Here is a 72,089-nt window from a genome sequence, read left to right on the forward strand (position 1 = left end):
CACCCCGTGCTTCACGGTTGGGATGGTGTTCTTCGGCTTGCAAGCCTCACCCTTTTTCCTCCAAACATAACGATGATCATTATGGCCAACAGTTCTATTTTTGTTTCATCAGACCAGAGGACATTTCTCCAAGAAGTACGATCTTAGTCCCCATGTGCAGTTGCAAATCGTAGTCTGGCTTTTTATTGGCGGTTTTGGAGCCGTGGCTTCTTCCTTGCTGAGTGGCCTTTCAGATTATGTCGATATAGGACTCGTTTAATGTGGATATAGATACTTTTGTACCCGTTTCCTCCAGCATCTTCACAAGGTCCATTGCTGTTGTTCTGGGATTGATTTGCACTTCTCGCATCAAAGTACGTTCATCTCTAAGAGACAGAACGCGTCTCCTTCCTGACCGGTATGACAGCTGTGTGGTCCCATGGTGTTATATTTGCGTACTATTGTTTGTATAGATGAATGTTTCACCTTGTACCTTGAAATTGCTCCCAAGGATGCCCCTACTCGGATGGTATCGCGCCGTCCCAATCTTCGCTCTCTCTCCCCCGCTACTCTCTCCTCTTCCATCCTATCATCTCTTCCCTCTGCTCAAACCTTCTCCAACCTATCTCCTGATTCTGCCTCCTCAACCCTCCTCTCCTCCCTTTCTGCATCCCTTGATTCTCTATGTCCCCTATCCTCCAGGCCGGCTCGGTCCTCCCCTCCTGCTCCGTGGCTCGATGACTCATTGCGAGCTCACAGAACAGGGCTCCGGGCAGCCGAGCGGAAATGGAGGAAAACTCGCCTCCCTGCGGACCTGGCATCCTTTCACTCCCTCCTCTCTACATTTTCCTCTTCTGTCTCTGCTGCTAAAGCCACTTTCTACCACTCTAAAGTCCAAGCATCTGCCTCTAACCCTAGGAAGCTCTTTGCCACCTTCTCCTCCCTCCTGAATCCTCCTCCCCCTCCTCCCTCTCTGCAGATGACTTCGTCAACCATTTTGAAAAGAAGGTCGACGACATCCGATCCTCGTTTGCTAAGTCAAACGACACCGCTGGTTCTGCTCACACTGCCCTACCCTGTGCTCTGACCTGAACGCACCAATTTGTAAGTCGCTCTGGATAAGAGCGTCTGCTAAATGACTTAAATGTTAAATGTAAACAAGTCTTGTGGAGGTCTACAATTTTCTGTCTGAGGTATTGCCTGATTTCTTTTGATTTTAGGCCTTGAAATACATCCACTTGTACACCTCCAATTGACTGAAATGATGTGAATTAGCCTATCAGAAGCTTCTAAAGCCATGACATAATTTTCTGGAATTTTCCAAGCTCTTTAAAGGCACAGTCAACTTAATGTATGTAAACTTCTGACTCACTGGAATTGTGATGCAGTGAAATTATCTGTCTGTAAACAATTGTTGGAAAAATTACTTGTGTTATGCACAAAGTAGATGTCCTAACCGAATTGCCAAAACTATAGTTTGTTAACAAGACATTTGTGGAGTGGTTGAAAAATGAGTTTTAATGACTCCAACCTAAGTGTATGTAAACTTCCAACTTCAACTGTAAATGCAAATGTTATTACATTCTTAGCAGCTATTACATTATTGGCATTTAATTGCATTATCAGTTGCTACAGGGACCAATTGCGTAGGTGAAGTAGAATGTGTTGCAGAACATATAGACCTCAGTTCCTCATGAAATAACACCATCATATACAGTACACTGAACAAAAATATAAACGCAACATGCAAAGTGTTGCTCCCATGTTTCATGAGCTGAAATAAAAGGTCCCAGAAATGTTCCATACGCACAAAAAGCTTATTTCTCTCAAATTTTGTGGAAAATGTGTTTACATACCTGTTTTTGATTTTTTCCTTTGCCAAGATAATCAATCCACCTGACAGGTGTGGCATATCAAGAAGCAGACTAAACGGCATGATCATTACACAGGTGCACCTTCTGCTGGGAACAATAAAAGGCCACTCTAAAATGTGCAGTTTTATCACACAACACAATTCCACAGATGTCGCAAGTTGAGTGAATGTGCAATAGGCATGCTGAATGCAGGAATGTGCACCAGAAGTCATGTTAATTTCTCTACCATAAATCGCCTCCAAAGTCGTTTTAGAGAATTTGGCAGTACTTCCAACTGGCCTCATAACCGCAGACCGCACATAACCACGCCAGCCCTGGACCTCCACATCCGGCTTCTTCACCTGCGGGATCATCTGAGGTCAGCCACCCAGACTGCTGATTAAACTGTGGGTTTGCACAACCAAAGAATTTCTGAACAAACTGTCAAAAACCGTCTCAGGGAAGCTCATCTGTGTGCTCGTAGTCCTCACCAGGGTCTTGACCTGAGTACAGTTTGGCGTCGTAAAAGACTTCAGTGGGCAAATGCTCACATTCGATGGCCACTGGCGTGCTGGAGAAGTGCGATTTTCATAGATGAATCCTGGTTTCAACTGTACCGAGCAGATGGCAGACAGCGTGTATGGCATCGAACACAATTGCATTTGATCTATGGCAATTTCAATGCACAGAGATACTGTGGCGAGGTCCTGAGGCCCATTTTCGTGCCATTTATTCACCACCATCAATTTATGTTTCAGCATGATATTTCAAGGCATCGTGTTGCAAGAATCTGTATACAATTCCTGGAAGCTGAAAATGTCCCCGTTCTTCCATGGCCTGCATACTCACAAGATATGTCACCCATTGAGCATATTTGGGATGCTCTGGATCGACGTGTACGACAGCGTGTTCCAGTTCATGCCAATATCCAGAAACTTTGCACAGCCATTGAAGAGGAGTGGGACAACAATCCATAGGCCACAATCAACAGCCTGATCAATTCAATGTGAAGATGTGTCGCGTGGCATGCGGTGGTCACACCAGATACTGACTGCTTTTCTGATCCATGCCCCTACCATTTAAACTTTTTTTATTTTTTTTTAACTCTGTTTATTAAGTTTTACACACACACACACACACAAAAAAATAGCTTTAAAGATACCATACTTTAGACAAGTTAAACACACCAGGCAGAAGGCTACAGAGGTTAAAGGGCAATCTATAGTACAGGGACAGAGCAAACACCTCACCATTGTTCCTGTAAACAGTCAAGGGATAAGGGTGGAGAAATGCAACCACTCACAGAGAGTCATGGCCACAGACCGACCATCCACTGGATCAAAAATAAAGTTTACAATGCTTTAAAATAAAAAAAATAGAATGATTATTCATGTAGGCGTGAACAAAATGTAAAAATAACTGGGAAAAACAAGCTCACACTTCAGTCTCTGCCCGGGCAAGATGAACAAGGCATCCGCGGATCACAATCAATAAGCACATGGACCTTAATGCCTCCCCCCAGAAAAAACACAGAGAGAAGCTCCTCCAACTCTTAAGTCACAGGGGATCAAATACAGACTTATTTTAGTTTTAATTGGAATGCCATCAGAGGATGGACTGTTTAAAGTAAGACCGGAATGGAGCCCAAGCCTCATTAAACAGTTTGGGGTTCCCACGTGAATTGAATTTTTTCTAGTATCAGAGAGCACAACACATCTCTCACCCAATATTTATAAGATGGGGGAGCTGCCATCTTCCAGTTCTGTAGTATTAGCCGTCTAGCTAAAAGAGTTGTATAAGCAACAGTGTCCGACTGGATTCTTGATAGGGGGGTACCCATGGGCAGTACTCCAAAAAGGGCTGTAAGGGGAGACGGATCTGTAACAGTGTCATATATATCAGAGAAACATTTAAATATTAATTCCCAGAAACCTGACAGTTTATGACAGCCCCAAAACATATGCAACAGTGTGGCTGGTTCCACTTTACATCTGACACAGGTAGGATCAAAATCAGAGAATATTCTTCCAAGTTTGGCCCCCGACCAGTGGATACGGTGAACCACCTTGAATTGAATTAGGCTGTGTCTAGTGCTAAAAGAGGACGAGTGCACCCTGTGCAGCACAGATTCCCAGGCGTCTTCCCCAAGTTCCTCCCCCAAATCCTTTTCCCATCGAGTCTTTAAAGGCACCAAAGAAGGGTTCTGTAAGTCATGAATGATTGCATATACATCTGAAATTGCGCCCCTAGGAAGCTTGTTCAACTCCAAGATGCTCTCTATAGCTGTATTCGCAGGCCTATTGGGAAATCCAGGTGTGTTAGCTCTGACAAAGTTTCTAGTCTGGAGATAGCGGAAAAAGTGGGATTGGGGGAGATTGAACTTTTCCTGCAGCTGAGAAAAAGAGGCAAATGTATCATCAAAGAATAATTGGAATAGCGAGGAGAGGCCTAGTGAGTGCCAAATGCCAAAAGCCCCATCATTCAAAGATGGAGGAAATAAAATATTCTGATTGATTGGGCCTGATAGAGAAAAGCCTCGGAGGCTAAAGGCTAAATGGAACTGATTCCAAATTTTAAGAGACTGCTTTACAATTGGGTTGACACACCTTTTGCCTAGGGACACTGGGAGAGACGAGCACAACACAGAGGAACGTGCTGCAGGTTTACACGATTCACACTCCATCTGGACCCAGAGTGGTCTAGGGCCAGTAGGATCAGTCTGCAGCCAGTACAGAACGGCTCTGAAATTTGCAGCCCAGTAGTATGTCTGAAAATTTGGTAGAGCTAAACCCCCCAATGACCTAGGCTTCTGTAAATGTTTTCTACCAATCCGTGGTACCTTGCCATCCCAAATAAAATGCATGAATGTTTGATCCAGTGAAATAAAAAAAGATTTTGGAATAAAAATGGGTAAACATTGAAATAAATATAAAAAGGTGGGCAACACATTCATTTTAATGACATTAATCCCTCCGATAAGAGAAAGGGGTAGCGAATTCCAAAAAGTAAAAGATTGTTTCAAGCTGTCTGCTAGAGCAACAAAGTTTTCCTGAAACAAATTTGAATATTTCCTTGTCACTTTTACTCCCAAGTAGGTGAATTGATCCCGGACAATCCTAAACTGAGAACTTGTAAAAGAGCACTTTAAAGCAGCCTTGTTTACCGGGAAAAAAGCTCACTCTTGCCTAGATTCAGCTTGTACCCTGAGATTGATCCAAACTTTTTAAGAACAGATAGGGCACGTGGCAATGAGGTATCGGGGTTGGAGATAAACAAAAGGTGGTCGTCAGCATATAGCGAGACTTTCTGCTCCCAGCCCATCCTGATTATACCTTGAATGGCATCATTAGAGCGTAGTGCAATGGCGAGAGGCTCGATTGCCAAAGCAAACAACAAGAGAGAGAGTGGACAACCCTGTCTGGATCTGCGGTGCAAGGGAAAATAGTCAGAGGACAAGTTATTAGTCCGTACCGACGCCATGGGGGAAAAATAAAGAATCTTTATCCACGCAGTGAATTTGGGGCCAAAGTCAAATCTATAAAGGGCAGCTGTTAGGTAGTCCCACTCAACGCGGTCAAACGCTTTTTCGGCATCAATTGAGACCACCACCTCCGGGTCCTCCGACGCTGGGGAGTACAGTATATTCATAAGGCGCCTAATATTGAAAAATAAATGCATATTTCTCACAAAGCCAGTCTGGTCAGAGTGTATTACTTGGTGCAGCAAGCCTTCCATACGGATGGCTAGAAGCTTAGCTAGGATTTTGTAATCACAGTTTAAAAGCGAGATTGGGCGATAGGATCCACATTCCAGGGGGTCTTTGTTTTTCTTTAGTAGTAATGAAATTGAAGCCTGATAAAGACTAGGCGGTAGCTTTGAAGTATTAAGGCACTCTGCAAATAGTCGAGACAAGAATGGGCAAAGCAGACCAGAAAACGTCCTGTAAAATTCGGTTGGAAAACCGTCTGGACCCGGTGATTTACCACTTTTCATTGCGGACACTGCTGTTGCAATCTCCTCAAGCGTAAATTCTTCTTCTAGACAGTCATGGGAGTCTGTATCAATTGAAGGCATATTCAAGCCGTTAAAGAAGGAATCAATCAGCAAGGGGTCTTGAGGGGATTCAGAGGTGTATAGCGCAGAGTAAAATTGTTTAAATTGATCATTGATCTCTTTATGTATAACTGTGGTGGCACCAGACGGGGTCCTTATTTGTGGGATTAAACGTGAGGCCTCAGATTTACGGATCTGATGCGCAAGGAGTTTACTGGCCTTGTCGCCTTGTTCATAGACTTTGTATCGAGCTCGCAAGAGTAACTGTTCAGCTTGCCTGATAGAAAGCTCATCAAATTCAGATTGGAGTAGTTGGCGCTCTTTATGCAGATCAGAGGAAGGATCCGTAGCATATTTCTCATCCAATGTGGCTATGGACTCGCTCAGGTTCCGAAGTCGCTGGGAGCGAACTCTGTTTTGGTTGGCTGTATAAGAAATAATTTGGCCACGTAGGTATGCTTTGAGAGACTCCCATATGGTAGAGCAGGACATACCTGGTGTTGAATTAGTTTCTAGGAATAAGGTGATTTCAGAAGAAATTAAATTGACAAACTCCTTATCTGAGAGTAAAATGGGGTTGAGACGCCATTGATAACACATAGGAGGTTGCTGGGGAAACTCTAGTTCAAGCACTAATGGTGAATGGTCAGAGATAACAATACTCTCGTAAGTACACTGCCGAATGTTAGGCAGAAGTTTTTTGTCCAAAAAGAAGTAATCAATCCGGGAGTATGTTTGATGAACATGAGAATAAAAGGAATACTGTCTATCTGTAGGATGTAGGAAACTCCACGCCTCAAACATAGCATATTTCTGAAGAAAGGATTGAATAAGTAGGACACATTTAGATGGGCCTGTATTTGTTTGTGAGGACTTGTCAAGAACTGGGGACATTTTACAGTTGAAATCCCCCCCTAAAATCAACAAATGAGAATCTAAATTGGGAATAGCAGACAGAAAGGAAGAAATGAAACTTGTGTCATCCCAATTGGGAGCATAAACACTAGCCAAAACAAGAGGGGTAGAAAACAGTTCACCGGTTACTATGACGTATCGTCCCTTAGGATCAGCAATAACCTCAGAAGCTACAAAGGGAGTAGCTTTATCAACCAGAATAGCAGCACCTCTTGATTTACTATGAAAGTTTGAGTGGAACACTTGACCAACCCAGTCCTTACGCATCCTAAAATGCTCACCAGTCCTCAAGTGAGTCTCTTGTAGAAATGCAATATTTGCATTCAAACCCTTTAAGTGTGTCAACACCCTCTTACGCTTCACCGGGTTGTTAACCCTTTGGTGTTCCATGAAATGTACTTGATCGCATTATTTCGGCCCCTCTGGGCATTCCCGTTATTCAACCCTGTCATTAGAGCATAGAATGGAAAAGCAATGAGCGCCCAAAACCCCCAGAATAACTTGTCTCAGAGTGATAATGTACGGTGGTAAATGTTTGGAAAAAGTACAGAAAAAAAACTGGAAAAAAAACTAAAAAGACAGAATGACAACATTAGAACTGAACAATTCAACCTGCCCCCCCCACCCCCTCCCCCCATCCCAGACAATACCTCCCCAAACGAGGTACAAGCCTAAATAGAACATGTTCTCTTCGCACAGTATGTCTGTGAGAGTGCGGTCTTAAACCTAAACCCACAGTCCCGCTCTTTAAAGTCGCGTTTTGTTAGTGGATCAAGCAGCAGAAAGAAAGATTTGTATGTATTTTTTTCAAATAAAAAAAAGGCGAATCCCTTGTGCAAACGGAATGACAAAAGCACCACTTGTAGATGTATATAATTGTATTCCCAGTCTTATAACAGGCATTGAGAGAAAATAAATCAAATGTATAAAGGCTCTCAGCCAAAAATCTAATTTGAAGTAAGGAAATCGTAGTAAGACAATCAAAAATAATAGTAATTATAATAGTAGTCTAGTTGACGCTGAGACAGCTTACAACCAATACCAAAAAACTACGTGTGCGCAACGTTGAACGTTTGCTGGGCATAAATGACGCTCAAAACTTTTAAAATTAAAGTGAGACCCAAAAAACTGTGTAGCTTCGGGAGACATTTACTGTTTACTGGGTCAATGCAAACGGATGCAGTAAACAAATAACCAAAAATATTTTGAGTCACTGAGACAATGTGTAAACAAACTAAATAGGTGAGCGAGACAGCCTAGAAACACAGGAGTTAAGTAAAACCTTAATACCATTAAATTAAAATGACTGAATGCTTGTAAGGCACGCACACTAGATGATCAAAACATTAGATCACATCAAATAAGCCTGAATAGTTTCGCCAACTATACAAGACTAGCCTGTTATATCTAAACATAATTGTACCACAGGTGGGTTACTTACTATCCACAGTTCGCAAGCAACAGTTGCTGAACTGTGAGCATGTTCAAGACTTCTTGATGTGACGTTGAATGTGAGCCATAGCCTCATCCGGAGATTCAAATGTGTAGTCTTTACCCTCATGAAATATCCATAAACGGGCCGGGAATCGCAGTCCATACTTCACACTTGGATGGTCCCGAAGTACTCGTTTGGCCTGTCCGAAAGCTGCGCGCTGCCTGGAAACAGTGGGGGAGTGGTCCTGGTAGATGGAGAAGCTCTGTCCTTGAAAGCTCAGAGTGGTATTGCGGGCTCGTCGGAGGATCTCCATCTTCTCATGAAAAAAGTGCACTTGAAGAATTATGTCACGGGGCCTCTCCCCATCCCGGGGCTTTGGGCGCAGCGACCGGTGGGCTCGATCAATCAGGGGCTTTTCATCTAAGGCAAGAACATCCTTCAGCAGCCCTGAAACGAAATCCGTGGCTCTATGCATTTCCGCTGACTCGGACCGATACAAGTCTCAGATTATTGCAGCGAGAGAATCCCTCTAAACTCACACAGCTCTCCTTCACCTTTTTCAAATCCGCAGCTAGGCGTTTAACTTCAGCCTCCAGGGATGTAGTTAAATCGGAGACATTAGTAGCGAAGGTCTCCAGTGCTGCAATCATTGTAATGTGTGACGCAGTTGTTGTTTTGAGTAATGTGATTGCTGGCACAGTCTCGTTCCGCAGGATGGATAAATCTGCTTTTAAAGATCAGAAACCTCCTGTATTCTGGCCTCAATCGTAGCAACCACCTGTGTTTTCATTTCAACTATCTCAGAGCTTTGATGGCCTCGAGAATGTTAATTTCAGCGCCGCCAGGGTAAAGTGTGCGTCCCCGGGCCCTCAGACTCAGGAGAGGGCGGTGATGAGAGCGGGTCTTGTAGGCCGGGTTTTCTCAAAGTCATGCTTTTGGCCTTATGTTTGGTCGACATGCTGACATTCGGAAGCAAAGTAGTCTTGGTTTTTACGGAAAGGGATCACCAAATTAATATTTGAAAATAAATACGGTTCTGCTGCAAAATTCACATAAACTTTAAGAATACCACGGGAGCAAACGGAAAACACGTCAGTCGCACATGGCGTCCCTCCTATCCCCCCATTCCTTTAATCTTAATTTTCCCTACCATTTTTTAAGGGTATCTCTGACCAACAGATACATAGCTGTATTCCCAGTCATGTAAAATCCATAGATGCGGGCTTAATGAATTTATTTCAATTGACTGATTTCCTTATATGAACTGTAACTCAGTAAAATCTTTGAAATTGTTGCATGTTGCATTTATATTTTTGTTCAGTGTAGATTTTACAGACTCTAGTGCCCTCAAACTCCACTCTGGTCTTCGAAGCCAGTTCCACTGTGTTTTTATATTGTTCAACTCTAATCAGGGACTGATTTAGATCTGGAACACCAGGCATGTGCACAATGGCAGATTTACCATTTAGGCAGAAGATAATTTTTGTTTGTTAAATATATGTTAAATATATATATATATGGCAGACATATACAAAAACTGAAATATTACATTTACATAAGTATTCAGACCCTTTACTAAGTACTTTGTTGAAGCACCTTTGGCAGCGATTACAGCCTTGAGTTTTCTTAGGTATGACACTACAAGCTTGGCACACCTGTATTTGGGGAGTTTCTCCCATTCTTCTCTGCAGATCCTCTCAAGCTTTGTCAGGTTGGATGGGGAGTGTTGCTGCACAGCTATTTTCAGGTCTCTCCAAAGATGTTCAATCGGGTTCAAGTCCGGGCTCTGGCTGGGCCACTCAAGGACATTCAGAGACTTGTCCCGAAGCCACTCCTGCATTGTCTTGGCTGTGTGCTTAGGGTCGTTGTCCTGTTGGAAGGTGAACCATCGCCCCAGTCTGAGGTCCTGAGTGCTCTGTGTACGGTTTTCATCAACAATCTCTGTGTACTTTGCTCCGTTCATCTTTGCCTCAATCCTATTCTCCCAGTCCCTGCCGCTGAAAAACATCCCTACAGCATGATACTGCCACCATCATGCTTCACTGTAGGGATGGTGCCCGGTTTCCTCCAGATGTGACGCCTGGCAATAGGCCAGATTTCAATCTTGGTTTCATCAGACCAGAGAATCTTGTTTCTCGTGGTCTGGCAAACTCCAAGCGGTCATGTGCCTTTTACTGAGGTGTGGCTTCCATCTGGCCACTCTACCATAAAGGCCTGATTGGTGGAGTGCTGTAGAGATGGTTTTCTTCTGGAAGGTTCTCTCATATTCACAGAGGAACTCTAGAGCTCTGTCAGAGTGACCATTGGGTTCTTGGTCACCTCTTTGACCAAGACCCTTTTCCCCCGATTGCTCAGTTTGGCTGGGCAGCCAGCTCTAAGAAGAGTCTTGGTGGTTCTGTTCTTCTTCCAATTAAGAATGATGGAAGCCACTGTGTTCTTGGGGACCTTAAATGCTACAGACATTTGTTGGTACCCTTCCCAGATCTGTGCTTCGACACAATCCTGTCTCGGAGCTCATGGCTTGGTTTTTCCTCTGACATGCACTGTCAACTGTGGGACCTTATATAGACAGGTGTGTGCCTTTCCAAATCATGTCCAATCAATTGAATTTTAGCACAGGTGGACTCCAATCAAGTTGTCGAAACATCTCAAGGATGATCAATGGAAACAGGATGCACCTTTGCTCAATTTCAAGTCTCATGGCAAAGGGTCAGAATACTTACGTAAATAAGGTATTTCTGTTTTCTATTTTTAATACATTTGCTAAAATTTCAAAAAAACTGTTTTTACTTCGTCGTTATGGGGTGTTATGTGTAGATTGCTGGGGATTTTTATTTATTTAATCAATTTTAGAATAAGGCTGTAACGTAACAAAATGTGGAAAAAGGGAAGGGGTCAATACTTTCCGAGGACACTGTATACATATAGTACCAGTCAAAAGATTGGAAACACCTACTCATTCAAGGATTTTTCCCCCCCCACATTGTACAATAACAGTGAAGAGATCAAAACACATATGGAATCGTGTAGTAACCAAAAAAGTGTCAAAAAAATCAAAATATATTTAATATTTTAGATTCTTCAAAGTAGCCGCCCTTTCCCTTGATGACAGCTTTGCACACTCTTGGCATTCTCTCAACCAGCTTCTTGAGGAATGCTTTTCCAACAGTCTTGAAGGAGATCCCACATACGCTGAGCAAACGGGTGAATGTGGAGGCCAAGTCATCTGATGCAACACTCCATCACTCTCCTTCTTGGTCAAATAGCGCTTACACAACCTGGAGGTGTCTTTTGGGTCATTGTCCTGTTGAAAAACATATGATAGTCCCACTAAGCACATACCAGATGGGGTGGTGTATCACTGCAGAATGCTGTGGTAGCCATACTGGTTAAGTGTGCCTTTAATTCTGAATAAATCACTGACAGTGTCACCAGCAAAGCACCCCTACACCATCACACCTCCTCCTCCATGCTGCACGGTGGGAACCACAAATGTGGAGATCATCCATTCACCTACTCTGCATCTCACAAAGACACGGCAAAAATCTCAAATTCGGACTCCACAGATCAAAGGACAGATTTCCACCGGTCTAATGTCCATTGCTCGTGTTTCTTGGCTCAAGCAAATCTCTTCTCCTAATTGGTGTCCTTTAGTAGTGGTTTCTTTGCAGCAATTCCACCATGAAGGCCTGATTCACATAGTCTCCTCTGAACAATGGACATTGAATCTGTGGAAATCTGTCCTTTGGTCTGTCTGCCGTGTCTTTGTGAGATGCAGAGTAGGTGAACGGATAATCTCCACATGTGTGATTCACACCGTGAAGCATGGAGGAGGAGGTGTGATGTGTGGGTGTGCTTTGCTGGTGATTTATTTAGAATATCTGGGTCTCAATCCACTGCATCTGCCGATGTCAGCCTTCTGCATCTGTGATGGAAGATGGCAGAGCTACAGCAATGTATGTCAAACCTGGAGACATCTCGAAAATCGGCCTGGTCATGAAAACGTCCGTAGCATCTCCTCTATGGAAAAATGTTGTCTATGACCCCAAAATGTATCACGGAAATCGTCTGAAGGTAACCTGGTACCGGGCTGAAAAATGTACGGAACTGAATAGGGCATTTCTTTGTCAAAGGTATACAGGTAGTTCCATGGTAAAAACGTTTTTTTTCTGAGCTTTTTTATACTTCTCAGATATAGGACAGACATTTCAAGACATGCTTCTTTTTGATAAAAAAAATGTACTCTCAGTTTTTCCATGTATGAAACAGTTATTCAATGCATTTCTATGGGCCAATAGGCCCAAGGCCAAATTCAATGTTGCATCAAATCGTTTTTTATTTTTATTTTTAAATATATTTATTTTATACCTACCAGAGGTCCTCAAATTCAAAATCAAAAAGCTACATTTTTCTTGGTATGGCCATCTTTAGTAGTAGTCTCGCGTTGGCATACCTCCAAAGTCACATTGCTGTCACTCCTCTCTTGAATGGCAAAACCGGTTTGAATGGTCTGCTGGCTCCCAGCAGCAAGATTTTGATTGGATGGTGCAGGAGCAGATGCGTCAAAGTAGTGGAATGGGGTAGTGGGTTTTAGGTTAGTTGGAAGTTGGAGTGTAAGGTTAGTTGGACGTTTTTTTCTATTTATTTTTTTCTCACCTTTTCCCATTTTGTGTCACAAAGTATTATCGATATATATAATAGTCAAATTGGGGGGTTAAATTCCAAAGAAGAAGAATAATGATGTCTATTGTTGCTATGTCCATCACTGTTTTCAGACCAGGAAGGACACACGTTACCTTATGCTAGTTTGCAACATTGCAGAAAAAAAACGTAATTCTGTTTTGTCAGAAGTGTGCTCTACAGACAAAATTGATGGGGGTTTAATCTACGATTTCCCTGCCATCCTCAACATTGATTAAAATAATCCTCAAACACTGTTACAGATTTGCCTCTGATTGGGGCCTCCAAATCACTAAATGCGCCCCTGTGTGTACAATTAATTATCAGGTAGAACAGACAACCAGTAGGCTCCGGATCTCGAGGGTAAGAGTTGAATACCCCTGCCCTAGTGAGTAATCCCAACTCCACTTTTATTTTGGCAATATGAATAGTGGACTTTTATTGTGAAAAATTCCGAAACGCCGTGCCCCGGAACTACTTTTTAGTGTTAATGACGAGACGCTAGCATTTTCCATTCGTACAGTCCGGACGCTAACAGCAATGTGTATTTTTTTATTAGCTTAGCTAATTATCATTTTAACAGAAGTAACCCATTTGTAGCAGTGAATTGTCATATAGCGTCGAATAGTGAATATTAGCTACATCTACCCGGTCTTTGAGAGGATAACCTTCCTGTCATGTTTGGGAGAGAGGCGGAGGTCAGGCGCGCGGGCTGTCAACAATGTCCAGCTGAAAAAACGCTACTGGGTCTCCAACTTTCTCGTAAGTCAGTCCTGGTAACGACACTGACGTGTAATGACATAGCTAGCCAACTTGCTTAATATGTTAGCTACCTATGCTGTTTTTAACAGATGTCAATTTTGTGGGGCGACCCGGTCGCACAGAAATGGCTATCTACGCATGTCACTGTCAACTGCAATGCCGTAACGCTAGCTAACTTGTAGCTAGCTACTGGTGGGCTGGACACATGAATATGTGTGCGTTTTTTTCCTGATTAAAAACTAGTTCATTGCATCCACCATGGAGCCCAGTTTCATAATATTACCATATGTCCCAGCTGCTTGCCATAGTTTGAAGTAATCATTGAAAAATGTGCATTATTTAGGGAATTTTTCACCCTATTTAGGGCATGGAGTTAAAAAAGCTGCATACAAACATGGTCTCTTTTTTGCTTTCTTGAGTCAGGCAGGTGATTTCTGTGGGGGAGCCAGCGGAAAATACTGAGCGAAGGGGTTGGTAATTTTTTATAGTTGCTCCTTGATTGGCTCAGTGTTCTGTCACTCAATGGGGACACTACTTCACTTCACTGCAGTTGCCATACCAGGCAGTGATGCGGTCAGGATGCTGTTGATGGTGCAGCTGTAGACATTTTCTGAAGATCTGGGGACTCGTGCCAAAATTGTGTCACTTCTCTTGCGTTCAGTGCAAGCAGAGTCAGGGTATATGCAGCACTTTGGGCCGCCTGGCTCGTTTCAAACTGTGTGAAGACCATTTCCTCCTAACAAAGACCGTAATTAATTTCCCTGAAGTTTACATAATTATGACATAACATTGAAGGTTGTGCAATGTAACAGCATTATTTAGACTTAGGGTTGCCGCTCGTTCGATACAATATGGAACAGTTCCGTATTTCACTGAAAAAATAAACGTTTGGTTTTCGAAATGATAGTTTCCCCGGATTTGACCAAATGAATGACATAAGGCTCGTATTTCTGTCTGTTTTATTATATTATAATTAAGTCTATGATTTGATATTTGAGAGAGCAGTCTGACTGAGCGGTGATAGCAGGAGCAGGCTCGTAAGCATTCATTCAAACAGCACTTTCCTGCGTTTGCCAGCAGCTCTTCGCAATGCTTGAAGCACAGCGCTGTTTGACTTCAAGCCTATCAACTCCTGAGATTAGGCTGGCAATGCTATAAGAACATCCAATAGTCAAAGCTATATGAAATACAAATGGTATAGAGAAATAGTCGGTCATAATTCCTATAGTAACTACTAGAGGTCGACCGATTTATGATTTTTCAACGCCGATACCGATTATTGGAGGACAAAAAAAGCCGATACCGATTAATCGGCCGGTTTATAAAAATTAAAAAAGGCTGACAAGGTAAAAATTTGTCGTTCTGCCTCGTTCCTAGGCCGTCATTGAAAATAAGAATGTGTTCTTAACTGACTTGCCTAGTTAAATAAAGATTAAATAAAGGTGTAAAAAAAAAAAATCAGATTGTTATGAAAACTTGAAATCGGCCCTAATTAATCGGCCATTCCGATTAATCGGTCGACCTCTAGTAACTACAACCTAACACTTCTTAACTGGGAATATTGAAGACTCATGTTAAAAGGAACCATCAGCTTTCATATGTTCTGAGCAAGGAACATAAACGTTAGCTGTTTTACATGGCAGATATTGCACTTTTACTTTCTTCTCCAACACTGTGTTTTTGCATTATTTAAACCAAATTGAACATGTTCCATTATTTATTTGAGACTAAATTGATTTTATTTATGTATTCTATTACCGTAAGTTAAAATAAGTGTTAATTCAGTACTGTTGTAATTGTCATTATAAAAAAATATATAAAAAAAAAAAAAATGTATATATATATATATATGAGTTGCAGGGTCCTTATCCTAGTGATGCGCTTCCTGGGCACTATGGTGTTGAATGCTGAGCTGTAGTCAATTAACAGCATTCTCCTATAGGTGTTCCTTTTGTCCAGGTGGGAAAGGGCAGTGTGGAGTGCAATTGAGATTACGTCATCTGTGGATCTGTTGGGGTGGAATGAGAATTGGTGTGGGTCTAGCCTATCAGAGGGTGCTGTTGATGTAATTCATGACCAGCCTTTCAAAGCACTTCATGGCTACCTACGTGAGTGCTACAGGGTGGTAACCATTTAGGCAGATTACCTTCACTTCCTTGGGCACAGGGACTATGGTGGTCTGCTTGAAAGAAGTAGGTATTACAGACTCGGTCAGGGAGAGGTCAAAAATTTCAGTCAAGACACTTGCCAGTTGGTCAGCACATGCTCGGAGTACACGTCCTGGTAATCTGTCTGGCCACGTGGCTTTGTGAATGTTGACCTGACGAACGTCAGAGCTGGTGTAGTAGGATTCAATCTTAATACTGTATTGACACTTTGCTTGTTTTATGGTTCGTCTGAGGATTTCTTATAAGCTTCCAGATTGGTGTCTCGCTCCTTGAAAGCGACAGCTCTAGCCTTTAGCTCGTTGCAGATGTTGCCTGTAATCCATGGCTTCTGTTTGGGATATGTACATATGGTCACTGAGGGGACGACGTCGTCGTTGCACTTATTGATGAAGCCGATGACTGAGGTGGTATACTCATCAATGCCATTGGATGAATCCCGGGAACATATTCCAGTCTGTGCTAGCAAAACAGTCCTGTAGCATAGCATCCACGTCATCTGACCACTTCCGTATTGTGAGAGTCACTGGTATTTCCTGTTTTAGCTTGTGAACAGGAATCAGGAGGATAGAATTATGGTTAGATTTTCCAAATGGAGAGCGGGGGAGAGCTTTGTATGCATATCTATGTGTGGAGTAAAGGTGGTCTAGAGTTTTTTTTCCCCCTCTGGTTGTACATGTGACATGCTGGTAAAACTGATTTAAATTTGCCTGCATTACAGTCCCCGGCCACTGGGAGCGCCACTTCTGGATGAGCATTTTCTTGTTTGCTAATGGCCTTATAGAGTTGGTTGAGTGTGGTCTTAGTGCCAGCATCGGTCTGTGGGGGTAAATAGACATCTACGAATAATATACACTGTTCAAAAAAATAAAGGGAACACTTAAACAACACAATGTAACTCCAAGTCAATCACACTTCTGTGAAATCAAACTGTCCACTTAGGAAGCAACACTGATTGTCAATACATTTCACATGCTGTTGTGCAAATGGAATAGACAATAAAGGAATGGTTCTGCATGTGGTGACCACAGACCACTTCTCAGTTCCTATGCTTCCTGGCTGATGTTTTGGTCACTTTTGAATGCGGGCGGTGCTTTCATTCTAGTGGTAGCATGAGACTGAGTCTACAACCCACACAAGTGGCTCAGGTAGTGCACCTCATCCAGGATGGCACATCAATGCGAGCTGTGGCAAGAAGGTTTGCTGTGTCTGTCAGCGTAGTGTCCAGAGCATGGAGGTGCTACCAGGAGACAGGCCAGTACATCAGGAGTCGTGGAGGAGGCCGTAGGAGGGCAACAACCCAGCAGCAGGACCGCTACCTCTGCCTTTGTGCAAGGAGGAGCACTGCCAGAGCCCTGCAAAATGACCTCCAGCAGGCCACAAATGTGCATGTGTCTGCTCAAACGGTCAGAAACAGACTCCATGAGGGTGGTACGAGGGCCCAACGTCCACAGGTGGGGGTTGTGCTTACAGCTCAACACCGTGCAGGACGTTTGGCATTTGCCAGAGAACACCAAGATTGGCAAATTCGCCACTGGCGCCCTGTGCTCTTCACAGATGAAAGCAGGTTCACACTGAGCACATGTGACAGACGTGACAGAGTCTGGAGACGCCGTGGAGAACGTTGCACCACAGACTGTCCAGGAGTTGGTGGATGCTTTAGTCCAGCTCTGGGAGGAGATCCCTCAGGAGACCTCATCAGGAGCATGCCCAGGCGTTGTAGGGAGGTCATACAGGCACGTGGAGGCCACAGACACTACTGAGCCTCATTTTGACTTGTTTTAAGGACATTACACAAGTTGGATCAGCCTGTAGTGTGGTTTTCCACTTTAATTGTGATAATTTTTGTGTGATTTTGTCAGCACATTCAACTATGTAAAGAAAAAAGTATTTAATAAGAATATTTAATTCATTCAGATCTAGGATATGTTATTTTAGTGTTTATTTATTTTTTGGAGCAGTGTAGATAGTGTGGTCTACACCTTATTGTAAGGTACTCTACCTCAGGTGTGCAATACCTCGAGACTTCTTTACTCCTCACTTTTATATTTTTAGAGTTATTCCTACTCTTTAAATGTCAGCAACCTATGTCACCTGACCACGTGCCCATGTCAGGGCCAAACAGAACTGTCAGCATTCTTAGCAGCACACCTGCAGTGTGATCTTAGGTTTGTTAGCTCATTAATGAATTCATCTTTTATCATGGTCTGACGAATACAGGTAAACAGTACACGTGTTGGCATTGTAATAATGGAAAAGATGGAGACCCGTGCACTGTCTTATTATTTTTTTCGTTTTAAACTGAGGCTTGAAATATAAAAAATAAAGATATTAAAACATCTTGGTGCCCATCAAATCATAAATGAAAAGATTTAAACATTTCTTCGACAGTGTGCAGGTCTCCATCTCTTCCAGTATTCTTATTTTGACTCCAAGCACCTGGAACAGACACTTCAGTAATAAGGATTATTGCATCTGCAGGTTAAGACCAAGCTGAATCATGCCGGGGAAGCTGAAAGCTAAGATTGTGGCAGGGCGCCACTTACCTGTCATGGACAGAGCCAGCGACCTCACTGATGCCTTTGTAGAGGTGAGCATCCTGAAAAACATCAGGTCAACGTAATCCTACAACCATTTCAACACGTACAGTATACACTGTGTTCCAGTGCTGCAGTCCTAGCCTTGTGGTGTTCTTCATTGATGTTCTTACAGGTCAAGTTTGGCAACACAACTTTCAAAACGGACGTCTTCCCCAAGTCACTTAACCCACAGTGGAACTCGGAGTGGTTCAAATTTGAGGTAAAATGTCTGGATATGGCTTCTTGACTTATTCTCTGTGAAATTAGTTGCAGGAGGTATTTGTGAATGGCATTGGATTACAGTGTAAATATGCTACAGTCAACATGATAGTCCTGTATCCTTGTTTCCTCAACTTTGTCACCCTTCCTGTAGGTGGATGATGAGGACTTGCAGGATGAGCCGTTACAAATCACAGTGTTGGACCATGACACTTACAGTGCCAACGATGCAATAGGGAAGGTCTACATTGACATCGACCCTCTGCTCTCCTGCGAGGCTGCTACTGTCATTTCTGGATGGTTACCCATCTACGACACTATACACGGTGCGTTTTTTTATAGGGTCTTTCTATTTGATTTCAATCACTTTTTGACTATCACTTTTTGATGTATTTGTCCATGGTCACAAAGTGACTTTTTTCACCTCATTGCCAAAACATTCAGAAGATGGAGGTGCTGTAAGTTGACCCATTTTGCACACCCCACCATACCATGAGACATCCAGTTCTTCATCACTGGAACATTTTTACAGATGAGTTTGATATAATTTAAAAGCTTATACATAAATAAAATAAAAAAAGCTTGTATGGAAAGTTTCATTTAAATCAAAAGTCAAAAAGTCATCACAGAGAATTCTACAAGATCATTCCATTTGACTATCTACCATGCATCTACCATGACTATCTACTATACACGGAGTCTGTTATATAGTACCCCATCTGACACTAATGATGTCAGTCATATACTTCCCCATCAAAAGGTGCATGGCTACAGTGGGACTTGTTAGATATAGAGCCAGGCCTCTAAAGGAACACACAGTGTTCTCTGTGTAACAGCCTGTAAATTCATGTTGTTGCTCTCTGCTGCCTTACTAAAAGCTGTTCTTTAACTGTGTCTGTTGGGTCATGATGATGTAGTTCCTGTCTTCCTGGTGTCAGAGGGGACAGTAACGAGTTATTGAAGAGTTGGGGTTTCTAGGGTTAGGTGCTGTTTCTGACTGGTAGTAATGTTTCTGTTGATCTCCTCTCTTGCAGGTATCAGAGGGGAGATTAATGTTCTGGTGAAGGTGGACCTCTTCAATGACCTGAACCGCTTCAGACAGTCCTCTTGTGGTGTCAAATTCTTCTGCAGTGAGTCTGGTTCGCTATGTGGCTGTACTATAGTAGAGATGAGGTCTAATCACAAGAAATTACGATAATGTGTGTGTTTATGCACGTCTCTGTGTATTAGCAACGTCCATCCCGAGGTGTTACCGCGTGGCGCTGGTCCATGGCTTTGTTGAGGAGCTGGTGGTGAACGAGGACCCAGAGTACCAGTGGATTGACCGCATCAGAACCCCCAGAGCTTCAAACGAGGCCCGACAGAGACTCATCTCTCTCATGTCTGGTACATAACACCACTATCAAACACTCTATATACACTCCCCTATGTTTTTATTTGTTCAGTGAAGTGAAAATGTTTAATTGGTCTCTATACTCCAGCATTTTGGAAATGAGATCAAATGTTTTATGAGGCGTCAGTACAGGAGTGTCACCCTTATATTTGAGGATATTTTCATGTCTTCAGAAAGTTTTCATACCCCTTGGCTTATTCCACATTTTGTTGTTACAGCCTGAATTCAAAATAGATTACATTTATATTTTCTCATCCATCTACACATAATACCCCACAATGCCCAAGTGAAAACATGTTTTTAGAACTTTGCTAATTTATTTAAAATCCTGTTTCCATTGATCATCCTTGATTATCCTACAACTTGGAGTCCACTTGTGGTAAATTCAATTGATTGGACATGATTTGGAAAGGCACACATCTTCCAGAAGGACAACCATCTCTGCAGCACTCCACCGATCAGGCCTTTGTGGTAGAGTGGCCAGACGGAAGCCACTCCTCATGCACATGACGGCCTGCTTGGAGTTTGCCAAAAGGCACCTAAACGATTCTCTGGTCTGATGAAACAAAGGTTGAACTCTTTGGCCTGAATGCCAAGCGTTACGTCTGGAGGAAACCTGGCACCATCCCTATGGTGATGCATGGTGGTGGAAGCATTATGCTGCACCATTGAGGTGTACCTTGAGAGCAGGCATAAAGAGGTGTACCTTGAGCTGCACCATTGAGAGCATCTTGATTGGATCACTAATTGTTATGGCAACTGCACCACCCTCGATCGCATGGCTCTACAGAGGGTGTTGCGGACAGCCCAGTACAGCCCAGGGCCGAGTTCCCTGCCATCCAGGACCTCTACGTCAAGCGGTGTGAAAGGAAGGCCTGGAAAATTGTTAACGACTCCAGCCACCCAAGTCATAGACTGTTACTCTGCCTCCGCAAGGCAAGCGTTACCGGTGGATAAAGTCTGACACCAAACAGGCTCCTGAACATCCCCAAGCCATAAGACTGCTAAAAAGTTAACTAAATGGTTACACTGATTATTGGCGTTGACACGTGTGTGTTAGTGTCTCTATGCAAACTCGCATGACTACACTCACTCACTCACTCACGCACGCATACACTCCTGATGCTCTCACGTAAGATGCTTACACATTTATACTGACTCTACACACACTCACGTACAATCATCATATACACTGCTGCTACTCTGTTTATCATATGTCCTGATGCTTAGTCACCTTACCCCTATACATATTACATCAAAACCCAGGGAACATTCAAGGCCGTTATGAAGGCTACAACCTTCAGACTGTTGTAATGGATATTACAGGTGCACAAGCAGGTCACAGTCCCTACACATTGCATTGGAGCAAAAACAATCTGAGTTTTGTGTGATGATGTAGGCTAATCTTTGAAGTTGCTTCCGTATTGTATCCATTAGTCAGAGTTGCTGAAAAAGAACACTACTACTTTGACTGCCTGTCTGGATCCTGCTTAGCCAATGTTTGCAATGTTGATTAAAACATAACTAGACTGTGCGTCTGTCTTTCTTGTGTTTGATATGCTGTCTAGATAGCTGCATGTAACTCCCCACTTGAGTTTTGCATTGAGGCAAAAAACAATCTGCGAGTTTGTACGAACATGTTCATATTTTTTGTGTACAACATGTAGCCCAACTCCCCTCTTGAAAAAGGACCATGGAATTGCACTTATGCTTAATAGCCTACTGAAGCATGGAAGTTTGACGGGCTACACCAGACAAAGGCGTTCATTGCCGGTCAAGGACAGGGAAGCGGCAGCAGAGCACTGAGCAGCAGCTACGTTTAAAAAAATCCTGTGCAAGAACAGAAATCTCTGTATCCTTAGCCACGGCAAATTGGGTTTCCAGAAAATCCAGAACCTCAGCCACTCCATTAAATTAAACCTTCTCTTCTTCTGTGTTTGTGTGTAGGTGAGCTGCAGAGGAAGATAGGTCTGAAAGTGTTGGAGATGGGTGGTAATGCGGTGGTGGGGTACCTGCAGTGCTTTGATTTGGAGGGAGAGTCAGGTCTGGTGGTCCGAGCCATCGGCACCGCCTGCACTCTAGACAAACTCAGCCCTGGGACGGCTCCCAACACTACCACACACACCAACACAAACACACTCCCCAACACCGCCCCCACATCCAATGCCTGCAACTCTCCTTCCAAGGACAGCAAAGAGTGAGTATTGAGTAATCGCATGAACATGGAGCCTGTGTGTGCATGCGAGAGAGGGAGAGAGAGTATCTGTCTCCTGCCATTGTACTGACTCCTGTTTGTTTTTGGGGCTCTCAACATTTTTGGTCTATTTTAGGGCTGGGCGGTATACTGTATTTTACTATATACCGGTATTGATGCATGGGCCGGTTTGGATTTTTTCTTTACCCTCCTATAATGGTATTTCAATACTTGTGTTGTTAAATGTGATAGGGAAATCTGGGGCTTGTAATGTCAGGTTTTATAGTTTGCTCTGTTTGCTACTTGAGTTGTCTTTCTCCTATTGTCCAGCTGCGTGCCGCTTTCCAAACCAAGCCCTGACCCCTGTCACACAAGGAAAGAGCAGTTGTTTGACCACTGAGTCAAAAGCACTTTTTTGCTGTTCAGTCTGCATGGTCAGATAGATGCAACAAGATGTTGGTGACATGCTACTTTCCACAAGCGTTCTATAAGTAAACTATTAGTTTGTGTATCTTACTGTCTGCTAGTTTGTAATTTCGTAGGAAGTTAGCCGCTAATGCTAATCACAAGCTAGTTGGCTAGCTAGCTTGCTAAATGTACTCAGAGCAAGCATGTTGTTTGTGCAACGGTGTATTCTAAATTAAAGAAGTATAGGCAAATATGTTAGCTAGCTTGCTACATGAGGTAAGAAACCATGTAATGTAACATTACAATTATGGTCATCTGTCAATAATTCCTCCCTGGCTTATTCATTCGTTCAAACAACTATGTACTCATTGTGCTTCCCACTATATTCCAACTATTTAATTAGAATAATAATTATATTTCCATGATTCCAACAGTTCACCAATTAACTAGGCCTAGATTCTTTGCCCGTATCATGCTGCCTTGCATGGCACAGTGTGGAAATGCTGAAATGAAATGTTTTTTAGTTTGAAGTTGGATTTAACAGTATAAAACCGAGTGGAGAAAGCCCCATTGAAATCACTTCATTTGTGTTGCCACCCTAGTCATTAACCACTCATCAAGCATATAAAGTTATTTTATTATTCAAAAACTTAAAATACAGTCATACCATAAAATAAATTGGAAAGAATATTGTGATATGATATTTTGGCAGTATTGCCCAGCCCTAGTGTTTGTGTATTATAATCATGTGACATGGCTTCATTCCTTATCTGGGACATACACACAGCCCCCTCCCTGTACAGCCTCCCTCTCTCTCTCTCTAGTGAGTTCTAGATGAGTTATATGTCTGAGGGCTGTGCATGAGCTTGTTACTGCTAGTGCACGGTCAGAGAGGAATGGAAAAGGGAATGGGGGGAGGGAGGGAGGGATGAAAAGAGGTAGGGTGGGTGCCCGATGCAAGCATTTTCTTTAGCTACAGCATGTAGGTGCATGTTAAAATGCAAAAGGAGGGGGTAGAGAACCTCATATTTTGTCTTGTCTTTTGTTGTACTCTATTTTTCTTTGCTGCAATGTTGTGGTGTGTTGTGTTTCTCTTCTTCTCTACCTTTGCTGCACACGGATTGGCTCTTCTCTTGCTGTGTGCGTTTGGATTCGTCCACTCTGTCCGTCTCTGCGTGGTGAATGGTTCAGGTCTCCCCTGGCCCACGGATGTCGCTCCACCCACAACAGCCCTGTCCACTCAACCTGCAGCTCTCAGAGACTGTCCCACTCCCAGAACTTCTCTGTCTCTGTCCCTACTCTGGTCTTCACTGGTACGGACAGAGAAAAAGAGGGAGAGTGAAGGAGGGAGGGAAAGAGGAAGGCTGATCGTTACTGGTTCAGAGTGAGAGAGCGAGAGAGAGAAGGGGATTGAGGGAGAGAAATATTGTCCCAGAACTTCTGTGTTCCTACATGGGTCTTCACTGGTACATAGAGAGGGAGAGATTATTAAAGAGAGGTAAGGAGACGGAGGTGAAGGGGGGTGGAAAGGGAAAGCCAGAGCAAGGGACAGAGAAACAAGAGATAATTACCACCCCCTTCCTAAAAAAAAAAGTAACAAGGAGAACCCCTTCTTCCTTGCCATTAGATAAGAAGATGGTGACATCCACAGCCCCAAACTCTTCCTGTCGCCCTCAGCCAATCATAGAGTCCCTACAGGCAGAGCCACACCCACTGTTGTACATTAGATACCCACCCAAGCAGATCCATCCCTTCCACCTGTCCTCAGCACCCGTCTTAGTCCAGTTTTAGTTTAGTCAACTTTATTTGTCTCCAAGGCGCAGTCACTCAGAAGCCTGTTGTGCTCAATTCCATTTCAATTCAGTCTATTCTGGAGGTGAATTGAAAATTCCACTACAAGAAACTGCTCATTCCTTTGGTGTTGTGTTGGTATGGCCCATGTTGTGTGTGTGTGTGTGTTTCTGCTGTGCTTTCCTCCGTTGGATATACAGTATGTATCTGTGTTTCTGTTTACCAGTGTTTCCCTTAGGATTTTTTTCAGCAGCGGTGGTAAAGTTTTTTTCTGGATCAAAATGGTGCTTAAATTGTGGGTGTTGTGAAAGTGTGTTAGTGGGTGTGGCCAATGGTGCGGTCTCCGACCCAAGATTTTAGAAGCCCTCTTGGCCGCAGAGACAAACTATTGCTGTTTTAAAGCAGATTTCCTGCAATTCTACACATTTTGCCATGGCTTATGCAGTGTTCTTATGCTGAGTCACTTAAACATTATAACTAAATCAATGGGGGCCCCCATGCCATGTAAATTTGGAAATTTAGTTTCTCCCTGACTGTTAGTTCTGAAAGATAATCTTATATATAAAAAAAATATACTGAACAAAAATATCAACGAGGCCTCCCGATTGGTGCAGTGGTCTAAGGCACTGCATCACAGTGCTAGCTGTGCCACTAGAGATTCTGGGTTCGAATCCAGGCTCTGTCGCAGCCAGCCGTGACCGGGAGACCCATGGGCCAGTGCACAATTGACTAGGGGAGGGATTGGCCGGCAGGGATGTCCTTGTCCCATCGCGCACTAGCGACTCCTGTGGCGGACTGGGCGCAGATCTCGCTGACACAGTCGCCATGTGCACAGTGTTTCCTCCGACACATTGGTGCGGCTGGCTTCCAGGTTAAGTGGGCGTTGTGTCAAGAAGCAGTGCGGCTTGGTTGGGTTGTGTTTCGGAAGACGCACGGCTCTCGACATTCGCCTCTCCTGAGTCCGTACGGAAGTTGCAGCGATGAGACAAGACTGTAACTACCAATTGGATACCACACAATTGGGGAGAAAAAGGGCAAAAAAAAAAAATTGGGGGTAAAAAAAATATCAACGCTACATGTAAAGTGTTTCATCAACTGAAATAAAAGATCACAGAAATGTTCCATATGCACAAAAAGCTTATTTCTCTCACATTTTGTGCACCAATTTGTATACATCCCTGTTAGTGAGCAATTCTCCTTTGCCAAGATAATCCATCCACCTGAAAGGTGTGGAATATCAAGAAACTGATTAAACGGCATGCTCATTACACAGGTGAACCTTGAGCTGGGGACAATAAAAGGCCACTCTAAAATGTTTAGTTTTGTCACACAACACAATGCCACAGATGTCTAAAGTTTTGAGGGAGCGTATTATGGCATGTTCACTGCAGGAATGTCCACCAGAGCTGTTGCCAGAGAATTGGATGTTCGTTTTAGAGAATTTGGCAGTACATCCAACTGGCCTCCGTAGACCAAGTGTAACTAGCCCAGGACCACTACATCCTGCTTCTTCACCTGTGGGATCGTCTGAGACCAGCCACCTGGACAGTTGATGAAATTGTGGATTTGTACAACTAAAGAATTTCTGCACAAACGGTCAAAAACAGTCTCGGGGAAGCTAATCTGCGTGCTTTTCCTCCTCACCATGGTCTTGACCCAACTGCAGTTCGGCATTGTAACAGACTTCAGTGGGCAAATGCTTCAATGGCAACTGGCAACTGAGTCCCGGTTTCAACTGTACCGTTGTGTGGGTGAGCGGTTTGCTGATGTGAATAGAATGCCCCATGGTGGCGGTGGGGTTATGGTATGGGCAGGCATTGAGCATGTTTGGGATGCTCTGGATCGACTCGAACGATGGCTTGTTCCAGTTCCCGTCAATATACAGCAACTTTGCACAGCCATTGAAGAGGAGTGGGACAACATTCCACAGGCCACAATCAACAACCTGATCAACTCTATGTGAAGGAGATGTGTCGTATTGCATGAGGCAAATGGTGATCAAACCAGATACTGACTGGTTTTCTGATCCACGCCCCTACGTTTTTTATTTTTTTACCAACAGGTATATCTATATTCCCATCTAGAAGAAAAAGAAACGCAAACCTATTAAGATGGTGCTGGCTAGCGGAATAGAAAACTTGAAAATAAAAGAGAGCCGCACACTCTAGGAGCTCAGATGCAAAAAATTGAATTACCAACGTTTCGACAGCCAAGCTGTCTTCATCAGGGTGTGTATATATATATATATATTCCCAGTCATCAAATTTGATTGGTTTCATACACATAGGTTAGCAGATGTTTTTTTCTTCTTTTTTTCTAAGGGGTGGATTAGCTTAATATTGCAGAAAGAATGTTGCTTCCATCAATGTAATTGTCTGCATCATTTCCAATCCCCCATATATTTTTCTGGTAAATATATATATATCCATACACACATGCATACATATACACATACAGTGCCTTGCGAAAGTATTCGGCCCCCTTGAACTTTGCGACCTTTTGCCACATTTCAGGCTTCAAACATAAAGATATAAAACTGTATTTTTTTGTGAAGAATCAACAAGTGGGACACAATCATGAAGTGGAACGACATTTATTGGATATTTCAAACTTTTTTAACAAATCAAAAACTGATAAATTGGGCGTGCAAAATTATTCAGCCCCCTTAAGTTAATACTTTGTAGCGCCACCTTTTGCTGCGATTACAGCTGTAAGTCGCTTGGGGTATGTCTCTATCAGTTTTGCACATCGAGAGACTGAAATTTTTTCCCATTTTTTTCCCATTCTTCAAAGTAGCCACCCTTTGCCTTGATCCATGCTGTATCACCACCGGCTGGGATTGGGAGCCCCATATGGGGGCGCAGAATTGGCCCAGCGTCGTCTGGGTTTGGCCGGGGTAGGCCATCATTGTAAATAAGAATTGACTTGTCTAGGTTAAATTAAAAAAATAACAAAAATATTCACACACTTGGCATTCTTTCAACCAGCTTCACTTGGAATGCTTTTCCCAGTCTTGAAGGAGTTCCCACATATGTTTTCCCTTGTCACTCATTCCAAACCATCTCAATTGGGTTGAGATCGGATGATTGTGGAGGCCAGGGTCATCTGATGCAGCACTCCATTACTCTCCTTCTTGGTCAAATTTCCCTTACACAGCCTGGAGGTGTGTTGGGTCATTGTCCTGTTGAAAACAAATGGTAGTCCCACTAAGCACATACCAGATGGGATGGCATATCGCTGCAGAATGCTGTGGTAGCCATGCTGGTTAAGTGTGCCTTGAATTCTAAATGAATCACAGACAGTGTCACCAGCAAAGCACCATCACACCTCCGCCCCCCATGCATTACAGTGGGATACACACATGCGGAGATCTTCCGTTCACCTACTCTGTCTCACCAAGACACGGCGGTTGGAACCCAAAGTCCAAATTTGAGATTTTTCGGACCAGAGGACAGATTTCCACTGATCTCATGTCCATATTGCTCGTGTTTCTTGGCCCAACCCAGTCTCTTCTTATTATTGGTGTCCTTTTAGTAATCTCAGCAAGAAAATAAACGTCTCTTTCAGGACCCTGTCTTTCAAAGATAATTTGTAAAAATCCATGCATTCCAGTTGACTACCTCATGAGGCTGCTTGAGAGAATGCCAAGTGTGCAAAGCTGTCAAGGCAAAGGGTGGCTACTTTGAAGAATCTCAAATTCAAAATAGATTTTGTTTTGTTTAACACATTTTTGGTACTACATGATTCCATATGTGTTATTTCATGGTTTTGATGTCTTCATTAGTGTTCTACAATGTAGAACTAGTCCAAATTTAGAAAAACCCTTAATTGAGTAGGTGTGTCCAAACTTTGGACTGGTACAAAATATACAGTGCATTTAGGTTAGTTAACTATTCACACCCCTTGACTCTTTCCACATTTTGTTACGTTACAGCCTTATTTTAAAATATATTAAATAGTCCCCCCCCCCCCTCCCCATCAATCTACACATAATACTCCATAATGGCTGTGCAAAAACTGTTTTTTAAATGTATTTTTTAATAAAAAAAACAACTGAAATATCACATTAACATAAGTATTCAGACTAGAAGTCAACCGATTTATGGTTTTTCAATGCCGATAGCGATATTTCGAGGACCAAAAAAAGCTGATACTGATTTTATTTTTTAAATATATATATATTTTTTAAATATATTTTAAATTCAATAAAAAAAAAAAAAAGTTTTAATTGTTATTTATTTTTGTTTAAATTATTTTTTTTAATATATATATTTGTAATGATGACAATTAATTCAGACCCTTTACTAAGTACTTTGTTGAAGCACCTATTTTAGTCAGATGTTTTGGAGTGGTGGCAATGTTTTAGCAGCAGTGCCCCCCCCCCCACACTGCTAAATTAATCTAAGGGAAACACTGTGCTTACGCTTCATGTGCTTGGCTTTCTGTTCCGCGGCCAAGTAATTTGCACTCCACACACTTCACATACATCTATCAGCAAAGCATCTCTCTACACCACACCCACACTGACTGATGGGTGTGTGTGTTCTCCTGGCAGGCCCGTGTTCAGTGAGGACCCCCCCCATTCCCTCTCCGGCCCCCCCACGCCTCTCAGAACCCTTCCTTCCTCCTCTCCTCCTCCCTTCTCTCCATCCAAGCCATGCAGTCGCCAGTCCTCCTCCTCAGACACAGACCTCAGTCTGACGCCCAGGATTGGTAAGACCTCACCAGCCTCCTCACCCTCTCCTCCCCTCTCTGCACCTTTCCTCATCCCCACTCAGAAACTCACTGTTGTTTATTTTGCTATCCCAGTTCATTGTTTTATTGATTTATTTCTAGTAATTTTGTTAGAATCACACTGACAGCAGCTGTTGACCATAGTTCTGGTGTTCACCACATAATAACCCACACTTCCCCTAGGACAGGACATGGCTCCCCTTACTGGTGGAAATACACCCTTTGATCCCCCCCCCTCTCTTCCTCAACTCCCTTCTTCCTAAAGGAGTTTTTTCCCTTTTTTCCCCCTGTCAGATTTCAAATCATGTGACTCTCCTCCACTGTCTTTCTTTTCTGCTTTTCTTGCTGTCTTCTTGTTTTCTCTTTGTTTTCTGTCTCCCTACCTCCTGCCTCTCTTTCTCTCTCTCTTCACCTCTTTCTCTGCAGAGAGGTTTGTGTCTAGTCCTGGGGTCTTCCTCTGTCCCAGTTCCCCCACCCTCTCCTTCGATTCCCCGTCCCTTCCTTCCTCTGGGCTAATCCTGTGCAGCATTGGGTCTGCCCTCAGAGCCTACACCCCACCCCCTCTCCCCTCTGTCCAATCAGAGGGGTCTGTGTTGAGAAAGACTGTATCATTCAGTGAAGAGCTGATGCTGGCGGCCTCCGGTAGGACGGTCATGAAGGTCTATAACTGTCTTTAACACTATAACACCCTGCAGGAGTCATGAAGCCCAACAACACCCCTTATAACACTTGTTACACTTAAATAGTTAAATAGCCTTTATTATAGTCTCTGGTAGGGCACAAAGTTCAGAAGTCAGGAAGCACTAAAACACCTTTTACAAACTGCATCTACAACCTCTAACAGCCATAAATGTGCTCCTCTCGAACTTTACCCCACTTAACCTTGGGTGAAATGTCCATCCTTGCTGGTCTCTGGCCCCGATACTAACTGCCCTGGAGTGACCCCCTGCCCATGTTTTTCTACCCCAATGTGTGGTTTAAGGCATGTCCAGCCCCCCCACAATCACCCCCATTTGCAAGTCTCTGGTGGTGTAGTATGCAGTAGTGTACAGAGGGGATAATAAAGCAGTTATGTGAATGTTCTCTATCCTCACAGGTAGATTTATGGGAATGTTGTCATTAGCAAAGGTGTATGATAAATGCTATGTAGATATTAGCTTAGTAGTCTAAGGGACACTATTCATCTGGAATTTGCATGGTTGTCGAGGTGTTCCAGCTCGCACAAGCTAAGGCTCTTGCAAGGCTACTTACATACTTGTGGTTGTCGACGAATGCCAGTTTTCTGTGATGAAGCGATGTGATTGGTGAAGTGTTGTTCTCTCGTCCTATCAGGGATGGGGAGTGGGGGCAGCGTTGGAAAAGAGGCTGGGCCTCTGAAGACCCTCCTCAGACAACATACCCAATCAGCTCTGGAGCAGAGGGTAAGCACACACACCGGACACACACCGCACTGCATTTTGCTGTGTGAAAGGTTGAATTGTGAAGAGTTTGTGAGGGTGAAGTATGATTATGTTAGTGAATAATGTTCCGTCTCCATCTTCTTGACCACTCCTTCCTCTCAGGGAGCCTCACCCTCTGGTATATTTGTAAACACCAGGGTATGACACACACACACAGTGTTTATTCTGGATGCTTCTATCAAACCTCTTTCCTGCCTGAGTTCTGCTCAGGGGTTTTAGTCTTTAGTTGGGCTGCTTCTCAACAGTTTACAGTGGTTTCCTCTCCTTACAGTGCATTCGGAAACTATTCAGACACCTTGACTTTTTCCACATTTTGTTACGTTACAGCCCGATTCTGAAATGTATTCTTTTTTACTTAATCAATCTACACACATTTACCCCATAATGACGAAGCAAAAACTGTTTTTTAGATTTTTTTTGCAAACATATGAACAAATATTTATATTTACATAAGTATTCAGAACCTTTACTCAGTACTTTGTTGAAGCACCTTTGGCAGTGATTGTAGCCTCAAGTCTTCTTGGGTATGACACTACAAGCTTGGCACACCTGTATTTGGGAGTTTCTCCCATTGAGAGTCCTTTAGATGTCTTTTGGCAAAGTCCAAGCAGGCTGTAGTGCCTTTTACTGAGGAGTGGCTTCCGTCTGGCCACTCTACCATAAATTCCTGTTTGGTGGAGTGCAGCATCGATGGTTGTCCTTCTGGAAGGTTCTCCCATCTCCACAGAGGAACTCTGGAGCTCTGTCAGAGTGACCATCCGGTTCTTGTTTACCTCCCCCAATCAATTGATTGGACATGATTTGTAAAGGCACACATCTGTCTATATAAGGTCCCACAGTTGACAGTGCATGTCAGAGCAAAAACCAAGCCATGAGGTTGTAGGAATTGTCTATAGAGCCCGAGACAGGATTGTGTCTGCACAGATCTGGTGAAGGGTACCAAAACATTTCTGCAACATTGAAGGTCCCCAAGAAGACAGTGGCCACCATAATTCTTAAGTGTAAGAAGCTTGGAACAACGAAGACTCTTCCTAGAGCTGGCCGCCCGGCCAAACAGAGCAATCGGGGGAGGAGGGCCTTGGTCAGGGAGATGACCAAGAATGCGAAAGTCACTCTGAAAGAGTTCTGGCGTTCCTCGAGGGAGATGGAAAAATCTTTCAGGACAACCATCTCTGCAGCACTCCACCAAATCAGGCCATTATGGTAGAGTGGCCAGATGGAAGACACTCTTCAGTAAAAGGCACATGACATCTCACTTGGAGTTTGCCAAAAGGCATCTAAAGATTCTCAGACCATGAGAAACAAGATTCGCTGGTCTGATGAAACCAAGATTGAATTATTTGGCCTGAATTCCAAGCTTCACGTCTGGAGGAAATCTGGCATCATCCCTACGGTGGAACATGGTGATGGGAGTATCATGCTGTGGGGATGTCTTTCAGCGGCAGGGACTGGGAGACTAGTCAGGATCGAGGGAAAGATGAACATAGCAAAATACAGAGAGATCCTTGATGAAAACCTGCTCCAGAGCGCTCAGGACCTCAGACTGGGGCGAAGGTTCACCTTCCAACAGGACAACAACCCTGAGCACACAGCCAAGACAACGCAGGAGTGACTTCGGGACAAGTACGAGTGGCCCAGCCAAAACCCGGACTTGAACCCGATCGAACATCTTTGGAGAAACCTGAAAATAGCTGTGCAGCAATGCTACCCATCCAATCTGACAGAACATGAGAAGATCTGCAGAGAAGAATGGGAGAAACTCCCCAAATACAGTTGTGCCAAGCTTGTAGTGTCATACCCAAGAAGACTCAAGGTGGAAATCACTGCCAAAGGTGCTTCAGCAAAGTACTGAGTAAAGGGTCTGAATACTTATTTAAATGTGATATTTCAGTCTTTTTACATTTGCTAAAATATCTAAAAACCTGTTTTTGGTTTGTCATTATGGGGTATTGTGCGTAGATTGATTAGTAAAAAAACGAATTAATTTTAGAATAAGGCTGTAACCTAACAACATGTGAGAAAGTCAAGGGGTCAGAATACTTTCCGAAGGCACTGTGTATATGTGTGGACAGAGACTAAGTCAGTATGGGTTTTTCTCTTCTATCTTATGCCCTTACAACCCTGCATGTTATTGTTTGAAGAAGACAAGGTTGAGCATGCCAATCTTTAATTCTACTGTCTCCCAAGGAAACAGATGTCCTGGAGACAGGTTTGAACCCTGACTCCTGACTTTTACTGTAACTGACCCTATTTGTATATTTTCAGGAGTTCCCCATCTTCACGTTGACCTGTTTCCCCCCTGGCTTCTTGGTTCACGTCGGGGGCGTGGTCAGCACCCGCTCGGTCAAGCTGCTTGACCGCATACACAACCCCGGTGAGTTCCACAAGAACGCACCGTCCTGGCTATAAGAAAACACATGTTGTATTACATGTTGCACTGTAGTTTCCAGGCTAGTTCGATCATGTTTATGACATGACCCGCTCACCCAGTGGGTGAGGGGTGTGTCACACATCGTGGGATCAGTGTGTTAGTCAGCTAGAGTTAATTAGGATTGGGAGGTATCCAGGTTTTCATACCTAATTACTATTACTGTACCAAACCGGGTTTTACGGTATTGCTGGCAGTGCACAGAAGGGGGTGCTTTTTTTCAAAAGTAAAAATAAATAATAATAGTAACGCTAACAAAGTACTAGCGAATTCCCATAGCGGATGCTAGCTAAATGCTAAGAAGCGCAAGCGAACATAAACTAATGCAAGGACAGACACCCCAGCTCATAAAGTTTTACAACTATCACAAATGGTTTGCTGCAGAAACAAATATTAGACAGCAGGGCTCTTGAACCAGGAGGGGATTGGTTGTCTTTACTGTTACCAACAAGTGATCAAGTTACACTTGAAATTCTGGGCTAAAATAGAAGAGCGATTTTGCTCTTTTAGCTAGCAAGTGAGCAAATGCATAGCTGGAGCCCTGAGCTGAAGATAGTTAAAGTTATAAGATATTTCTCTGGCAAACAATAGTGAATTTCAAGTGTAACTTGATCACATCTCTTACTCTGCACGACAGTGGATCGTCATGTCAGGAAAGTGTCACGTCAGGTATCCTCTCTGGTGGGGATTTGGGGGCATGCGTAAGTAGAAAAAGGGCTTAAAGTCCAGGTAGCAAATAATGGACTTCATCTGATATTTACAGTGTCTTCAGAAAGTATTCATTCTCCTTGACTTATTCCACATGTTGTGTTATAGCCTTAATTCAGAATTGATTAAATGTTTTTTTTCTCACCCATTTAAGTACAATACCACATAATGACAAAGTGAAAACATGTTTTATGAAATGTTAGTTCTATTTAATTTTCAATAAATGTATTATCTACTTTATATAAATATTCACACCCCTGAAAGTGACAAAGTGAATTCTCTCTCTCCCCAGTTTCAGCTTGCGTCTAACTAGCGAGATTTAGGATATTTACTAGCCCATACCAGTGTCAAACTTAGCTATGTTATCAACATATGGCAGTACACAAACAAAATCTAGCTCGCTTATTTTGCCAGCTAGAAAAAAATATATCCATGAATGTATTCAGAAATGGTGGAGGATAACTTTCTCTTGCTATAGCTAGCTATCTGCTGCCTTTTCAACAAGAAGCAACTGTGACCACATTGATCGTAAGATTCAAAAATACACTTTTCCACAGACCAAAATCCACAATTCACCCTGCCAAAGAAAACATGGCTCTGTGGCTTCACCCGAAATGCCACCCGATCCGCAAACGGATTCATGGCCGAAGAGTCACATTTCAGTTTAGCCCGCACTTTATATAGCCTGCCAGTTCTGTGGCAGGCTATATAAAAAAAACTGCCACAGAATGACCAAATTACAGCATCTCGCAGCCCCCAGAAACACCTTGAAAACTACTCTTTCCCATAGGCTTGTACTATCTATGGGGCGGCAGGTAGCCTAGTGGTTAGAGCGTTGGGCCAGTAACCGAAAGGTTGCTGGATCGAATCCATGAGCCGGCAAGGTAAAAATTTGACGTTCCGCCCTTGAAAAAGGCAGTTAACCCACTGTCCCCTGTAAATAAGAATTTGTTCTTAACTGACTTGCCTAGTTAAATAAAGGTTAGAATAAAAATATATGACAGCATCAGCAGTTGGCCACCAACAGCTGGCAGACATTTACATTTGGTTTGTTTTATAAGTGTTATTTAGATGAAAGACATAAGCTAAATGCAGTAGCTCTATAACTAGCTAACGTTAGCATAGAGGTAGCAAGCTAGCTAGCTTTTTCATTTACCTGGTTCACTTCCATGCCAGTGATAATGCTTGCAGTATCTGCTTGCAGTCTCTGCTGACTTTTTGAGATGTGTTAGAAGTCATGTTAATTGTAGGGATAGCATCCAGTTTGAGAAGCAACTTCTTTCTGAAGTCCTCTTTCCATTTTTGATAGCCGTGGAAGTTCTCAGGGAAGAAATGCGCCCACCTCATTTACACAAATTTATCTCACTTTTAAGAAGTTTTTCATTCACCGTATGACGCTGACCGCAGGGCGTTGTGGGATTGTTTCCGAAGTTAGAGCTGATTTGGAGAGAACCTTAAACCCAACTTTTAGAATAACGTTAAAATATTCTAATTGATTTAGGAGTTTGAAATTTGGGAATGTTTTCTTGGGGTGCTCTAAGTTACTATTATATGGGTTCCTGGCATTGAGAAATAGGTGCTACACTGCGTTTAATTTTCAAAATCGTACACTATCCTTTTAAGGGTGTGTCTCAGTCTGTCATACAGGGAAACACTGCTAGATATGTGGTTAGAGAGGACTTAAACCGGGAGCTGATAGTTGTGCACGTGTGGTAGTTTGTGTGTGTGTGTGTAGTAGTAGCTTACGCTGTGTGGTGTTTGCTGTCCCTGGTGTTGAGGTTTGGTAGTGCATGGCTGTGTGCTGTGGCTTGGCTGTGTTGTGTGTTGTATTTTGGGCTTTAGGAGGCCTGTATCACTTAGTGTCCTGCCTAGCAGTAAAGAATGGTGTTTGTACATAGGCCGTGTCTCCTCCTACACATATGAGGAACAGTTAAATATCAGTGCTTGTGTGAAAATGTCTTTGTCTGAGTGCAGCTGTATTGACCCTCTGGGAAGAATACATTTCGTTAAGCTTTCAGTGTCCGTTGAGTTTTTAGATGGAACGGAAAATATGGCGCTATACAACGTGATGGTCGGGAGTAGGCTACAGTACTAAGAGCATAACATTTCCACACCCTAATTGTATAATTGTAGTCTAAGCAATACCTAAACAGATTCAGTGAAAATAAAAATCTAATGGATTTTTCAAGACCAGTCCCCATGCTTGCTAAAATAGTTGACCGTAGTGACTATTGACTATTGCGTCAAATCCTATTGCTTCAATATGCTCTTTAAATAAATAAGACCTACACCGCTTTTAACAGCACATTACTCAACACTAGTGAGACTCATGTTGCCGCCAATAATTACATAGGGGGCAGTATTTTTGTTTTTGGCTCAAATGTACCCATTTGAAACAGACTTTTTCTCAGCCACAGAAACTATACTATGCATATAATTGTCATATTAGGATAGAAAACACTCTAAAGTTTCCAAAACTGTCAAAATATTGTCTGTGAGTATAACAGAAGTGATATTGCAGGTGATAACCTGAGGAAAATCCAATCAGGAAGTGCTCTGTTCCTATGCATGCCTATCCTCCATTTTATATGGTTATCAACCAGATTCCTTTTTCTATGGCTTCCCTAAGGTGTCAACAGTCTTTAGACATAGTTTCAGGCTTTTATTTTGAAAAATGAGCGTAAGTGGATAAGTAGGGGCTCTCAGAGTGAGTTTTGCGCTACAGACTAAGGCGGCCATTGTTTCTCCCAGTGTTTTTGAAAAACCTACATACCCGTTTTGATATTATCGAATATATAATTTAAAAACAACCTGAGGATTGATTATAAAAAACGTTTGACATGTTTCTGTGGACATTATGGATATTATTTGGAATATACGTCTGCGTTGTCGTGACCGCTCTTTCCTGTGGATTTCTGAACATAACGCGACAAACAAACGGAGGTATTTTGGGTATAAAAATAATCTTTATGGAACAAAAGGAACATTTGTTGTGTAACTTGGAGTCTCGTGAGTGAAAACATCCGAAGATCATCAAAGGTAAACGATTAATTTGATTGCTTTTCTGATTTTCGTGACCTAGCTACTTAATGCTTAGTGTACGTTATGTTATGCTATTGATAAACTTACACAAACGCTTGGATTGCTTTCGCTGTAAAGCATCATTTCAAAATCTGAGACGACAGGTGAATTAACAAAAGGCTAAACTGTGTTTTGCAATATTGCACTTGTGATTTCATGAATATGAATATTTTTTTGTAATATTATTTGACTGTTGCGCTATGCTATTCAGCGGTTGCTGACGAAAATGATCCCGCTAAAGGGATGGGTAGCGTCAAGAAGTTAAGGTATGTTGTCCTGCTAACACCCCATAATGGGCTATTATAATACTGAACATGGTGTCCAGGTCAGAATAACCAAAACATTTCTTTATTAAAGACTAAGAATGTTGGTACTTATTTATTTTGATCCAAAGCAGTGGATGAGTGAGCTTTATGTAGGTGCCGGGCTATAGGACTGTGCCATCAACTTGATAATATATATAACAATATTTTGGAGATGATTTTGTTTTCAAAAAAACTAAAGCGAGCGATTTGTAATCTGAATAAGGCCATAATAGTATTTGTAAAGGCCAAAACATATATTTCTGTTTTTAGAGGGAGAGAAACGCTGGGCCAATTGTGTCGCCGCCCTATGGGACTCGCAATCACAGTTGATGTGATTAATAATAATAATTAATAATACTTTTTGTTGTATTATTATTTTTGTCTTTACTGGTCGATTAAACTGAAATTGTAACCTATCACGGCCGGTTGTGATATAGCCAGAATTTTCCCCCTACCCACCTCCTAGGCAAGTCTATTGCCCTGCTACCTGCTAATAGCCATAATGGTGATGCACAACGTGACCGTGTGTGTTTGAAAGAGTATTCTCCAATAAGCAACCATTTGTTTACCTTCATGAGCCTACTTTGTTCTAATATTTCTGTCATTCAGTGATATTTATTCCCATAGTAATTTGTTATGGATCCATAAAGAAATAAACATCTGCATTTTGAAAGTATTTGTCATTATTTTATTAACGAAAGCATAAAGATGCTGAAGAAATACAGTTCTGTACAGTATATGCTTTATCCAACATTTTGCGGTTGCATGAGGTCACCCACACGCAGATTTATGTAGGTGCCAAGGCTATATGACTGTGCCATCAACTTGATTATTTAGCAGACATCACTTGCTTATATTCAGTCAACACATATCTTAAGAATATCATGGAATATAATTGAACATGTTAGTTTCTCCATGCTCGACTCAGAGCAGCGTGAAACGGTGCTGAAATAGTCGTCCACAGCGAGTAGGCTATATATAACGATATTTTGGAGATTATTTCATTATTATTATTTTTTTACCTATAGCAGTAGCCATTGCACGGATTGAGGGAGACAATGCCATCCTGGCTGATGCTCAGACTCTGCTTGCAGATGTAAGAGAAGAAATCTGTACTGCCCTGCCCACTTCACTGGAAACTGCAGTTCTGAAATACATCAAAAAGCTTAGACTTCTGCCTGAAGCCCACACATGACACAGCTGCCTCCCGGGTGGCGCAGTGGTTAAGGGCGCTGTACTGCAGTGCCAGCTGTGCCACCAGAGACCCTGGGTTCGTCGTAACCAGGCTTGTTATTCAGTGAAATCGGGGCGGCAGGTAGCCTAGTGGTTAGAGCGTTGGACTAGTAACCGAGAAGTTGCAAGATCGAATCCCTAAGCTGACAAGGTAAAAATCTGTCGTTCTGCCCCTGAACAAGGCAGTTAACCCACTGTTCCTAGGCCGTCATTGAAAATAAGAATTTGTTCTTAACGGACTTGCCTATTTAAAGGTCAAATATATATATTTTAAATAAAATCATCCCATGTGAAGAGTCAAATAATTTAATTGAAGTTCAATTCATAACTAAATTGTTTTTAAAGATTTCTATTGGAAGGATTTAATCATTTGCAATTATGTCTCCATATGATATGGTAAATATATCCAATGCAAAAAAACATCTTAAATGGTATTAATATTCATTCCCATATATTCCTGTTAATTCCCATATATTCCCGTTAATTCCCACGGTAAGTTTTGAATATTACCTAAAATATGCAACTCTAGTTGCAACACTCACTAGCGAGTTCCAAACTGCCTCTGGAAGCAACGTCGGCACAAGAACTGTTCGTCAGGAGCTTCGTGAAATGGGTTTCCTTGGCCACACGCACACAAGCCTAAGATCACCATCCGCAATGCCAAGCTTCGGTTGGAGTGGTGTAAAACTCGCCGCCATTGGACTCTGAAGCAGTGGAAACGCCTTCTCTGGAGTGATGAATCATGCTTCACCATCTGACGGACATATCTGGGTTTGGCGGATGCCAGGAGAACGCTACCTGCCCCTATGCATAGTGCCAACTGTAATGTTTGGTGGAGGAGGAATAATACTCTGGGGCTGTTTTTCATGGTTCTGGCTAGGCCCCTTAGTTTCGAACTTAGCTTCGAACTTTGTGGCCACAGTTTGGACATACATAGTAGTATCATCTGCGTATGTGACTGACCGCCTCGATTCGGTCTTATGTTGTAAAATTTGAAAATTTGTTTTTCACATTGGATTAAAGTAGAGACTCAGCTAGAAAATTTTATTTTATACACTGCAGTTGAAGAACAATGGAAAAGTAATTCTGCTTTGAAAGTTGATTAACTTGTAACCCCATTTTTGCGAAGATTTTCTTTGTCTACATTCAGCATTGTTCACACCCTCTTAAGCCTTAGGTCCTCCGATCTCTTTAAAGATTTACATGTGAGGCCATTTGCTAAACATAGTGTTTAGTAAACAACCAAAGATTTCAAAACTAAAAGCGGTGAAAGTAGTAACCAACAAAAAGGAAAAACTCCTGGTAAAAATACAGTATCTAGTCCTTGGCCTATATCCTAATCTGACTTTGGTGCAGGTCATGTTCTTCAAATTAGTCTCTGGTAAACACACACTATATCAAATAAAAAGTTGATTTGTCATATGCACAGGATACAGAAGGTGTAAACAGTACATTGAAATGGTTACTTACATAGTAGCAATATCAAACATAGTGTCCAGATAAAACTATTTTATAATTTTTACATGAGGGTTACCTGACAAACTCATGTGAAGGAAATGTTGTAAACCAACCCCAGCCACATGTAGTTAAGTGGATGGGTCACTACTGTCTAGACGTGTACACGTTCATGAAATACAATAGGTGGCCTTAATCACCCCCAGATACACCTGGCTAACTTGATGGGCCATGTAATCATCTGGCTAAGTGTTTTGTTTAGACATGTACTGTAGCTAGCTAGCTAACAATGAACCGGCATAATCCCAACTCATACTACCACCATCCAATACAAACATTGTCATAGCTGTAGTATGAATCTGCAGGTAGCTGAAGCTAACCCGCAGGTAGGGTTTCTGAGAATGCAAATGGGTTACATCCGTAACGTTCACTAGCTAGCTAACCATGAACAGGCGTCAGAGCTCAGGCCTATTGAGGACAACAATGAAATAGCAGTATCAACAGTATCAAAAGCTTTTGACAGGTCCACAAACAAAGCAGCACATTTCATTTTCGTGTCAAAAGCATGGACAAGATCATTAATAACTAAAATGGTAACCTTAATAGTGCTATGCCCAGGCCTAAAGCCTGATTTGATTTACATTCACAATACATTTGTCAGATAAAAAAAGATCAAATTTGTACATTTACCAATGATTCAAGAATCGAAGCTAGACAAGGATGCCTTGAAATGGGGTGATAATTATTACAATCACTACTATCCCTGCCCTTAAGGAATGGCAGCACGAGCTGATTTCCATGCTTTTGGAATATTTCCTGATACCAGTGTTAAATTGTCTTTATTAAGCCAACAATGATGGGTGCTGCACACTTAAGCAGACCGGGATCCGGTTAGTCGGGCCCTGTGGATGTCTTCTCTATTGCTAGCAAAGCTTCCAGGACAAATTTTTCGGTAAATAGCCTAAAAGAAAAGCTTTGACTATAATTTCTCTGATCATTCAGCACGTTTCCCCTATCAACATTCAGCCCAATATAATTATGAATAGGCTTAGAACTTCTTTCCAAAAGAGAGCCCGCTGAAATAAAATGACAGCATTTTTTAAAAGTAAATTAATTTGTTGTGGCAGAGAAGAGGAAGTGGAACCCTTCAGGGATTTGACAGTTTTCCACAATTTAGCCTGATATTTCCGGAGTGTACCAGGCATTCGCTCTACCCATTATTAAGGGACATCAGTAAGGATCATAGCCTTCACCTGGATTTATGTCATGAAAAGAGCAGGTGTTCTTAATTTTTTGTTTACTCCGTGTGTGTGTATTAATGTTTTATTACTCAAACTACCGGCGGGCCGGATTGTTCCCCCTCCGTATGTTTGATACCCCTGCCTTAGACTGTAGAGAGATCTGCTAGTGAATGCCTCTTCTCTTTCTCTCCTATCTTTAGCCTTTACCTCTCTCCCTGCTTGTCTAATTCCACAGCATATCTTTGATCATTCTTCTCACCATATCTGCTTTTCTCTCTACCTTGTTCTCGCTTCTTTCTCTTTCTCGCTCTCTCTGCTAGACTCTGGTATTGACTCAGTGGTCTGTGTCTTTGCAATTACTGTGGTGCTGTTGTGTTGTAGTTTGTATCTTCTCTTTTTCCTCTCTCTTTCTGTACTAATGGTGTGTGTTGTTCTGGCCCAGTGTTGGGTAACACGCGCTCTTACAAACTGCTAGACTGGAATAGTGTCGCTGCAGGTACCTCCCTCCTCCTACTGGTCTCACACACTGGAGACATGGCAGCTCACTGAAACACACCCACCCAGGCACACAAATATGGGTGTCTGCAAGCATCTAGTTACAGCTCTAAACTAAAGCTCTGTTTCTTTCACTGAGCTGCCATCCTCCTCTCTCCTAGTCTGTGTATGTGTGTGTGCTGAGCATGCGCTAAGCCCCCCCCCAGTCCTTCCCCCTTGGCTAGCCCACCATCCCAAGCTGCTACAGCAGTGTGTGACACATTGCATCCCTAAAGTTCTCCCTGCGCTTTAGTAATGCTCCTCTAAGAAGCCTGTCCAGGTTAAAACTGAGACAGACTGGGTATGTGCATCATCCCTGGATTCACTGGGCCGTATTCATGCTGGGAGGGGGGAAGAGACAAGAGGATGGAGGGGGGTACAGGAATGGAGGGAGTGTGAGACACAGGGTAGTGTAGTTAGACGGGGCTGTGTTGGTTCAAGATCTGTGATGAATGAATATGGCCCTCTGCCCATGCGTGTGGATGTGAGCGTACCTGTGAGACATGCTGCTTCTTTTAGAGAGGGCTCTGCTCTGGGTCTGTTATGCCTGAGCCATTTATCAATCCATCTCGCATCCTTCCTTCTTCCCGGTGTCTCCATTTTCCTCTTTCTCTCTCCCTTCTTCCCTCTCTATCGTCTCTATCTCTCTTTGAGCATGTGGCCTCTCCCAGGAGGTACAGAGTGGACCCATGGTTATTATTAAGGACCATGGTTCAGCCTCCACCAGGTGTCCCTCATTTGAGTATGATGAAGGCTCTGAGAAGGGCCTCTTCTCCTCCTTGCCTGGCCTTATGTGAGGCCAGGGTCTTGTTCAGGAGCCTCAAAAACTGTAGATAATGTTTTGATACAGGAAGGCACTTGTCCAATAAGAATGCTCCTATTAATTTCAGTTTTTTTTACATATATATATTTTTAGCTTTGGTGTGAACTACTGAACACAATACTTTATGGGAATGAAGTTAAGAAGATGTAGGGGGTTGGGACGCCACCCTACATTCCTGTCTTCCTGTGATTGGCTGGCCTGGAGATGATGCTATGAGATGAGAACAGCCCAGACACTAACTAAACACCTTCATTATGTTCATCGTCATCAACATCATGTTCACTGTGTTACGAACTGACAGTTGGTTAAGTGGTACCTGCTTGCTATGATGCACCATTTTAACACAATCAGCAAAAAAAAAAAAGTGTCAGTTGATTCTCTGTTGCTTCTTATTTAATGGTATTCGCTAGTTTCGATACTTCTAGTTTCTGATGGTCAGTAAGTTTCTAAAAGTAGCTAGTTTCTAATAGGTTTTAGTTTCTGACAGTCACCTAATTTCTGATTGTCGCTAGTTTCTGGTAGACAGTCAGTCAGGTATCCAGCCAGTGTGTGTGTGTGTGTGTGTGTGTCTGTCGCTATGTGTGTCTGTGTATGACATTATGTGTGTTTGTGTTGCAGACGAGCCGGAGACGAGGGACGCGTGGTGGGAGGAGATTCGTCAGGAGATCAAGTCTCATGCAAAAGCCCTGGGTTGCCACGCTGTGGTGGGATACAGCGAGAGCACCAGCATCTGGTACACTGCACACACACACAATACAAAGACCAAAGTTGTATTTCAAAGTCTGTTAGAGCATTATAGGCACAGAAAGTTATCTAAAGTTATGTGGATCTAAAGTTATGCACCATCTCTCTCTTCTCCCTCTCCCCTCCCTCCTGTTCCCACAGTGAGGAGGTGTGTATCCTGTCTGCATCTGGCACAGCGGCCATGTTGAATCCCAGATTCATGCGTGAGGGCTGTCTGGACACCGGCGGCAGCGACCACAGGTTATCACGACAACCACACCCCGGCATGGTGGGGTCGGAGAGGGGCGAGGGGGAAGTTAGCTCAACCTGGCTGGGGTAGGAACACACACACACACTGCTGGATGGGTGTTAGTGTAGGTGTGAAAAGATTTGAGTGGCCAGGAGGTTTTGGACTAACCTAGTCATTGATTGCTTCTAAATGGAGAGGGGTGTTCTGAATTAATTGGATTAATTGAATTTAAAAATGGTGTTCTAGCATTTTCTTCTGAGCTGTGTGTGTGTATTTCAGGTTTGAGGATGCGTCGCCCCCTAGCTGCGGGTTTGTTCACATCCCGTATGATGAGTTCAACATGCCGTTCCCAGCTCAGCTTACATACTGCTACCACTGTAGGAGACAGAAGGTCCCTGATGTGCTCTTTACTACCATAGACCTACCTGCTGAGGCTGAGGTTACTGGGAAGGGCTGCCTCATACAGGCCAGGTAACATACACACACTACCACCATATATCCTGTCTGTGTGTGTAATAAACTCAGCAAAAAGAGAAACGTCAACTGTGTTTATTTTCAGCAAACTTAACGTGTAAATGTTTGTATGAACATAACAAGATTCAACAACTGAGTCAAAAACTGAACAGGTTTCACAGACATGTGACTAACAGAAATTCAATAATGTGTCCGAGAACAAAGGGGGGGGGGGGTCAAAATGTAACAGTCAGTATCTGGTGTGGCCACCAGCTGCATTAAGTACTGCACCAGATTTACCATCTCACTGTGAGATGTTACCCCACTTCCACCAAGGCACCTGCAAGTTCCCGGACATTTCTGGGGGGAATGGCCCTAGCCCTCCAATCCAACAGGTTCCAGACTTGCTCAATTGGATTGAGATCCGGGCTCTTCACTGGCCATGGCAGAATACTGACATTCCTGTCTTGCAGGAAGGGTACCACATGAGGGAGGAGGATATCTTCCCTGTAACGCACAGAGTTGAGATTGCCTGCAATGACAACAAGCTCAGTCCGATGATGCTGTGACACACCGTCCCAGACCATGATGGACCCTCCAAAACGATCACGCTCCAGAGTACAGGCCTCGGTGTAACACTCATTCCTTCGGCGATAAACGCATATCTGACCATCACCCCCGGTGAGACAAAACCGCGACTCGTCAGTGAAGAGCACTTTTTGCCAGTCCTATCTGGTCCAGCGACGGTGGGTTTGTGCCCATAGGCGATGTTGTTGCCGGTGATGTCTGGTGAGGACCTGCCTTAAAAGCCCTCAGTCCAGCCTCTTTCAGTCTATTGTGGACAGTCTGAGCACTGATGGAGGGATTGTACGTTCCTGGTGTAACTCGGGCAGTTGTTGTTGCCATCCTGTACCTGTCCTGCAGGTGTGATGTTCGGATGTATAGATCCTGCGCAGATATTGTTACACGTGGTCTGCCACTGTGAGGATGATCAGCTGTCCCTGTAGCGCTGTCTTAGGCGTCTCACAGTACGGACATTGCAATTTATTGCCCTGGTCACATCTGCAGTCCTCATGCCTCCTTTCAGCATGCCTAAGGCACATTCACACAGCTGAGCAGGGACCATGGGGATCTTTCTTTTTGTGTTTTTCAGAGTCCGTAGAAAGCCGTCTTTAGTGTCCTAAGTTTTCATAACTATGACCTTAATTGCCTACCGTCTGTAAGCGGTTAATATCTTAACGACCGTTCTAGAGGTGCATGTTCATTAATTGTTTGGAAAGCATGGGAAACAGTGTTTAAACCCTTTACAATGAAGATCTGTGAAGTTATTTGGATTTTTCCGAATTATCTTTGAAAGACAGGGTCCTGAAAAGGGGACGTTTCTTTTTTTTCTGAGCTTATTATGTTTTTTCGTATGAGGAAGGTGGCCCAGAGAGGTATGTAAAAATGATGTTATATTACAGGTTGTGTCGAACGAAGAAGAAGGCCCAAGGGGAGGTGAATGCTACATCCATCTCTAACCTCCTCCCCTTCATGGAGTATGAGCTCCACACACAGCTGATGAACAAACTCAAACTGCGCTCCATGAATGCTCTGTTTGGACTCCGCATTCAGATCAGTGTGGGAGAAAACATGCTCCTGGGACTAGCTGTAAGTCTGTGTGTGTGTGTGGTGTGCGTGCGTGCCTACCTCTCCTCCAGTCTTCTACGAGTTGTGTATCTGACGGGTCTGTGTGTGTGTCGTGTATATCCCTCTCTTTGGCGTGTGTGTGTCCAGTCTGCAACGGGTGTGTACCTGTCAGCGTTGCCAGCTCCAGGTGGTATCCAGATAGCTGGAAAGACCCCCAGTGACCTGAGCTACGACCAACACATCTCCACCATGCAGAAACGCATCGATGACACCATCGCCAAGAACAAGGAGCTCTACAACATACACCCCCCGGTGAGAGGCACGCACACACAGCCATATGTGTGTAGGTGTAATTCTGTGTAAATATGAAAGTGATAGTTATCTCCTGTCTTTCTCTGGTTGTTAAGAAGTTATTTACGTTGGACCCTGAGGCATTCACCGGCCTGAATACGGTACTGAGCATGCCCAATTAGTGATGCATGCCACACTACCCTCTCTATTAATCAACTCTGTATGAGTACAACACCCTCTAGAATCACAGCTCTGTATGAGAACTACAGCCTTTAAAGAATTAAACCTCTATATGAGTACAATACTCTGGAATCACAGCTCTGTATGAGAACTACAGCCTTTCAAGAATTAAACCTCTTTACGAGTACAATACTCTAGAATCACAATATGACTAGTCCTACAATTACAGCTGTACGAGTACAGTCCAGAATCACAGATCTACAGAAATGCATACACTCTAAAATCACAACTCTAAGTACAGTCTAGAATCAGAGCTCTATGATAGTACATTCAAGAACACAGCTAGTATGCTCATGCATTTTCAAGGGGCTATAGTTTTTCTTAACACAAAATACATAAGTGCAACAGATATGGCAGAAAAGTTTTCATCAGATGACAACAGCAGTGCAATGCTACTTGGCTAGCATTAACACATGTAAATTAGCTTACAATTCAAAAGCAAGCTATTTTCCTTTAGCAAAAACGATGCATGGCCATCATATTTCTAATGTTTATCACAGAAAGAATGTAGCCAGCTACATTTTCTAATGTTTGCATTTGAACTTATTACTGGAGAAAAACTACACCGGAGGAAAGTACTTGGGAAAAGTAACCTACACCTGTCAGAGCTCTGTCTGGTGATCCAATGACTAGAGCAAAGATATTTCATTCAAGTGAAGAAGTGAAACTAAAGCATGAAATTTGTCCTTTTCCATTGATGATTTGACGCGAACCATGACTGAAGCAGAATTTACAATTAGAAGCATTTTAGATCTTCATTTAAAAAACGCAGCAAGATATTTTATCTGAACTTTTCTGAGTAGAAAAAAAGATCAATGCTGCGTTAACCCAACCCTTGAAGAGTCTTCTCACTTTTCCTCCCTCCACTAAATTGTTGTGTGTGCTATTAACTAATATAAAAACGTACTTTGATAGCGCCTTCTTGGGTGTGGGTGAATTGGATGTAGCTACTTATTGTGTGGTTTGGACTGATGCTGTTGCTATGGGACTGTGACTAACTCAGCGGCTCACAACCTGGACAGGGTTGGTCGGAGCCACACACACCTATTGTTGTTTTTATTGCTCTTGTTGTAGGAGTGTATAGAGAAGAGGTGGTGGGGTCTCCTATCCCTGACAGACAGCGGTCCAGCAGACTGTTCAGGTCTACCTCTGAGAGTTCAGATGAGCTGTCCGAACTAGACCTGTCCCATGGCAAGAAGGATGCCTTTGTACTGGAGGTATGGCTGGCTGGGTGTCCTCTAACTGTAGGGGGTGTGTGTGTGTGTGTACTGTAGGGTGGGTGTGTTATGTTGGATGTGTAAATTGTAGTGTGTGGGCATAGTATAGGATGTGGTGTGTTAATGTATTTCTTCTCCTGTCTTCAGATTGATGACACTGATGCAGTAGAGGACATCCAATCCCTACTTACTGATGCCCCCATACCTGCAGGTATGTTCCACTGTTCTACTAGAAATTATATTTTCTATTCAACTCTGCTCTTTCACCATGTCCGTCCATATGTCTGTTTCTCTCCAGGGTTCTACAGCTGTAACACGGAGGTCATGCCTGGGATTCACAACTGGACTTCAGGACTACAGGTCAGGCTCTCACACTGAAACACTACAATGACGACGACTACTACTACTTATTTTGCGTTTTATAATATCTTACTCATTCTCTTCCATTCCTCCCAAGATGTTTACATCTGTCCGGGTCTACAGACTAAGTAATGCCAATCTGACCAACCAGGGCCTGAACAAGATCTTTACTGACCTCTGTGAGAACTTGCTCAAAGTAAGACCATACACAAAAGGGAAGCGCGGGTTAAGTGTTGGTGTTCCTCTTACTTATTCTACTTAATATATAACTTCCATATTAAGTTGAACTGCTTTTTATTTGTCTGTGTGTGTAGAGTCTATACTTTAAGCTGCGTTCCATGATCCCATGCTGTCTTTGCCATCTCAACTTCACTGTAGCCGTACCAGAAGAAGAACTCATACAGGTGAGAGGACATACATACCTGAGCACACCTCTCCTATCTTGTCCATCTTAACTCGGTTTTGGTCAGTATCTTTATCTTACATTTGTGTCATTAAATGAGAGCAACAAGGTAAAAAGGGTTTCATTCTCTCTCATTTTCTCACATCCCCTCTCCCCTCCAGGTGGCGGTGACAGCCGTAGCCATGAGTTTTGATAAGGAGACTCAGCAGGCAGCAGACAAGGCTCTCACCAGGGGTCAGTATTCTGAAAGCCTATACAGTGGGACAAAAAAGTATTTAGTCAGCCACCAATTGTGCAAGTTCTCCCACTTAAAAGATGAGAGAGGCCTGTAATTTTCATCATAGGTACACTTCAACTTTGACAGACAAAATGAGAAAATCACATTGAATTTATTTGCAAATTATGGTGGAAAATAAGTATTTGGTCAATAACAAAAGTTTATCTCAATACTTTGTTGGCAATGACAGAGGTCAAATGTTTTCTGTAAGTCTTCACAAGGTTTTCACACACTGTTGCTGGTATTTTGGCCCATTCCTCCATGCAGATCTCCTCTAGAGCAGTGATGTTTTGGGGCTGTTGCTGGGCAACACGGATTTTCAACTCCCTCCTCCCTCCAAAGATTTTCTATGAGGTTGAGATCTGGAGACTGGCTAGGCCACTCCAGGACCTTGAAATGCTTCTTACGAAGCCACTCCTTCGTTGCCCGGGATCATTGTCATGCTGAAAGACCCAGCCACGTTTCATCTTCAATGCCCTTGCTGATGGAAGGAGGTTTTCACTCTAAATCTCACGATACTTGGCCCCATTCATTCTTTCCTTTACACGGATCAGTCGTCCTGGTCCCGTTGCAGAAAAACAGCCCCAAAGCAGGATGTTTCCACCCCCATGCTTCACAGTAGGTATGGTGTTCTTTGGATGCAACTCAGCATTCTTTGTCCTCCAAACACGACGAGTTGAGTTTTTACCAAAAAGTTATATTTTGGTTTCATCTGACCATATGACATTCTCACAATCTTCTTCTGGATCATCCAAATGCTCTCTAGCAAACTTCAGACTGGCCTGGACATGTACTGGCTTAAGCAAGGGGACACGTCTGGCACTGCAGGATTTGAGTCCCTGGCGGCGTAGTGTGTTACTGATGGTAGGCTTTGTTACTTTGGTCCCAGCTCTCTGTAGGTCATTCACTAGGTCCCCCCGTGTGGTTCTGGGATTTTTGCTCACCGTTCTTGTGATCATTTTGACCCCACGGTGTGAGATCTTGCGTGGAGCCCCAGATCGAGGGAGATTATCAGTGGTCTTGTATGTCTTCCATTTCCTAATAATTGCTTCCACAGTTGATTTCTTCAAACCAAGCTGCTTACCTATTGCAGATTCAGTCTTCCCAGCCTGGTGCAGGTCTACAATTTTGTTTCTGGTGTCCTTTGACAGCTCTTTGGTCTTGGCCATAGTGGAGTTTGGAGTGTGACTGTTTGAGGTTGTGGACAGGTGTCTTTTATACTGATGACAAGTTCAAACAGGTGCCATTAATACAGGTAACGAGTGGAGGACAGAGGAGCCTCTTAAAGAAGAAGTTACAGGTCTGTGAGAGCCAGAAATCTTGCTTGTTTGTAGGTGACCAAATACTTATTGTCCACCATAATTTGCAAATAAATTCATTAAAAATCCTACAATGTGATTTTCTGGATTTTTTTTTTCTCATTTTGTCTGTCATAGTTGAAGTGTACCTATGATGAAAATTACAGGCCTCTCATCTTTTTAAGTGGGAGAACTTGCACAATTGGTGGCTGACTAAATACTTTTCTGCACCACTGTATGTCAAGGCTTAGAGATAAGGTTCTGGAGTTAGGGCGAGCTGGAGAGATAAGACCCTCTACTTGAGTTGGTATATTCAGGTGGGTTGAGGGGTTTGTTTGTTTTCCAGGGAGTGGTGAGAATGAGGAACAGCTCCAGTTTTCTATGGAGCTGTGTGGAGAGTCAACCATCTCCAGCAACCAGCCTACAGCCAAACCTTCAGGTACACCACCACACCTTACCCCTTATAATCTCTAATCTTAACCACTAACAACTGCCTAACCTTTAACCTCCAATAACCATCCCTTAGCAGACAAAACATCAGAAATCCCCTAACTGCCTGTAACCTCTCACCCTTGAAGCTCCCTTAACCCATAGTGTTCTATTCTGTCTTTTTAAATGTGTTCTGTGATGGTTGTGTTAAACGTGAATTTACCACCGGAGACTGTATCACCAGGTAAATACTGTAACAGTATGCCCAGGTAAATCTTCTTTCAGGTATTTTAGAGCTGCAGCCCTGTCTGTATTTCTAGGAGAGAAACAATCCTGCTCGTCATTGGTCTGGAGAGAGAGGGGTTAAACTAAAATGGCTGCCCTCCACCACCTCCACTTCAACCAAGACAAGGAGATGGGATTTAGGACTAGGGAACAAGATATGGGTATAGGACTAGGGAATAGAACGTAGGAAAGGAAGCGTCTGTCTGTAAGGTATTGAGATACTGTGTGTTGCTGAGGACTGAAGAGTCAACACACGTGGCGGTGGATCATGTTGTGTGTGTGTGTGTCGACAGGTGTTCCTGAGAGTGCCATGGTCCACTCGTCTCGAGGTAGGCCCCCCCCACACACCCCACCCCCTACCTGCTGCCATGGCTACCACGGTCCTGTTTTAAGTTCTCATCCTTACATTTTTTATTTTGTCCCGTGTTCTTTTCTTTATGTGTGTCTGTATTATGTCATGTGTGTATGCGGTTTTCGGTACGTGTGTACGGTGTGTGTGTGTGTGTGTGTGTGTGTGTGTGTGCACGCACGCATGTATGCGGTGTGGATGTTCTCTCTGTGCATGTGTACGTGTGGTGTGTTGTGTGTGTGTGTGCGTGTATTTTTCTCCAGCTCCCTCGGTTGATTACGGTTCCTTTGCAGACAGATGCAGCACCTGGCTAGAGCTGCTTAGGCTGAAAGCTCACACCATAAGACGAGGATCAGTTAAGACAAGTAGGAGGACACAGTTGCTAGCACACTCTGGTACACACACAAATATACACATCCCTCCCCGCATGCCGCTGTGGGGTGGAGCGTCTCAGATCATGCACCAGCTGATTAGCTAGAGTGTGAAAGTTGAAGCCCCGCCCCTCAGAGGGATAGCCAACCAACAGCCAGTGTATAACCTCTGACTCTGTCGCAATAGTGACTGATATGGAGGAAGTAAACATCAAGGAGTATCTTAAAACATGCTTAAAACGCACTTAAAATGTCTCACTAAAGCTGGTGACTGGGGGAAATGCATTTTGATATTTCTGCACTACGTAAATAAACAGTTTCATAAACTGTGATAATAACTGAGCATAATTAACTGGGTTTAAATGTCACAACACATTTCAAATCACACGGTATCCCCTTTATAATGCACTACTTCGGATCAGAGCCATATGGCAGATTCCTGTGTAATGCACTAACTGGGGAGTGATTTGAGATGTAGACTTAATGTTGTTCAAATTGTCTGTGAAGGTTCCTGGTCTGATTGAAGCATCATTCACTATGTTACAAGATGGAACATCTTTCACACTCTGGCTTGTTTCAATCATTCTGCTTAACAGACTGCCTTCTGTTCTGTATCGATCATACACACACACACACAGGCTAATTCAAACAAACGCACATAGGGACTCTCTCACACCCACACACGGGTACAGTGCCTTCAGAAAGTATTCATACCCCTTGACTTATTTCAAATTTTGTTACAGCCTGAATTCAAAATGTATCAAATGTTCTCCCCCCCCCATTCATCTACACACAATGCCCCATAATGACATGGTGAAAATGTGTTTTCAGTAATTTTAGCAAATGTATTGAAAATAAAATACAGAAATATCTAATTTACATAAGTATTCACACCCCTGAGTCAATACTTTGTAGAAGCACCTTTGGTGGCGATTACAGCTTTGAGTCGTCTTGGGTATGTCTGGATCAGCTTTGAGTCGTCTTGGGTGTGTCTGGATCAGCTTTGGGTAGTCTTGGGTGTGTCTGGATCAGCTTTGGGTAGTCTTGGGTGTGTCTGGATCAGCTTAGAGTCGTCTTGGGTGTGTCTGGATCAGCTTAGAGTCGTCTTGGGTGTGTCTGGATCAGCTTTGCACATCTGAATTTGGGAATTTTATCCCATTCTTCCTTACAGATTTTCTCAAGCGCTCATAAGTTAGCTGTTCACCGCCGCTCTTCATCTATCTTCAAGTCTCCACAGATTTTCAATGGGATTCAAGTTTGGGCTTTGGCTGAGCCACTCAACGACTTTCACATTCTTGTTCTGAAGCCATTGCAGCATTGCTTTGGCTGTATGCTTGGGGTCACTGTCCTGTTAGACTGGGGCGAAGATTTACATTCCAAGGTCATTTGCACTTGTTCCCAAGGATTTGCCTGTATTTGGCTCCATTCGTTGTTCCTGCTTTTCCATTTCTCAAGGATGGAGACCACTGTGCTTTTGGAAACTTTCAACACTCTAGAAATCGTTTTATACCTTTCCCCAGATATATTTGTGATGAGGCATATATCTGGGAGATCTACAGACAGTTCCTTGGACTTCATGGTATAGTTTCTGCTCTGACATGCCCTGTCAACTGTGGAACCCTATATAGTGTTTGTTTCTAAATCATGTCTAAACAATTGAATTGGCCACAGGTGGACTCCAATCAAGTTGTAGTGAAATCTCAAGGATGCACTTGAGCTCAATTTGGAGTGTCATAGCAAAGGGATGTGAATACTTATGCAAATGAGATTTCTGGATATCATTTTCAATAAATTTGCAAATTATGCGGTATAGTGTGTCGATGGGTGATTTTTTTGTTGTTATATTTAATCAGTTTTGAATCCGGCTATAACAACAAAATGTGGAATAAGTTAAGTGGTATGAACATTTTCTGAAGGCACTGTAAATACATACACACGTGGCTGAGGCCTGGCCAGTGTTGAGGCTGTATGGCTGTTTGTCTGTCACTGCCTGGCAGCTTACACTTTCATCATTGTGATTATTCTGTCACCATGCTGCCCTACATGCTCACATACACACAGCTTATAGTTCACATTCAAATTTCACACACTCTGCATCCATTTTCTTCCAGCTCATAGCCCATCATGTCTGCTATTCTATGTGTCGCCATCTAAAGGCTGAGTCTGTTATTGCCATCCATTCCTGTTTTTTTCTCTCACTCCCTTTCTCTCCCCCCACCACCCCTCCAGTCTCGTCTTCAGAGCGCTGCAGTCCTCTCCCAGAGGGGCGGTCCCGGTCGCTACGCTCCACCAGGTCGTTGCCGTGCAGTGCCCCTGTTACTGTGGTGAAGATGACTCCTCTGTCCTTCCTTCCCGGGACGCGCATTGTGAAATACTTGGGAATCATCAACATGTTCTTCATTAGGGAGACCACGTCACTACGAGAGGTACACGTATACACATGTTTGTGTGATCGATTCCTGAAGATGTCATCAGAGATGAATAGGACATTTTAAAATGTTTCTGTGGTGTGCGTAGTCTGTTCCTCTGCTCGCTCATAGCAGTGATATCTCAATGGTTAGCATATTTTGTGTGTGTGTGTGTGTGTGTGTTAGGAGGGGGGTGTAAGTGGCTTCCTCCATTCCTTCATAGCGGAGGTGTTTGCCATGGTCCGTGCCCATGTAGCAGCTCTGGGGGGAAATGCCTTAGTGTCATACAGCATGAAGGAGTGTGTCTTCATGGAAAACCCCAACAAGAACCAGGTACAGTAACACACACTGTTAATTTGCTTTGTTAGTTAAAGAACTGGAGGCCTATAGCATTACAAGATTTTCTCAAAGAACCTCATGTCTGTCCTCTCTCATTCTCTCCCTCTCGGTTTCTCTCTCTCTCCAGGCTCAGTGTCTGATTAATGTTAGTGGTGATGCTGTTATCTTCATCAGAGAATCAGACCAAGAGGCCATACCCCCTCTGTTGACCAGCAGACAGACCAGCAGCACTGGGGCTGACGGGACCACTTGACACACAATTGAGTCTAGCCATCCAAATAATCGTGATTTGTGTCTGCCTTAAACAAATGGAACGTCTTAAGGTTAGGTAGGACCCCACAAATTACACATGCAAACAAACACGCAGTTGACAAGTTGGAGAAATTGTCTCTCATTGTCCATTGAGATACTCTACAGAAGCCATTTAGAGAGGCAGTCTGTCATTTCTCTCTTTGTTGTTGATATAATAGACATTCCAAAACATGGTGAAGCTTTATGCAGCTAATAGACCTATCCCTCTCCATCCAGTCTCATCAGTCACTAGCCGGCCATGCTAGAGCGGACAAGGTATTCATTAATAGACAGCTCCGTACAGGGTTATAGATGGCCATGGTAGAGAGAACTAAATTGTAGAAATAAGTGTTTTAATTGTCTGTCAGGTGATATTTGGGCTAACACACACGCCCTGTGGACAGCCTCCTGCCATCCTCCTGGCTGTCATGACTGCAGCCTTCCAGGTCTCCATACTACTGAACTCTCCTGTCTTTAACGATCATGTAAATGCTGGAAAACAAACTAATTGCAATGACACATTTTTGTTAATTGTTTAGATGCCACTTTTGTTTGTGTAAATGTGCGCTACAATCAGATTTGTGTATTTTTATAATGTAAAATTATATTTGTCAAGTCTAATGCAATTCTGGAAGTTTGATTTATATGGTGTAAGAGAAGTAAGGGTACAGTGATCTGTTCTACTGTTAATGAATATAACCAGTCTCTCTTTCGCTGTAGGACTTGAATGTACGTACATACATACATAGACTGTGTTGCTTAGTGTCTGCATGTATCTGTTATTGCCATGACTGTCTGTCTGCTCGTTGCCTGATCCGTCCTGCACAATAAACTAAACTAGTCCTGTTGACTAGTCACTTTATTCCTAGTTATACGTACATATCTGCCTCAATTGCCTCATGTCTCTGCACATCGACTCGGTGCTGGTACCCCATGTATATAGACACGTTATCGCTACTCATTGTGTATTTATTATTACGTGTTACTACTTTTCTATTATTTCTGTTTTCTTTCCCTCTGCATTGTTGGGAAGGGCCCGTAACTATTTTACTGTTAGTCTACACCTGTTGTTTACGAGGCATGTGATGAATAAAATGTCATTTGATACAGTGAAAAACAGCTTGCCAGTGCCTGTTCCTGCCTCAATGTCAAAGCAGATAACATTGCTTTGAAATCATTCATTTGTTAACGAGAAATGACAAGTTTGGTGTTTGAGGCCGCACGTATAACGTCAAGCTCAGTACCAGAGCTACATGATTTAGGGCTAAGACAGTGCAGTATGAAGATGGGCAGAAACTGCTTCTCCAATATAAATCCCTGATCAAGTTGTAGGCGATGTCACGGGGACGTTGGCTAGCTAAGCTCATGCCTATGTGCACTTTCGAACTGCGCATGTGCAGGTTGTCAAGTCAGACGCCTTCGATGTATAGTTTTTGACTAAAATGAAACGTGTCAGTGTGTCACTTTCACGGGGTAGGCGTGCTAACATGTTCAACTACTGAAGACATTGGCTCCAATCTAGGTTGTGCCTTTAGATGAGAAAATGTACAAATAAGGAAGAAAGTTTCACTTATCTCGTTGACTTCTCTAACCCCAGACCCCAGCCTGGTCTTCTTCGCAAGTGTTCCCGGGAGTCTCGTGATGTTGCGCCTCTGGGTTTAGAAACTCTGTGTTTAGGGTGTCTATCCTGCGCATGTGCGGCAGTCTTTTCCTTTCCCCCTGAACATTTTTCATCCACCTGTAGCAACATGTCTCCACCACTGATATAATAATGCCACGTTCACATGCTAGTCAGAACTCGGAAATGTCATACACGTGCCGCGTTCAACCAGGTAGCAAGTCGGACATTTCCGAGTTTCCTAGTTTGCTTGTGAGCACCGCATTAGAATGGTCTTCATCTCAGTGCTTGTCTTCCAGTCCCGCTACAGTAGCCTACTGACGGTCCCTGTTGCAGGAGCAGAGGGAGAGGAGGCACCCAGTAAAGGGCTAAACACAGCGCAGACATGGGCTGTATCACTCTGCCGCGCCGCCTATTCCTCTGGCGCATGGCTCTCATCTACATGTTCGCCATTGTCCCCCTCTACCTGCACATACCAGATGAGCTATCTAGCTAGCTGTCCCATTTTGGTTAGGATAGCTTTCTAGCATACAGTCATTGCTTTATAACCAGTTAGCTAGTTATCAACATTTGATTTGTTCTCTAATTCTTTGTGTGTTTAATCTGAGTCTATTATGGACATACATTTGGCAGGAGGTTAGGAGGTGCAGCTCAGTTTCCAACTCATTTTGTAGGCAGTGTGCACATAGCCTGTCTTCTCTTGAGAGCCAGGTCTGCCGACGCAGCCTCTCTCAATAGCAAGGCTATGCTCACTGAGTCTTCACATAGTCAAAGCTTTCCTTCATTTTAGGTGGTTGTAGAATTTAACGTCTCTTCTGGATTTGGATAATTGCCGGCTATCGGCCTAATTCTGCTCTGCATGCATTATTTGTTGTTTTACCTTGTACACAGAGGGTATTTTTGCAGAACTCTGCATGTAGAGTCTCAATTTGGTGTTTGTCCCAATTTGTGAATTCTTCGTTGGTGAGGGGACCCCAGACCTCACAACCATAAAGGGCAATGGGTTCAATAATTGATTCAAGTATTTTTTTACAGGTCCTAACTGGTGTCAAATTTTATGTTTCTTTTTGATGGCGTAAAAGGCCATTCTTGCCTTGTCTCAGAATGTTCACAGCTTTGTGGAAGTTACCTGTGGTGCTGATGTTAAGACCGAGGTACGTACAGTTGAAGTCGGAAGTTTTCATTCACCTTAACCAATTACATTTAAACTCAGTTTTTCATAATTCCTGACATTTAATCATAGTAAAAATTCCCTGTCTTAGGTCAGTTAGGATAACCAGTTAATTTTAAGAATGTGAAATGTCAGATTAATAGTAGAGTGATTATATTTCAGCTTATTTCAGCTTGTATTTCTTTCATCACATTCCCAGTGGGTCATAAGTTTACATACACTCAATTAGTATTTGGTAGCATTGCCTTTGAAATTGTTTAACTTGAGTCAAACATTTCTGGTAGCCTTCCACAAGCTTCCCACAATAAGTTGGGGGAAGTTTGGCCCATTCCTCCTGACAGAGCTGGTGTAACTGAGTCAGGTTTGTAGGCCTCATTTCTCGCACACGCTTTTTCAGTTCTGCCCACACATTTTCTATAGGATTGAGGTCAGGGCTTTGTGATGGCCACTCCAATAAGGACTATGTTGTCCTTAAGCCATGAATGAAATATTCTTATTAAATACTTTTTTCTTTACATAGTTGAATGTGCTGACAACAAATCACACAAAAATGATCAATGGAAATCAAATTTAACAACCCATGGAGATCTGGATTTGGAGTCACACTCAAAATTAAAGTGGAAAACCACACTACAGGCTGATCCAACTTTGATGTAATGTCCTTAAAACAATTCATAATGAGGCTCAGTAGTGTGTGTGGCCTCCACGTACCTAATGGCAGTCAGGCTACCTCTGGCGAGCACATGGAGGGCTGTGCGGCCCCCCCAAAGAAATGCCACCCCACACCATGACTGACCCACCGCCAAACCGGTCATGCTGGAGGATGTTGCAGGCAGCAGAGCATTCAAAAGTCACCAAAACATCAGCCAGGAAGCATAGGAACTGAGAAGTGGTCTGTGGTCACCACCTGCAGAACCACTCTTTTATTGGGGGTGTCTTGCTAATTGCCTATAATTTCCACCTATTGTCTATTCCATTTGCACAACAGCATGTGAAATTTGTCAATCAGTGTTGCTTCCTAAGTGGACAGTTTGATTTCACAGAAGTGTGATTGACTTGGAGTTACATTGTGTTGTTTAAGTGTTCCCTTTATTTTTTTGAGCAGTGTAGATACTTTTGTACCTGTTTCCTCCAGCATCTTCATAAGGTCCTTTTGCTGCTGTTCTGGGATTGATTTTTACTTTTTGCACCAACGTACGTTCATCTCTAGGAGACAACGTGTCTCCTTCCTGAGCGGTATGACGGCTGCGTGGTCCCATGGTGTTCATACTTACGTACTATTGTTTGTACAGATGAACGTGGTACCTTCAGGCGTTTGGAAATTGCTCCTAAGTATGAACCAGACTTGTGGAGGTCAACAATTTTTTCCCCCAAGGTTTTGCCTGATTTCTTTTGATTTTCCCATGATGTCAAGCAAAGAGGCACTTAGTTTGAAGGTAGGCCTTGAAATACATCCACAGGTAAACCTCCAATTAACTCAAATTATGTCAATTAGCCTATCAGAAGCTTCTAAAGCCATGACATCATTTTCTGGAATTTTCCAAGCTGTTTTAAGGCACAGTCAACTTAGTGTATGTAAACTTTTGACCCACTGGAATTGTGATACAGTGAATTATGAGTGAAAAAATCTGTCTGTAAACAATTGTTGGAAAATTACTTGTGTCATGCACAAAGTAGATATCCTACCGACTTGTCCTAAAAACTAGTTATTTAACAAGAAATTTGTGGAGTGGTTGAAAAACGAGTTTTAATAACTCCAACCTAAGTGTATGTAAACTTTTTGTGTGCTTCAGGGCAACGGTGTGTAGATGGAATTTGTATTCGTGGTTTTTGGAACACCATTATTTTTGTCTTACTGCGATTTACTGTCACGGCCCAGGTCTGGCAGTATCTTTGCAGAAGATATAGGTGCTGCTGTAGGCCTTCCTTGGTTGGAGACAGAAGCACCAGATCATCAGCAAACAGTCAACATTTGACTTCAGATTCTAGTCAAATGCTGCAGACTGTAGAGTTATTGTATGGCAGTAAATCCATACTGGGAAGTTCATTATCGTCAATTCGTTGATATATATACAGTATGTCGTTGTTGAAGAGAGTGGGGCTCAAGCTGCATCCCTGTCTTACCCCACAACCCTTGGAAAGAAATGTTTGTTTTGTTTTGCCAATTTTAACCGCACACTTGTTGTTTGTGTACATGGATTTTATAATGGTGTATGTTTTTCCCCCATCACCACTTTCCATTAATTTGTATCGCAGACCCTGATGCCAAATTGAGTCAAGCTTTTTTTTAAATCAACAAAGCATGAAAATACTTTTTTTTTTTTTAATTTTTTTTGTCAATTAGGGTGTGCATGGTTAATACATGGTCTGTCATACAATAATTTGGTAAAAAGCCAATTTGACATTTGCTCAGTACATTGTTTTCACTGAGGAAATGTACGAGTATGCTGTTAATAATAATGCAGAGGATTTTCCCACGGTTGCTGTTGAGGCATATCCCACAGTAGTTATTGGGGTCAGTCCTTGATACCAAATATTGGGGAAAATGCCAGAGCTGAGGATGTTAAAAGGTTTAAGTAAAGCCAATTGGATTTTGTGGTCTGTATATTATATCATTTCATTTAGGATACCATCAACAGCACAGGACTTTTTGGGTTGGAGGGTTTGTATTTTGTCCTGTAGTTCATTCAATGTAATTGGAGAATTCAGTTGGTTCCGGTAGTCTTTAATAGTTGATTCAAGATTTGTTTTCGATCATGTATATGTTTTTGCTGTTTGTTCTTTGTTATAGAGCCAAAAAAAATAGGAGGAGGTTTATCCATGCATCACCATTTTGGATAGATAACTCTTTGTTTGTTCAGTGTGCTCCAATTTTCGCAGAAGTGGTTTGATTCTATGGATTCTTCAATTACATTGAGCTGATTTCTGACGTGCTGTTCCTCCTTTTTCCATAGTGTATTTCTGTATTTTAGTGATTCACCATATTGAAGGCACAGATTTTCTGGGTCTATAATATGTTTTTGGTTGGAAGGGTGTCTCAATTTCTTTATTTCTTTATTTTTGTTTGTCATCAAACCTTTTGTCATTGTTAATTTTCTTAGGTTGTCTGCTTTAATTTTTGGGATTTGATAGGGAAGCTGAGAGGTCAAATATACTGTTTAGGTTTTCTACTGCCAAGTTTACGCCTTCACTATTACAGTGAAATGTTTTGTCCAGGAAGTTGTCTAGAAGGAAATTAATTTGTTGTTGCCTAATTGTTTTTTTGGTAGGTTTCTACATCACTTTCCATCTATAGCATTTCTTATTATTATGCAGTTCCTTTGGCTTTGATGCCTCATGATTTTAAGTATTGCTCTGTTTTGCTGTGATCTGATAAGGGTGTCAGTGGGCTGATTTTGAACGCTCTGCGAGACTCTGGGTTGAGGTCAGTAATAAATTAATCTACAGCACTACTGCCAAGGGATGAGATGGGTCATCACTAGCTTCCATAGCCACGGTCATAAACCCTGCATATTTCTAAAATATTTTTTAATTTTTTAATTAAGACCAGTAATCTAATTTGTTATTATAATTTTTTATGTTCTAGCCAATTTGGGCTGTGGAATATAGTGGATACCAAGCCGAGTAGACTGGACACATGGCATTGCATCCACCACGGAGCCCAGTTTCGTAAAATTACTGTACATAAAATCCTGAAAAAAGGATTTTTCACCCTGCCAGCTCCTATTGAGCACCATGGTACCAACATGCCTTCCGAACGTTCTATTCTCAGCCCACTGTTCTGCATCACAATGCTATTGTCACTGTTGGCAAAGAGTTCTACCCATGTAAAGCTACTTCTGTGGATTTAATATGGCGTTTGGCAACCAATTTTAAGGTGCATTATCACCACCAACTGGACTTGAGTGTGGACCAAAGACAGTGAATATCTAAATGCTACCCAATATTCATCTCCCTAAGGAAACAAAATACATAAATACTATATCCCCTGAAGATTTCCCCAGCACTTAATCCTGGCTCTTCAACCTCATTACTCCTCAAATCTAATATCAATCGCTCCCTTTCCCTCATATTTCTGGCACTGAAATAGAAAATGTTCCACTGTCTCTACCTCCTGAAAATAATAACACCTCCCAGTCTGTTTCCCCACCAATTTCAATGTACTATTGAGCCCTGTGTCCCAGTCTTGTGACTATACTTTCCTACTATCTCGGCCTGAGGACCTCCCTGCCCCCACCTTATCCTGGATCTTGTACAGGTGTCTTCTCTCCCTGTTCCACAACTCTTGCCATTTATTTTTAACCACTGTTCTTATTAACCCCTTGGCTTCTGCTTTACTGATTTGCCATTTCCATCTCAACATTAGGATGTTTTAAGAGCCTGCTTGGTGACAACATCCACGTCCTCATTCCCCTCTACTCCCACATGAGCTGGTATCCAGAGGAACATCACAAATACCCCAATTTCCTTCACCCTATACAAGCACCGCAAAACCTCATACAGTACATCATGTCGCTCTGAGACACTAACTTAAGCTCCTCAGGAGTCCGAGCAGATGACTACTCTGTCTGGCCTCACCTCCTCCACTCACTCTGCAACCAATAGTAAGGCCAGCAACTCCATTGATTAAACAGGTAAATTATCCATTGCTCTTTTTGTCACTGCCACCTTAAACTCAGGAACATTAAAAGCTGCACCTGTCCTCCCTGTTTGAGTCCATCTGTGAATATATTCAAGAAAGCATAGTATTGTGGCTTTAAATGTTCACTTACAACTGAATCTACTCCTTCCTCAACATATCTTACCCTCTCAAGCAACCGTAGATATATCACTGACTGAGGGAGAAACCAAGGTGGGATAGCAGGAAGAACCACAGAGGGGCTAATCTCCCAAATAACCCAATCTCTCGCCATGCCATTGCCTATCCTCCCATAGCTTGTATTCAGATTTCATTCATGTTCCCTGCACTCTAGAATTACCTTTTTTTGTAGGCTGTATAGCCTTATGCCCTTGTAGATTTACCCAATATGTCAAGGCTAGCTCTCCCAACTCTACCTGCATCGCTGCCACCAGGGAGGTCCTGAGTACTCCACAACATATTCTTAGGGTTTGGGCCTGCATTAAATCTAGCTGTTTAAAAAATGTCTGAGCTGCTGCTCCAAATGCTATACCTCCATAATCCAGTGATGACCTTAACAGTGCTATACATATCATTATCACTGCCATTCTATCTGCACCCCAATCCATTGCTGACAAGCAACGCATCACATTCATTTTCTTTCTCATTTGAGAATTAGCCTGTTAATATGCTCCGCCCATGTGTCAAACCAGAGCCCCAGGATCATAAACCCTCCCAACCTCTCCAGATTCCTTCCATACAACTTCCAAGTATATGTATATTTCCTCCCCAATCTTCCTTCTTGAAAAAAAAAAAAACGGTTTCTCAATTGAAAACTTGAAGCCCCACCTGAGGGAACAATGCTCAACTTCCCTAATCACTTCTTGAACTCTTCTGGCTGTATGGGTACCCATGTAAAGCTTGTGTGCTTACCCAAAGATATTAGAGAAAATAAGAGAATAATCCAATTGGGCAATGAATGGGGGACTGTATAACACCCCACCCAGCAGACTGTCGACCAATTAAGTTTGAGTATAGGTTGAGAAATCCACGTCCTCAAAAGTACGTAATGTCACGATTCCAAAGCTATATGACATTACAGAGAAGTTAGTCATCTTACATCTCTGAAAATATTTGTGATGTACTTCTTGTTCACTAAATTCATGCTAATGTTGGGTTTTTGAGCTAGCGCCCAATTGACTCCCATTCACTCCTTGAAGGAGAGAGAGATCCCCCTGCCCCAAAATAGCCCAGAATACAACGTGCGGCTCATTGACGATGCATGGGCAACAGACATAACTGGCATTAATACGATTTAAGTGGAGTTTCCATCTCCTCAAATGATTTTTGATTTACCGCAGGTAATTAACAAGGTTACGGCTTCTTATTGAGAGATCACTATTCATCTGCCTACACTTTGTGGTGACCCACGTAGCCAGAGATGGCTGGCACCTACCCATCAAAAGGTAAACATTTTCTGGTCATGGTTAACAATATTTTTTTCTCAGAAAAAGGTATAAAATGTATAACATTGATAACATCCACATAGGGCGGCGGGTAGCCTAGTGGTTAGAGCATTGGGCCAGTAACCGCAAAGTCGCTTGATCGAATCCCTGAGCTGACAAGGTAAAAATCAGCAGTTCTGCCCCTGAACAAGGCAGTTAACCCACTGTTCCTAGGCCGTCATTGTAAATGCGAATTTGTTCTTAACTGACTTGCCTAGTTAAATAAAAAATGTAATATTAACACCATGATGAAAACATCACGACAACAACAACCTGGGCATGCTCAGACTAACACTCTCCACCTTGCTCTTTCTGTTTTCCACTCTCCTCCCCTTCCCGCCAACGGTATCCAGGGTGTTTCTTCTCCTTGGGACAGGGTTCCTGTATGTGCTCATTGCCCCATTGAAGTCTGTGGCTGTGGGGCAGAGAGCATAACAGGTTGATCCCCTAGCTGCTTTTCAGAATGATGTTCGCCTCCGGAGTCCTCAAACTCACATCACACTGCCCTACCTGGTGGGGCCTCACCGGTAGCAGTGTACAGATCTCTCTCTATCCCTGATGTACTCCTAAGACTCACTGTATCGCTATGCCCCTGGCCTGTGTACGTGTCTCTCTGTGTTTTGTATGTATTTATCGCTCTATCCCTGATGTACACTACCGGTCAAAAGTTTTAGAACACCTACTCAGTCAAGGGTTTTTCTTTATTTGGACTATTTTCTACATTGTAGAAGACAGTAGAATAGTGAAGACATCAAATCTATGAAATAACACAAGGTTGTGTTAAACAAATCAAAATATATGATATATTTGAGATTCTTCAAATAGCCACCCTTTGCCTTGATGGCGGCTTTGTACACTCTTGGCATTCTCTCAACCAGCTTTGAGGTAGTCACCTGGAATGCATTTCAGTTAACAGGTGTGCCTTGTTAATTTGTGGAATTTCTTTCTTTCTTAATGCATTTGAGCCAATCAGTTGTGTTGTGACAAGGTAGGGGACAGATGATAGCCCTGTTTGGTAAAAGTCCAAGTTCATATTATGGCAAGAACAGCTCAAATAAGCAAAGAGAAATGAAAGTCTATCATTACTTTAAGATATGAAGGTCACTCAATATGGAAAATGTCAAGGACTTTGAAAGTTTCTTCAAGTGCAGTCGCAAAAACCATCAAGCGCTATGATGAAACTGTCTCTCATGAGGACCGCCATAGGAATGGAAGACCCAGAGTTAGCCCCGCTGCAGAGGATAAGTTCATTAGAGTTAACTGCACCTCAGATTGCAGCCCAAATGAATTATTCAAAGAGTTCAAGTAACAGACACATCTCAACATCAACTGTTCAGAGGAGACCGTGTGAATCAGGCCTTCATGGCCGAATTGCTGCAAAGAAACGACTACTAAAGGACACCAATAATAATAAGAGACTTGCTTGGGCCAAGAAATAACACCTCCTGAACAGCATATTATTATAATTAACAGAATTCCATCTGGTTATTGGGACAGACATTCATGTAATTTTGTACATGCAGGACAAATCTAATAAGACAATCACAATCCAGTTTCTCAAAAATGTGAAATCACACACAATGACTGGGCCCTTCTGTAACATGCCATTCACATCAATGTCATGTTTCCCCTATCCGCCTGTTCCATTGTCTGTTCCATTTTCCATGTAGCCTGCTGCTGCATGTAACTGTCAAAATAAAGGAAACACCAACATAAAGCATCTTAATATGGCGTTAAGCCACCAGAACAGCTTCAATGCGCCTTGGCATAGATTCTACAAGTGTCTGAAACCTTCTGTGTGGAAGCAACCCATGCTTGCATTACAATAATTCATAATGATCATTAAAAACTGTCTGACTGCCAGATTATATGGGATGCCACCACTATGGGATGCCACCAAAGGATTTATTCATTTCAGTTGAACAAATCACAATTAAAGAAATTAGAATTGAAAATGTTAACTGTTAGAGTGTTCTCAACAAACAGACCGGGTAGCTATTACTCTTTCCAAAGTTGATATAACAGAGTGTCGAATTTGCCATCCATTTAGTTGGACTCAACCATTACTTCCATGGTAATCATCCCAGTCATTTACTCACCAACATTTATCTAACTAGCTATTATGTTAAGGTAAGGATAGTTAGCTAATTCAGTTTGGATAAAAAAAAAAAAAAAAGAACATTAAGAAAAACTAAATCCTCCTACCGAACCCTGCACAACTAAGATTTTTTTTTTAAAGGAGCCCAGCACTAAACCCTACATATCAATCTTTTTCCCTCTTCCACATACCGGTACTGCCATCAACCATACACTCCGCACGCCAACCAGAACGAGTTCAATGTACAATATCATAGGCACAACCGAGCAAACACCACCTCTTCCTTCCTAATCTGACCTTTGAATCTTGGTCAACCAAACTTTATTTGGAGGGCATATAAATCCCGGCACTTGGGCTCGCTGTCCCACCTCTTCTGCCACACATCTATCATAATGGCTGTACTCTTAAATTTAGACTCATCTACAGTTGAAGTTGGAAGTTTACATACACTTAGGTTGGAGTCATTAAAACTCATTTATCAACCACTCCACAGATTTCTTGTTAACTAACTATAGTTTTGGCAAGTAGGTTAGGACATCTACTTTGCATAACACAAGTAATTTTTCCAACAATTGTTTACAGATTATTTCACTTATAATTCACTGTATCACTATTCCAGTGGGTCAGAAGTTTACATACAATAAATTGACTGTGCCTTTAAACAGATTGGAAAATTCCAGAAAATGATGTCATGCCTTTAGAAGCTTCTGATAGGCTAATTTACATAATTTGAGTCAATTGGTGGTGTACCTGTGGATGTATTTCAAGGCCTACCTTCAAACTCAGTACCTCTTTGCTTGACATCATGGGAAAATCAAAAGAAATCAGCCAAGACCTCAGACAAAAAATTGTTGACCTCCACAAGGCTGGTTCATCCTTGGGAGCAATTTCCAAATGCCTGAAGGTACCATGTTCATCTGTACAAACAATAGTACGCAAGTATAAACACCATGGGACCACGCAGCCGTCATACCGCTCAGGAAGAAGAAGCGTTGTGTCTCCTAGAGATGAACGTACTTTGGTGCGAGAAGTGCAAATTAATCCCAGAACAACAGCAAAGGATCTTGTGAAGATGCTGGAGGAAACAGGTACAAAAGTACCTATATCCACAGTAAAACGAGTCCTATATCGACATAACCTGAAAGGCCGCTCAGCAATTTTTATTTATTTAATTTATGTCACCTTAATTTAACCAGGTAGGCTAGTTGAGAACAAGTTCTCATTTGCAACTGAGACCTGGCCAAGATAAAGCCAAGCAGTTCAACGCATACAACAACACAGAGTTACACATGGAATAAACAAACATACAGTAGAAAGATCTATATACAGCATGTGCAAATGAGGTAGGATAGGAAGAAGCAAGCAAGAAGTCACTGCTCCAAAGCCGCCATAAAAAAGCCAGACTAAGGTTTTCAACTGCACATGTGGACAAAGATCGTACTTGGAGAAATGTCCTCTGGTCTGATGAAACAAATATAGAACTGTTTGGCCATAATGACTATCGTTATGTTTGGAGGAAAAAGGGGGAGGCTTGCAAGCCAAAGAATACCATCCCAACCGTGAAGCACGGGGGTGGCAGCATCATGTTGTGGGGGTGCTTTGCTGCAGGAGGGATTGGTGCACTTCACAAAATAGATGGCATCATGAGGATGGAATATTATGTGGATATATTGAAGCAACATCTCAAGACATCAGTCAGGAAGTTAAAGCTTGGTCCCAAATGGACAATGACCTCAAGCATACTTCCAACGTTGTGGCAAAATGGCTTAAGGACAACAAAGTCAAGGTATTGGAGTGGCCATCACAAAGCCCTGACCTCAATCCTATATCAAATGTGTGGGCAGAAAAAAGCGTTTGCGAGAAATGAGGCCTACAAACCTGACTCAGTTACACTAGCTCTGTCAGGAGGAATGGGCCAAAATTCACCCAACTTAGTGTGGGAAGCTTGTGGAAGGCTACCCCAAACGTTTGACCTTGAAGTTAAACAATTTAAAGGCAATGCTACCAAATACTTATTGAGTGTATGTAAACTTCTGACCCACTGGGAATGTGATGAAAGAAGTAAAAGCTGAAAGAAATCATTCTCTCTACTATTATTCTGACATTTCACATTCTTAAAATTAAGTGGCGATCCTATCTGACCTAAGACAGGGAATTTTTACTCTGATTAAATGTGAGGAATTGTGAAAAACTGAGTTTAAATGTATTTGACTGAGGTGTATGTAAACTTCCGTCTTCAACTGTACTAACTTGACTGTGTATCGGGGTTCCCCAATTTGATCTTATCCCAATGTAATCAAGGTAAGGAAATTATGTTTTTGTGAAATACTGCAGTGCCTTTCGAAAGTATTCATACCCCTTGACTTATTAGACAGTTTGTTGTGTTACAGCCTGAATTCAAAATGGATTAAATAAATATTTGTATCACTCATCTACACACAATACCCCATAATGACAAAGTGAAAACATGTTTTTAGAAATATTGGCAAATGTATTGAAAATGAAATACAGGAATAACTCATTTACATAAGTATTCACACCACTGAGTCAATACTTTGTAGGAGCACCTTTTAAGAGTCTTTAAGAGCTTTCCACACCTACATTGTGCGACATTTGCCCATTTTATTATTTTCAAATTCTTCAAGCTCCTCAATTGGTTGTTGATCATTGCTAGACAGCCAATTATTGTCTTGTCATAGATGTTTAAGTAGATTTAAGTCAGAACTGTAAGGAACATTTACTGTCTTCTTTGGTAAGAAACTCCCGTGTAGATTTGGCCTTGTGTTTTATGTTATTGTCCTGTTGAAAGATGATTCATCTTCCAGTCTCTGGTGGGAAGCAAACTGAACCAGGTTTTCCTCTAGGATTTCGCATGTGCTTAGCGCCAATCCGTTTCTTTTCTTTATCCTGAAAAAATCCCCAGTCCTTAACAATTACAAGGATACCATAACATGATGCAGCTACCACTGTACTTGATAATATGGAGAGTGGTACTCGGTAATATGTTGTATTGGATTCGCCCCAAACATAACACTTTGTATTCAGGACAAAAAGTGGCACATTTTTTGCAGTATTACTTTGGTGCAAAATGCAGGTTTTGGAATATTTGTATTCTGTACAGGTTTCCTTCTTTTCACTCTGTCAATTAGGTTAGTATTGTCGAGTAACTACAATGTTGTTGATCCATCCTCAGTTTTCTCCTATCACAGCCAACTCTAAAGTTACCATTGGCCTCATGGTGAAATCCCTGAGCAGTTTCCTTCCGATCCGGCAACTGAGTTAGGAAGGATGCCTGTATCTGGGTGTATTAATACACCATCCAAAGTGTAAGTAATAACTTCTTTTTAATGACTTATTCGATGTCTGCTTTTTTTTACCCATCTACCAATAGGTGCACTTCTCTTTTTTTGTTAAACCTCCCTGGTTTTTGAGGTTGAGTCTGTGTTCGTAATTCACTGCTTGACTGAGGGACCTTACATATAATTTTGTATGTGTGGGGTTCAGAGATGAGGTAATCATTCAAAAATCATGTCAAACACTATTATTGCACACAGAGTGAGTCCATGCAACGTATGTTACTTGTTTGACATATTTTTACTCTTGAACTTAGTTTTGCCATAACAAAGGGGTTGAATACTTATTGACTCCAAGACATTTCAGCTTTTAATTTTTTATTAATTTATAAAAATTTCAAAACACATAATTCCCCTTTGACATTATGGGTTATGGCCTTATAGAGTTGGTTGAGACCGGTCTTAGTGCCAGCTTCGCTTTGTGGTGGTAAATAGATGGCTACGAATAATACAGATGAGAACTCTCTTGGTGCGGGCGACAGCTTATGTTTAAGGTACTCTACCTCAGGAGAGCAATACCTCGAGACTTCTTTAATATTAGACATCGCGCACCAGCTGTTATTGACAAAAATACACACCCTCCCACCCCTCGTTTTACCAGAGGTAGCGTCTCTGTTCTGCCGGTGCATGGAAAATCCCATAAGCTCTATATTGTCCGTTTCTTTGTTCAGCCACGTCTCGGTGAAACATAAGATGTTACAGTTTTAAATGTCCCGTTGGTAGGATAATCTTGATAGTAGGTCATCAATTTTATTTTCCAACGATTGCACGTTAGCAAGGAGAATGGAAGGCATCGTGAGTTTGCTCGCTCGCCTCCGGATTCACGCAAAGATGCAAAGATGCATCATTATAAAACAAAGCACCTTGCATTGGTTGCTTTGGTTAAAGGGATACTTTGTGATTTTATCTACTTTCCCAGAGTCAGATGAACTCATGGATACTGTTTTTATGTCTCTGCGTCCAGTATGAAGTATGTTAGTTAGTTTTGTGAGCCAATGCTAACTAGCTTTAGTGCAATGACTGGGAGTCTGTGGATATCTGCTAGCATGCTAACGCTAGTTAACCATTGCGGTAGTTAGCAACTTCCTTCAAACTGCACCCAGACATAAAAATGGTAACCACGAGTTTATCTGACTCTGGGGAAGTACTGTAGATAAAGAGCTTCATTGCCAAAATCCCTAATGTATCCCTTTAAGATAGCGACTTCCAAATAATTACTCTCCCTATCAAATTTCTTTCCAATTCAGGCATTGTTTCTTCAGTAAAGTACAATATGCCGCAGTAGGCCTACTGGCCTTGTGGTCCTGTAAGAATATATAAAGGTTCACTGTTGAGTGTTATCATGTTCTATAAATAAATCTCCACTATCCACACAAAACGTTACACTTAGTGTGGCATGAACACAACCATGATGCCTTCATCTGATTTTCAAACAAATCACTTCAAAAAGTAGGCAACCTGTGCATGTTCGTCCACTCCAAAATAATCCAAGTAGTGCAATGCATGTATACTCATGCCATTTGATGAATGGAAATATAAATCTGTTGACAAAACACCAGACAGTGTGCCTAATGTCATTCAGCGATTTCCATTGATTAGGCCTACGTTAATTGATGTGTCTTGCTTACAAATGTACCTTTTTTTGTAGCCTGAAATGTCGGGACACCTGAAATAGGGCTGAAACTGTCGTGGGAAAAACAGCAATATACTAGATTAGGCTACAATGTGTAGGCCTATTACCACAAACTTCAAATAGGCCTACCGTAGCCAGTTATGCAGAGGTAAGAAAATAGGTGGCTAAACTGATTGCTGGTCGCAGGGAAAAAATAAACACTCCCTATTCTTTCAATGCATTTTTCTGAAAAAGGTGGGTAAACTGCGTTTAGTTGTTTACCCTCCACAAGGCCTACACCACTGCCTGTAGCCTACCCTCTCAACCGAGGCAATTTTACACACATGAACACATGCAGAACAGGTAGCCTACATTCAATATAATACACACAGCAGTGGAGGCTGCTGAGGGGAGGACGGCTCATAATAATGGCTAGAATGGAGTCAATGGAATTGCATCAAACACATGGTTCATATCATTCCATTGACTCCATTCCAGACATTATTATGAGCCGTCCTCCCCTCAGCAGCCTCCACTAATACACAGGTAGGAGTTGAATCAAAACATGTTTACACCCTAGTTCATGAGTTGTCCATAATTCATGAGTTGAATGCTTGGAGTCTTCACAGATCGTGTGACATTAAACACTACCTTTTTTTCCTGACAATAATGACAGCGTTATTTGTCTATATTAGGCATTTACCAATTTAATTAGAACATTGAACTTAAATTCCTGGATCTTGGAGATCTCGTAAAATGCACTGTATTTCGCCATGAAAACAGTTCTCATGGGCATAGAAATCCTAAATAATGCTTCTATTGCTAAATTGAATGCATCTAACCAAAGGAGAACTATAGTCCTACTTTCATTAATATTTGATGGATTAGATGCGCATTTGGGTCTAGCTGTAGGCTAGTTGTCTAGTGATATTGGAGACCATCGGCTCTTTTCCAGAAAAGAAAACAAATATAGATAGAAAATAAATGGTCTACTACTTCTGGCCACAGACAGCACAGAGAACACCAATACCCGCTCGCACCCGAAAAACAAAGCAATGAGCCCTCTAAACAGCTGACTGACAAACGCAAACAATGCTAAATATCATGTATTACAACTAAGACTATTTGTATCAAGGTTGCATGGCAATTTTGGGGGGGAAATTAGCAAGTACAAAAGAAAATCTATGAGACCTCAGCTGAGACCTGAAAGCTGAGACCTGACAGTGCCATGGACAGGGAGATTGTTTGTGCAGCCATGCAGAAATAAATAGCTTTGACTAAGACAAAGAGGTGTGGGTGTTTGTTTCATATTGGTAGCTTTTATATAAATATTTACCACTGTGAAACATTTTACCATTGCATTTTAAACAAATAGGAGAATGGTTAAATTAGCATTATTTAGAGACCCCTCCAAGGTTAGACTTCAGCTGCATTTAAGGGAGCTAAGGTCTCATTCAGGGGAGCTGAGCGCCCTCTGGCTCCCCCGTAATTCGCACCCTGCTCGCACTGTATCTGCAAGCTGTTGGCTAGAGTGCACGTGCCAATACCAGAGTGGGCACACTCACTATATAACGCAGCATTTGGTTGTGAGAAAACCATCAGTAGAGTTGAAAATGAGATGGAAACCCATTTAACTTGTATTTTTTATTCGGTACATGGGAATTTAAATGCAAAATATATTTTTATTTGAATGATATCATCTCACACAGCCTTTTATCCCCAACAAGTCAATATGATGGAAATACATCTCAGGTGGGAAAATGAACATTTTGTTTTTATGTAATTTAAAAATATATATTTGCATGAAAATCTGTAACCAATTGGATGGAAACCTAGCTTGTGTGTGATTTTTGTTTTATGAAGAAAATATCACTAATAATTTCCTCTGTTATTTATATAGTGTGGACCACAATAGAAAATGACAGATCAAAGCTGGGCACTTGAAATGTAAGTCACGACTGTAAAATGAAATGGTCAAGAATGCAATATTAATGGTTTGCAATGGTTTTTACAATTGATTTCATCCTGTCCAACATATGCCTGCAAACTCACATTGGACCAAAACACAGCATA

General features: G+C 42.4%; 1 protein-coding gene across 1 annotated transcript; it reads left to right on the forward strand.

Moving 5' to 3' along the window:
* The first annotated feature begins 13,388 nt into the window (after window positions 1-13,388).
* On the forward strand, window positions 13,389-54,903 carry LOC115109469 (C2 domain-containing protein 5). Its single transcript, XM_065009769.1, has 27 exons — window positions 13,389-13,677; window positions 18,324-18,432; window positions 18,555-18,641; window positions 18,795-18,966; window positions 19,675-19,770; window positions 19,871-20,026; window positions 21,981-22,230; window positions 28,982-29,139; window positions 30,493-30,581; window positions 32,886-32,994; window positions 43,047-43,161; window positions 43,314-43,487; window positions 43,681-43,872; window positions 45,318-45,504; window positions 45,631-45,824; window positions 47,099-47,231; window positions 47,379-47,442; window positions 47,530-47,591; window positions 47,689-47,787; window positions 47,906-47,995; window positions 48,156-48,228; window positions 49,916-50,008; window positions 50,577-50,612; window positions 50,896-50,997; window positions 53,233-53,429; window positions 53,598-53,744; window positions 53,878-54,903. The coding sequence occupies exons 2-27, from the start codon at window positions 18,343-18,345 to the stop codon at window positions 54,001-54,003; spliced, it is 3,291 nt and encodes a 1,096-aa protein (XP_064865841.1). The 5' UTR covers window positions 13,389-13,677; window positions 18,324-18,342; the 3' UTR covers window positions 54,004-54,903.
* Window positions 54,904-72,089: the final 17,186 nt, after the last annotated feature.

Source organism: Oncorhynchus nerka, linkage group LG25 (genome assembly GCF_034236695.1).
Source record: "Oncorhynchus nerka isolate Pitt River linkage group LG25, Oner_Uvic_2.0, whole genome shotgun sequence".
Lineage (NCBI taxonomy): Eukaryota > Metazoa > Chordata > Actinopteri > Salmoniformes > Salmonidae > Oncorhynchus > Oncorhynchus nerka.

Coding starts and splice junctions, on each gene's coding strand:
- LOC115109469 (XM_065009769.1), top strand. CDS start 18,343: ATGCCGGGGAAGCTGAAAGCTAAGATTGTGGCAGGGCGCCACTTACCT. Junction 45,505..45,630: donor ACATGCTCCTGGGACTAGCT/GTAAGTCTGTGT, acceptor GTGTGTGTCCAG/TCTGCAACGGGTGTGTACCT. Junction 48,229..49,915: donor AGACAAGGCTCTCACCAGGG/GTCAGTATTCTG, acceptor TTTGTTTTCCAG/GGAGTGGTGAGAATGAGGAA.